The 69,938-nt window shown below is 43.4% G+C and overlaps 5 protein-coding genes across 8 annotated transcripts; 1 reads left to right on the plus strand and 4 right to left on the minus strand.

The window, feature by feature from the left end:
- Positions 1–1,823: 1,823 nt before the first annotated feature.
- On the minus strand, positions 1,824–4,921 carry cunh5orf24 (chromosome unknown C5orf24 homolog). Of its 2 annotated transcripts, none has more exons than XM_069717681.1 (2): positions 4,465–4,921; positions 1,824–2,723 (listed from the first exon to the last, which is right to left on the minus strand). In XM_069717681.1, exons 1-2 carry the CDS (start codon positions 4,522–4,524, stop codon positions 2,094–2,096), a joined length of 690 nt encoding a protein of 229 aa, XP_069573782.1. In that variant the 5' UTR covers positions 4,525–4,921; the 3' UTR covers positions 1,824–2,093. The 2 variants fall into 2 exon arrangements, with proteins under 2 accessions (XP_069573782.1, XP_069573791.1); XM_069717690.1 differs by having other exon boundaries at positions 1,824–2,720; positions 4,465–4,772.
- A 79-nt stretch (positions 4,922–5,000) lies between these two features.
- ddx46 (DEAD (Asp-Glu-Ala-Asp) box polypeptide 46) lies at positions 5,001–17,500 on the minus strand. The gene is given in 24 exon segments (XM_069717276.1): positions 5,001–5,634; positions 5,760–5,833; positions 6,192–6,336; positions 7,395–7,613; positions 8,111–8,338; positions 8,554–8,703; positions 9,144–9,206; positions 9,208–9,282; positions 9,592–9,785; positions 10,070–10,232; positions 10,366–10,530; positions 10,867–10,949; positions 12,057–12,135; positions 12,582–12,703; positions 12,918–13,093; positions 13,449–13,569; positions 14,014–14,179; positions 14,363–14,473; positions 14,724–14,965; positions 15,301–15,469; positions 15,625–15,712; positions 16,058–16,171; positions 16,950–17,114; positions 17,382–17,500. Coding segments are annotated over 24 exon segments (3,177 nt in total). The 5' UTR covers positions 17,399–17,500; the 3' UTR covers positions 5,001–5,586.
- A 419-nt stretch (positions 17,501–17,919) lies between these two features.
- On the minus strand, positions 17,920–22,132 carry camlg (calcium modulating ligand). 2 transcript variants are annotated; one of them, XM_069717595.1, is made up of 4 exons: positions 21,813–22,132; positions 20,559–21,037; positions 20,190–20,255; positions 17,920–19,814 (listed from the first exon to the last, which is right to left on the minus strand). In XM_069717595.1, the coding sequence occupies exons 1-4, from the start codon at positions 21,961–21,963 to the stop codon at positions 19,623–19,625; spliced, it is 888 nt and encodes a 295-aa protein (XP_069573696.1). In that variant the 5' UTR covers positions 21,964–22,132; the 3' UTR covers positions 17,920–19,622. The 2 variants fall into 2 exon arrangements, with proteins under 2 accessions (XP_069573696.1, XP_069573707.1); XM_069717606.1 differs by having other exon boundaries at positions 20,559–21,034; positions 21,813–22,130.
- A 1,308-nt stretch (positions 22,133–23,440) lies between these two features.
- Positions 23,441–42,749, minus strand: sec24a (SEC24 homolog A, COPII coat complex component). Of its 2 annotated transcripts, XM_069717229.1 has the most exons (24): positions 42,580–42,749; positions 38,815–39,417; positions 36,793–36,948; positions 36,444–36,521; positions 35,761–35,823; positions 34,800–34,963; positions 34,191–34,378; positions 33,809–33,911; positions 32,693–32,819; positions 32,133–32,242; positions 31,795–31,907; positions 31,221–31,339; positions 30,825–30,880; positions 30,346–30,552; positions 29,792–29,915; positions 29,141–29,299; positions 28,492–28,665; positions 28,298–28,408; positions 27,058–27,233; positions 26,533–26,670; positions 26,256–26,360; positions 25,784–25,876; positions 25,534–25,637; positions 23,441–24,931 (listed from the first exon to the last, which is right to left on the minus strand). In XM_069717229.1, exons 1-24 carry the CDS (start codon positions 42,644–42,646, stop codon positions 24,817–24,819), a joined length of 3,453 nt encoding a protein of 1,150 aa, XP_069573330.1. In that variant the 5' UTR covers positions 42,647–42,749; the 3' UTR covers positions 23,441–24,816. The 2 variants fall into 2 exon arrangements, with proteins under 2 accessions (XP_069573330.1, XP_069573338.1); XM_069717237.1 differs by lacking the exon at positions 36,444–36,521 and having other exon boundaries at positions 42,580–42,747.
- Positions 42,750–46,623: 3,874 nt separating this feature from the next.
- sar1b (secretion associated, Ras related GTPase 1B) lies at positions 46,624–51,766 on the plus strand. Its single transcript, XM_069717667.1, has 6 exons — positions 46,624–46,720; positions 48,551–48,670; positions 48,962–49,027; positions 49,223–49,326; positions 49,506–49,637; positions 50,107–51,766. Exons 1-6 carry the CDS (start codon positions 46,663–46,665, stop codon positions 50,221–50,223), a joined length of 597 nt encoding a protein of 198 aa, XP_069573768.1. The 5' UTR covers positions 46,624–46,662; the 3' UTR covers positions 50,224–51,766.
- Positions 51,767–69,938: the final 18,172 nt, after the last annotated feature.

Consider the following 69,938-nt stretch of genomic DNA (forward strand, 5'->3'; position numbering starts at 1 on the left):
GCGTCCAACTTCAGCGCTTTTTGAAAAAAAACAGCAAAAAAAAACGAACCAAAATACATCGGCGACGGCGGAAAGAATAGAAAACTCGCCAGGTGGTTGAAAGTTGGGAGCAAAAAAAAAAAAAGCAGAGTCGGATTTTTAGCACACTTTTTTTGTTTTTTTGTTTTGTTTTGTTTCGATCAGGTATTTCCTCATTTAAAAAGCGAGGTGTGTCGGATTTAGATTTACGATATGTTCAGAGTGACGTTTTCCTTGGTGGAAAAATCGCCCGAAACCAAGAATCGGATGCGTTTCCACGACGGTCGTGCCCGGCGACGTCGCTCTTCCGCGGAGCCCGCCACGTTTCTACGGCGGCCCTCGAGGATCAGATCGAACACGAGGGAGGGCCCTTTTGTGTTGTTGTTGTTTTTTTGCGAGTTTCACGGCCAAACTCAAGATTCTCTCACACACCTCGAAGGAAGGGTTTACTGTTATCTCGTTAAGCCCCGTGTTGTCCTCGGGTCGAAATGACCCGCAGCTCCGTTCAACCAAGTTCTATTTTTATTTCTATATTTTTTATATTTTTTTTTGGGGGCGGGGGGAATCATCGGTCATCATTCTTGAAAGAAACCCTCGCAGCCTCCTCGTCGCCGATGATCCCCCCCCGAAAAAAATATGAAAATAAAAGAGAACTTGGTTGAACACAGCTGCGGGTCATTTTGACCCGAGGACAACGCTAAGGTCGAGGGAAACGGTTTTTTGGGTTTTTTTTTTTGTTTTTTTTGCTTCGAGGGGAGACAAAACTGGACATGAATGCGTTTTGGTGTGCGAAACTCAAAAATGTCACAAACCACAACCGCTCCCGGACCCGCTGGGAGAGAGCAGAGGAACCTTTTGTACGACGAGTACGCGAACAGACTTCTCATTTCCGCGGCGTCTGGACGATCCAAAATTTTGGACCGCCGCGAAGAGCGATCCAGCAGCGAGCGGGACACGCGAACGCCGGTCAGCCGACGCGCTTCCGCGACGGCTTCGCCGTGGCGACCGCGTCGGCCGATGTTTAAGCAGGTCGCACGAGAGGCGGGAGGTGAACCGAGCTGCTGCCGCCAAAGTTGATGCTTTTTTAGTTTGTTTTAGTTTTTAAACTTTTAGTAAAAAAAACAAAAACATAAAAAGGCAAAACGCAAACGATATTCAGACATTTCGCCATGTGACGTTTAGAGAGCGGGGGACTTTGTAGCGTTCATCCTCGAGCCGGGTTTGGACTGGTTATAATTTCCGTTTTGGGGTGCCGTCAGCCTGAAGAAATGTCCGTATGTCCGTCTGCCTTCGACTACCTCACGACGACAGAACCATCTTCTCCGAAGCTTCTCAGAAGCAGACGCCGCCGCCGCCGCCGCCGCCGCTCGTCCTTCTCGTCGGTCCTTTTCTCGGTTTCTTTAAACAGAAAGACCAAGACACGAGCTAATTCAAATTGCGGCGCGACGAACATTCAAAGTTCATTCTGTCGTCGTCGCGCAGCAGCACAAAAGATTTCACGCGGCCGTGGCTGTCGAGCTTCTCAACCGACGGTCTCCTTTGTTTACGGTAAACGACGCGGTAAACGATGTCTCTGAACGACTGCTCCGTCAATTTCGTTGGTGTTGAAATGCTGCATGGGGCACGCGAAAAGAAATGAAGCTGCAACTACGGTTGTTCGATAAAAGTAAAGAAACAACAACAAAAACAACAACGACGCCAACAACAAAAAAAACGCCCCTCGCTCGATGAACATCCGGTAAAAATAAACAAAAACAAAAACGGCAACGTGTAGTGAAACCTTTCACTTTGCAGTGCTGAAAAAAAAATAAAATAACAGTAATCATATCAGGTGGCAGGCACACAAATGACACCAACAGCAATAATAGAAAATCTCGTCTCGGCCTCGCGGGAGACCGGGAGAGATTACAATCCCCCCCCCCCCCCCCCCGATGTGTGGCAGGAAACTTGTACATATGTGTATCTTATTCCAGCGGCGGAGGGCGAAGTAGAAACGGGGGATGAGGAGGCGGGAGGGAGGGAGGGAAGGAGGGAGGGAGGTAGGAAGGAAGGAAGGAGGAGGGGGGTGGAGGCCTTTACTCATTCGCCGTCTTCTCTTTGCAGGAAGGTTCACAGAGGATTTCTTTGTGCGGCAGCGGGTAGGGGAAGGCCGCCCCGCTGCAGGTGCTACTGTAAGCCAGTTTGTTGAGGCGAGAGAGGCCTTTGATGCTGCCGGGGGGCCGCCCGGGGCTCACCTTGTACCCCGCCGCCCTGGTGGTGCCGAGCGGCCTCCCCGGGCTGGTCTTGAACCCGGCGGCTCTGGTGGTGCCGAGGGGGCGCCCCGTGCTGGTTCTGTACCCGGCCAGCTTGGTGGTCCCCAGGGGCCGGCCGCGTCTGCCCGTCTTCCCGACGCCCTTGCTCTTCTTCTTGGCGTCGTCCGGCGCGCGGTCGGCGCCCTTGGCGCCCGGCGCCTTCCCGGGCGAGCGGGGGTCGACCCCGAGAACCTCCTGTCTCTGGCACACCATGGCCTTGTGGCCCTGGGCGGGCAGGACCATGGGAGCCAGCGTCATCTGGAGGGACGACGGGGGCGGAGGAGGGTAGAACTTGTTGGACTGCGAGGCGCACAGGTCGAAGTGGGAGGCGGGGTGGTGGCCGTCCTCCGCGAGGCACGACGGCCTGCTGCTCATGCAGAAGTCACTGCTTGTCACCTGGCGCATCATCTTCTGCTGGAGGGGGGGGGGGGGGTCGGAAATAAGCCTGTTATCACCACACAAAAGGTATCGGGGCTACGATCTCTTTGGGGAGTCGGTAATGTTGTCTGGAAGGTGCAATTCCAGGTGCAAATTCTTAAATGAAACCGAAGGCAGCACTAACAGCGCGACAATAACGGTTGAACTTCAATATTTGCGCGACGAAGGACTTTGCACCTCTGAATTTCTGAGAAAATGGGATTTAAAGTGGGTCTAACTCCTGCTGATGAAAGTCTGCAAAAAAAAAAAAAAAAAAAAAAGCTCGGGACTGTCGAATACACTGCGACTGTGATACAAAGGCAAACGTTACCCGGACAACAAGGTGGGCTTCATCGTTGGAAGTTATTGCATTGGTAGAAATGCAGTGAAAAATAAATTGGGAGGAAAGTTGTACTTCCAAGTGCAGCGTCTGAGCTAAGCCGTAATGGGGCTCATTACCGCCCCCCCTTGCGGCTGGAGGACTAAAGCCCACCCACTGGTGTCTATTACACTTCCATCAGAACTGCAGTTACGGCGGCTGTTCACCCCAATGACCACAAGGGGCCGCAACGAGCCACATGCAAAAACCAAACTTCAGTGTGTCTGGTCTGGGCAGAGATAACCTTTACAAAAGAAAAAAGGCAGCTGATGTGGCCACAAAAACCAGATCCAGCCTAAAGCCGTTTAAACTCACCAATATACATATTAAACTCGATTTAGCGAAGCAAATGTTCAAGACACATCAAATTGAATCAGACTTTCACAGTTGTAACACCCATGGTGAGATCCCCACATTACAGTTGATTTTCTTCGCCACAAACTCGCCTTCTCGTCCCCCCGGGGTTTGCATTTGGTCTTCAATCTAATAAAAATCCACAAAATAATCAAACGATGTCCGTTTTCTTCTATTTGCATGCCGATTATTCACAAGCAAGTGGTGGGGGAAAAAGTATTCAGATGCTTTACTGAAGTAAAAAAACAACAACAACAACAACAACAACAAAAACACAAGTAAAAGTAGGCAACTGTCGTCGGCAATATATTTAAAGTATGCCAGTGATTCGTACCGATACGTTTGGGTGCATATTTAATCCCGAGTTAAAAGTACATGTTGGTTGGTCTATGGTGTTATTTAGCCAAATCCAAACTGCTTCGTGCAGGGTTGCATTCCTGCACAAGCGTGCACCTTTTACTTTCGGTAGTTGGGGAGTACATTTTTGCCGAATTGGACCGCTTAACACACTTTAAAATGTCAGCAGCGCTCAAAAACCACCGAGAAAGAGCCTGTTCAAAAAAAAACAAGGGGGACAGAGACTCGCGTCCTCTCCCCTGCAGAGGAAACAGGATGTAAGGAGGTGTGGACTTTACTATCGCATACATCGCCTCTAGTAATATTCATTCACAAATATATATATATATATATATTAAAAAAAAATAATACATGCACATGGATTCCGCATCTTTGCATCCAGAGGATAAACCTCCGGCTGTCCGTGTCACTTGCACCGCACACGACTAAATTTAGCCTCGAATAACGGATTTGTGGAGGTTGTTGTTTGTTTGTTGTTTTTTTTACATTATTGTGACAACATGGCAGAAAAAGTGCGCAGACGCCCGATTGAAGTGCTTAAATTGAAACCGTACGATCAATGTAAATGCACCCACCCACCACCACCACCACCACCCACCCCCACCACCACCGCCACCGCCTCCAGCATTAGCACTAAGGTTACCGTACCTCGATTGTTCGCAGATCTCGGGAGCAGAAAGGGTTAAAAGGAGAAAAATGATCTTTCATCCCTCAAAGCGCGAGTCGATCCATCTTTCCTCTTTTTTTTTGGCCCCCAAATCTTCTCGCGGCGCTCGGACGTCGGCTCGCTCGCATCGAAAACCGCCACGTCGGATCGTCTCGCCGTGAAACGACGACACGCACACACACACACACACACACAAAAAACAAAAACAACAACCGTGGGATTGTGCAGCTACACACGGGGCCTTTTTTTTTTTTTTTTTTTTTTTTTTTTTTTTGGGTAATTTTTTTTTTTTTATCTGCCAGCTCCAGCGGTTTGGATGAGAAACGCAGCCATTTTCCATTAAAAATTAATAAGACGCGGCAGTCGGAGCATGCGCAGAGCGGCGATCCGAAGGATGAGGAGAGGTTATTTCTCCTTCCTCTCTGCTCGACCACTTCAGACATCCAAACGCCGTTTTCGCTCCAAAGGCACGAAATAAAAAAAAAAAAAAAAAAAAGGGGGGGGCTCTTTAGCAAAGGAGCTGCAAAAACCATCTTTATTTTTCATGTTGCAGTCCTGAAACAGAGCCGTGATCCAGTTTTAATGCTTACCAAACAACACTTCCCACTACTGATGAATAATATACAAACGAAAGGCTACTGAATAATTAATATTAGCAGTCAGCACAAAGGTACTGCGTCCTGACAGATTGGATTATCCGAACAGCTGGACACATCCGGTTTATTTCCTTAGCAACACATTGTATCTATTGGGGGGTGGGGGGGGGGTTTACAAACTAATTTCCTCTCACATTAATGTGGCCAAAACATAAAACATTTAAGTAACCCAGTCTCATATTTTAAGACATATTGCAGAATTGTGCTGGTTTGATGACACCCCTTTTGGTATTTCTGGTTTGTAGGTATAAAATTACTGGAAAAACAAAGTGAAGCACACACAAACAAAAAAAACAAAAAAAAATTGAAGCAAACTAAACTCCGATAACTGAAGGGAACATTATTAAAAATATAGACTAAAATATTTTTCGACCAATTTGACGAAACGGTAGAGATGGCGGTCTGTTGAGAGACGGGGAACTCCTCCAGCGAGGCCCGCTTCCTCCTCTACAACACTTTGTACCGGCCTTTGCTCGTCGGCTGGTACGAGTTTTGCTGAAAACGGAAAAGAAAGGAGAAACAAACAAACAAACAAACAAAAAAAAGAGCAATGAGCGCCATATTTTACAGATCTTTGCCGAACAACCAGCTGCCGCGTATCCTCGTTTCGAGATACTCACTAATCTGATGAGCTCTTCCTTGATTAGCCGTGTAATCTCCGTTTTGGCTTTCTGCACAGCCAGTTCATTTGCACCTTAAAAAAAAAAACACACACACACAAAAACACACAATATTAATATTCAGTTTATGCAGTGAATAAGGAAACGGGACACCGTTAGAAGATTAATGTCCCCGAGGTAATTAAAAGGATGTCAAGAGAAAGAGCGGATTCCACAAGTGCAACAAGACGCTTTACGTTCCCGCCGCCATATTTTTCCCCTCGTTAATATGAAGACTTATGCGGCAAGGAGCGTTCAAATCTAATCAGACCGTGGACTCGACTTAGTGCAAGTTTATAAGTACGCGCACGTGTTTCAACACACAAGTAAAAAATAATAATAATGATAATAATAAAAAGCAGCCGGTGATATACGACTTCTCAAGACACGTACTCTCGATAGCCAGGTAGATCTTGCGTTCTCCCTCCTTGGGCTCTTTGCCTGGAGGGAAATAGGTTCCCCTGATGGTGATGGCGGCTTCGGAGTATTCGCCGATCCTCTGCAAAGCTTCCTTAGACGTCACCTTCCACCTGGCCGTCTGGCGGAGGAGCAGAAAGGGGAAACGTTTTTAGGAGGGGTTTGTTTGGTTTTTTTTTGTTCCATAGTTTCTTTCCATTGAAATAGAAAAGAAAAAAAAAAAAAATAAAAAAAAAAAAAAAAAAAAAGGCACGTGAAGATTACTTCCACTTTTCTGAGATGCTCGAGGAAAAACAGCGCGGTTTCTTAAATATATATTTTAGAACTCTTTCAACCATTCGATGTCGAGCGATTGGATCCAACGCGAAAACTCAACACTCCCATCAAACGTCGGAACGGTTTTGTTTATTCGTCATCTGTGATTTTTGCCCGCGTTATTATTCGTCATCGTTTTCAAATGGAAAGGATGGATTTACCCACTTTCACAAGATCCCCGCAATACTAATTTACATTACCACCACATTATAGAGGGATTACTGTATTTACATATGAGCTGATTTTGGTTGAATTAAATAAAAACAAATAAGCTTTTACTAAAACGCAACTGAAACTAACTTCATCGTTTGCCGTTATTCCTCGAGCTGCTGGCTTTATATTGATGTGCGTCTAAATCGACTTTTTTTTTTTTTTTTTTTTAAATGAAAGCCGAAATGAACTCACTCTTGTAATCTCGGTGCGTTTTCAGAAACCGTAAAAGATAATTAGTCGAGCTAAATAATTTAAACAAAAAGAAGTTTCCACACGAACGCAGTTTGTGTGAGAAACGATTGGGAACATTAGGAACATAAATCCTCCGCCAAGTTCTTTTCATACGCAATAAGTAAAGAATGCTGTTAGAAACTTTAAACTTGATAATTGCTTATTTAGCGACGGACGTTTAATGTTCAACGCCAGATGAAAACGCTATTTTTCCTTTCATCTCCGGTTGAAAGTTTCAAGCCCGTTTCACAACGAGGAGAAAACAAACAAAAAAATCAACAAACAAAACAAAAAAAAATCAAAAGATAAACACCAGATGAAGTTACGGCACGGAGAAAAATCCAAAATCCAAGGCAACTGAAATAAAAGAGGAACCGGCTGAATAAGCTCCCTCCAGCCGTGCGCTCGGGCGCTGCTGACCTGAGGGAAGTCGTTGATCTCCAGCTCCTCCTCGTATCTCTTGACGGTCTCGGCCTGCTCGGCGGCCTGCCGCTCCTCCTCCAGCTTCTCCACCGGGGTGTAGTTCAGCTTGGCGTTGATCTTCTCCGCCAGCTGCTCCGCGATGGTCTTGGCCGACACGGAGGGCGTCATGATGGTGCCGCCCCGCAGGATGGCGTTGGTGGCCTGCTGCATCACGTCCTGGAAACCGGGAGAGGGAGGGGGGGGGGGGGACGTTTTCTTTTTTTTATTTTTTTTTTTAAACTCGGCTCGTTTGACGTGCGGACAAAAATCAAAATAAAACGTAAACCGTTAAGAAATCTGAAATGAATTCCAGGAGACGAACGAAGGAAAGGAGGCGTTTGGTGGAGAGCCTCCGACGCTCTCAGTGAAACAAATTCAAACTTTAGGTCTGTTTTGATTTTGATTTCTATCCACATGAGGACAGTGAAAACAGATGATACAATACAAACAGTTTTAGTAATATACATGAATTTATACATCTAAATTTTTGCTAGTCGGCACTAAACGCAAAGTACAGCTGAGGCTCATGGGAATGTTGTTGGTTTCGGTTATGAAGTCAAAACCAAAGTTTTCGGACAAACTTTTAAAAAAAAACAAAAAAAAAACATTCAACGTGGAGACGGCGCCCGAGGAATGAAACTCCAGCGAACGGGACGCGGAGGTGTTCGACGTACCTGAGCCTCGGCTCCCAAGTTCTTCTGAGCGTTGATCTTGAGCGCCAGCCTTTTGGCCATCTCCAGTTTCTGGATGTTTCCGGCGGACGTGGGCCCGAGGCCCGGCATCCCTCCGGGGGTGGCGGCCGTCGACGCGGCGGATCCCGAACCTCCGGACGACGCTCCGGGAGCGGACAGATCCTTCACCCTCTTCTTGGAGTTGAACATGCTCTCGATTTGCTCCTCGATCTAAAAAAAAAAAAAAAAAAGAGGAGCGTCGTTCGTCGGGAGTTTATCGTGGAACTTGTAATTTGGGGAGGACGACACGTGACATTCGACGCGACAAAAGAAATCTAAAAACTGGAGCTGAACCAGCTGAGAATGGTCTGGCGAAGTGTGACGATGTGGAACACCGGGAGTTTTCAAATCGCGCAATAAAACGGGGAAATGAAAAGGTCACTCACGTCCAGGGCTCCGTCCTCGTCGTCGGAGTCCTGCAGTCCGAGAGCAGCTTTCTGCAGCTTCTTCCTCTCGTTGGCCAAAGCGTGTTCCGTCTCATCGAACTTGAACCCTTTTCCAGAGAAGCCGCTGCTGCTCTTAATGGATTTACCCTCCTGCACGGACGGAGGAGAGGAGAAAAAAAAAAAAGAAGTCGATTCAAAGCTCACGTCGGAATTATATTTCGAGAAGTGCAAGAATTTCATTCTCCGCGTGTTTCTGGGTCGTTTTCGCTCTCTGTGTTGATATTATTATTAAATCCATTCAGCACAAAGCCAGCGACGAATAAAGGGAGCGGTGAAATATAAATGGGAAGAAAACCGAGCGACATTTGAACGCAACAAATTAAGGTGATTTTCAGTCAAGAGGACGGTTCATAGGTTTCCCAACATCAACATGCGTAAAATTCTGCGTAAAGACATCTATTAAATTCACAAATAACACACTCGATGTCAAACATATATTTACACACTGCCGCAACGTGCTGTTAAAAAAAAAAAAAAAAAAAAAGAAGAAAAGAAGAAGAAGAAGAAGAAGAAAAAAAAAAGCATCTTACGGCTTTCTGTTGGTCTTTGAAGGAGCCCCAAAGCTTCTCCAGTTCCGGCGGGACGGGAGAGCCCAGACAGCTCCAGGGCCTTGAGGATGTCACCGGCGTAGCGAGCCTGATCGTCGGTGATGAAGGTGTAGGCGAAGCCCTGGGAGAAGGAGCGGCACGTAGGCGACAGCAAGATTTAGACTCGATTCATCAAGGATTCCATTTTAAAAGAGTATTCTACCGGAGACTGTCTTTTTTTTTTTTTTTTTTTTTTTTCTTGACAGTTTTGTGTGTGTGTGTGTGTGTGTGTGTGTGTGTGTGTGTGTGTGTGTGTGTGTGTGTTATTGGTAGCCTCAAACTGCTTATTCTCAAGCAAAGATGGCGAGCAGGCTACAGATGTTGTGGGCGAGCTCCCCGCCCCCCCCCCCTCCATCCCCTCTCCCCCTCCAGATGTGTGCTGTGGACTGACCTTGTTGCCCGCTCTGCCCGTGCGCCCGGCCCGGTGCACGTAGTCCTCGTAGTGGTTGGGACAGTTGTAGTTGATCACCAGGATCAGCTGCTTGACGTCCAGGCCTCTGGCGGCCACCGAGGTGGCCACCATCAGACGGCACGCTCCGTTTTTGAAGTCGTTGATGATGCTGTCCCTGTCGTACTGGTCGATTCCTGAGAGCGCAAAAGGCAACGAACGTGTGAGCGACCGGTACAGGGGATTACGTGCTCTAAAAAATAAATACATAAATAAACAAAAAAACACCAACAAAAAAAAAGACGGTGTAATCTGTTCTATTAAAAAAGGTTTAACTTGCAGACAAGAAATCAGATCGATTGTGCATTAAGGAGCGCGGTAAACAACACATCTGACGTAAATCGCTGCATTTTGCCGAGATTCAGCGCGAACTGTGACGGAAAAGCGACCAGTGAACCGTTGTCCACGGATCCAAACGGACCTCCGTGTAGAGACATGCAGGGGTACGAGGCTTTCATCAGGTCTTTCAGCAGCGCGTCCGCGTGCTCCTGTTTGTCCACGAAGATGATGACGGAGCCCTTCTCCTGGTAGTGACCCAAAATCTCCAGCAGCTTCAAGAACTTCTTGTCCTCCTCGATCACCAGCTGCAGACAGAAAACACGAAAATCGACGAGAGGTGAGCGGGGGGGGGGGGGGGGCGCGTTCGGATTTGACGCAAATGGTTCTTTTTTTTTTTTTTTGTCCTTCAACCAGAGAGATGAAACGCAGATCTTTTACCACGTGCTGTTCCACGTCCGAGCAGACGACACTGCGACCTCCCACCTGGATCTCGAGGGGCTTGGACAGGATCCTGCGGGCCAGCGCCTCCATGGCTCTGGGGAAGGTGGCCGAGAACATGACCGTCTGGCGGTCGGGACGCACGTTGTCCACAATGCGCATCACCTGGCGGAGGAGGCAGACAACACCAGGGAGCTTTAGACAACTCGCTGACACGCATTTTGACCCCGTGTATCTCAGCATATATTTTTGGCATAATAAAAAGTCTCAAATCAAAACAAAACCCGAAATATTCCAGAGTTGGGTCCCCCCCTCCCTAATTTGTGCTGGTTTCTCAATATTTGTGCCGTTGTGCATCTCGTTGTTGCCAAATGTACAAAAGGACGCATCATATGAAGACCCGTCGCTTCCTCCACAGTTGACAAACACGCAGAGTTGACATTTCATAAAAAGCACGAGAAGCTTCGTACGGTGGGGTGCAACCTCTGGCCCGAGACCCACCTGTGGCTCGAAGCCCATGTCGAACATTCTGTCTGCTTCGTCCAGCACCACGTACGTGACTCTGCGCAGGTTGGTGACCCGACCTACACGTCGAGGAAGAGGAGCACAAGGAAATCAGTCGACTTGGGAGGAAAAGTCGAGCCTCGATACGCATCCTGCCTTTCGTCAAAAGACATGAAACTAATCTAACAAACACAAGGACATCTTTTATAGGATACGACTACTTGACAAAAAAAAAAAAAAAAGAAAGAAAAAAAAAAGTCATTCTAATATCAGCACATTTTTCTGGCCAGAGTTATTTATTATTATTTTTTTTTAAATTTAATTTGCATTTTAGATTGTTCATTTCTTTGCTTGTCTCTGGTCTTGCGTACCATCTCATGACGGACCTGTAAATGTCAGAAAACAGCCTCAAGATACAAAACAAGAGATGGAGCCCCATCAAGCATTATCTGACCGAGCGCCTTTTCACCTACAAGGGAAACATATTACAGATTACATCGCATGTGTGGAAACAAGAAAAAAAAAAAACCCTCTCTTATAATAACAACTGCTCAAGAGTAAAATGACATAACACCACAATGGAAGTATCACCAAATATTAAATTACTTTCTAAACACATTTAAAAAGTATTTAATTTTTTTTTTACATTTGCATGCAAAGACACAGTGCTGCACAGACCTCTACAAATGACATTTATCCCCAGATGATTCCAAATCCAAAGTAATTAGCGAGACAAGACGAAGTATCACAGATGCAGGCGATGTGAAAGTAGGTGGAAAGTTTCGCAGTGTGCTTTGAATATCAAGAGCGACAAGCAGCAGTGCAGAAACCCTGGCTGGGCATTCAGGCAAGAGTAAAAGAAAGATCCTCACTGACCTACGTCCACGTTACAATACAGTTATCAAACACGGTGATCGTTTCCCGGCGAGGAGACATGAGGAACCGTGGAGGCAGCACCGCGTCCACCTACCTGCACTCGCCCTGATCTTCAGGAAACGCACCACTTTGTCTCGTAGATATGACCGATCCCAAAAAGTGGTCAAATAATGTCAAGAGTTTAGTAAGTGGTACTGATTCGGTTCACACTGTATGTATTTAATCCATGCAGAGCAATTAAAAAATAAATAACAGGCATCAACAGCAATTTACGTCCTATTAAGAGTAAAGGTCGAGGTGGATGAACTCACCGCTGTTGGCCCCCAGCATGTCGATCATTCTTCCCGGTGTGCACACGATGATCTCGGCGCCTCTCTTCAGCTCAGCGATCTGCAATCAAACGACGCTATTAACGCGGCATTTAAAAACCCCGTAACACAATTTATAATCAATTATTCTCATTCTGGATTCATCAATTGGGGATTTTCTTAATTACCGAATTCATCATTCCATTTGTATGCCACTTGGTTTTAATTAGGGTGTTGCTAGGTGACTATTGGAGTGTTGCTATGCGGTTGCTAGGGCATTCCTCTCAGTATTTGGCTTCACTGACAGGTTGTTTTTTTTTGTTGTTGTTGTTGTTGTTGTTGTTACATTGTGGCACATTTTGGAGGGAACAACGCAGTGCAGAAATTTTAGACTTAAAATGTGGACAATTACAAACATACTGCATATGAGCATTCATCTAAAGGGGAGGGGTGCGTTCGCCAGCAGCTGGGGTTTGGAGTTTAGACAAAGCGTTGCAAATAAAGACAAGAGAAAACATGACTGTTTACCTGCTCGCTGATCCCCGTGCCTCCGTAAACACACACCACTCTGAGTCCCAGGGGTTTGGAGAACTTCTTGCACTCCTTTGTGATCTGCAGAGCCAACTCTCTGGTCGGAGTCATGATTACAGCTGCGGGGGAGTGGGAGGAAAACACGAGAATACGTATTTTACTCACATTTTCTCAGTTTAAAACGGTAAGAAGAAGAAGAAAAAAAAAAGAATTTATTATAAAGCAAAGAAGGACATCGTTCATCGTTTTCTATTTGAACATGCACAGCCGAAAACCTTCCCGGAAGTGTTAAGAGTGACGCTTGAATGAAGCACTAAATGATGTGTTCCTTACTAATGGGTCCCTCGGACTCCTCTAAGGGCCTCTGGTCCATGATGTGTCGGAACATGGGGAGGAGGAAAGCGATGGTTTTCCCGCTGCCGGTCTTGGCGATGCCGATCAGGTCTCGTCCCGACATGATGGCAGGGATGGCCTGGGCCTGGATGGGCGTGGGCTTCTCGTAGCTGTGCCTGGGTACAGTCGGGAGAAAGAAATGAATATGGTGCGGTGGTTTCCTGGTCAGAAAGAAGTACAATCTAAAGATGATTTTTAGACCGGGGGAAAAAATGCTTTTATATATATTTCTAAAGACAGACTGTGGTTATTCTTTTTAAAAGTTGAATGATTACGCAATCTGGTGTCCCTGTAACTCACTTCATCTACAAGCAGCCATTTACAAGTTTACTGCTGACCTATCTTTTCATGAAACTGATTAACTTTCTTTTTTTTTTCTTCTTTTAGACAAGATCATTGACGAATACCATATTGCCGCCCAACAGATTGACAAATCGTTCAGATTAACAGTTCAAAATCGGTCAGACTCACTTCTTCATGGCGTTGAGGATCTTCATCGACACCCCACACTGCACCCAGGTCTTGATGGGTTTGGGACAGCCCTTCCCTTTGACGATGATGCCCTCCAGTTCCAGTCTGTACGAGTTCACTTCTGTATTTGTTAAAAAATAAAAATAATTTTTAAAAAAAGAAGCTCAGAGATGGTAGACGAGTAGTGAAGGATTACAAAAGACAAGTATCCTGAATACAAGGGCAGATTCTCAAATAATACACAGTATAAGTTTATACGCTGCAAAACATAAACCAGGATTCTCTTGTTTAACCGCTGGATGGAAAAACCTGCGCTTTAGGCCGTAGACGCATTTCAATCAATACTCGGCTCACACTGATAATGAACAAATATCAACACCATAAACTGGCAGAAATATCACTGTAAACCTCGACGGTAGCAACTTCTCTTTGTATGTTTGCAGCTAAAATAAACCACACGGCTTTAAAAGTGCGAAATGAATGAAATCAAAATACGAAGCCGTGAGTGACATACCGTTGACTGTTTTCATATTAAAAAAAAAACCTCCGTGTTCCGTTCACTGACCTTCAGTTGTCATCTTGGCCAGCTCGGGCACCTCCACGTAGAAGTTTTTGCGGTAGGTTTCATACTGGATCTTCCCGTGGTCGACAGGCTCCAGGATCTTCCTCTGTTTGGTCTGGAAGCCCGTCAGAGCCGTCTGGAGATCCACCTCCTCCTCCTCCGAGGAGTACTGTCAAACACAACGGCCGCATTTCAGACAGTCGGCCAGACGATCCCCATCGGGAGGAAAGTCTTAATCTGAATTAGGAGCTCTGGTTGTATTTCCACTACGCCGGGGAAACTAAAATAGTCTCAGGAGCACAGAGAGAAGATACTCTTTTATTAAATAATAGAAGCAGGGATTGAAACGCACCTCCATGGCATCCTGGTCGTTCTCCATCAGCTCACCCTTCTTCTTGTGCATGTGAGGTCCTTTTTTGGTTTTAACGACCGTCACCACTTTGGTTACGGTCATTGCTCCTTTCTGTTGAAGATTAAAAAAAAAAAAAACTTAAAAAAAAAAAAAGAAAGACAAAACATCCAGAAAGAAGACATCTGGTGCAAAACTAGAAAACAAAATGGATGGCGATAACGCGACGCCAACGAAATCACCAACAAACAGTCCAGTCTGCGTCATTACATTTATAGAGGTCAAGTTAACACGGCTAAACAAAAGCCGACTAATGGAAATATACAAGACTTCTATTTCCAACGTGATGCAGTCACATGCTCACCTTGTCGTTTCCTCTCATGGCGCCCATGTTGAACTTCTTCACCTCCTGTTTCACCTCCTCCATGTAGGCGTCCAGAGGATCCACGTCGTCCTCCTCGGGCTGCTGCTCCATGGGAATCTCCTTCTCCTTGTCGCCCTCCTCTTTCTTCTCCTCCTTTACCTCCTTCTCTTTCCTCTCCACCTTGCCGTCCACGTCCTCGTCGTCGTCTCCCTCCATCAGAGCCGAACCCTCCTCGTCGTCGTCTAGAACGAAGAGTGGATTGCAAAGCTCGTATTGGGAAGTGACAATCAATGGATTGAATGATGACTGAAATGCCCCTGAAGATGAAGGTATTTCAGTTCCTTTGAAGGAGGGAATTTTCTCTTCAAGACACAATGATTCATTAAAAATAAAACAACACATGGGAGGGAGGGAATTAAACCCAAGCCTTTCTACCAACAGGATAAATCTGTCAACTAAAACTTTAAATTGGTTAACTTGGCTCACTCCTGGTGGGTTACACGTTCCACTTCATAGTGATAACCAGGGCAGGTTTAAACAAAAGTACTGCAGGTTATTCTTAACCGTTCTTCCTCACCTTCGTCATCCTCCAGGCTCCATTTCTTGCCCTGCTTCATCTCCTCCAGTTCCTTCTTGATCTCTCCAATGTTTTCGATGGCTTTCTTCCTCTGCTCTTCCCTCCACTTCTCGACGCGCTCCTTCCTCTTCCTCATCTCCTCCTCCAGCTTGTTCTGGTCAAAGTCTTGCTGCAAAAGAAAGATCCTTCAGATATTATATATTGATCCTCCAAACCGTGTGGAGATCTTTCAGGAGGAAAGGCGAGGCGACTTTAATTATACGGCAATACGGCAAGATCTTTACGAAGAAAAGCACGAGAGAGGAAACTCGGGTTAGAACTTACATCCTCAACTTTCTCATCTTCTTTCTCCTCTTTAACCTTTTTCTTGTCAGATACAGGATCCAGGTTGTCTTTCTCTTTGCTTCTCGGCCTGTAGGGCAGACAGAAACCAGGAGGATAAGATCAGATCAAACAAGGCAAGAAAAGTGCTGGCTTCATTTTAACCTCGTACAAATGTCTTTGACAGAAAATCTTCGGGCAAACAACGTTTTTTTCTTTAGTAAAAGGGGCAAACCACCTACACAGGATACCTTTGTTAACAGTACGCGCTGTATCTCGCCCGAATAAAATGCTATTGTGACAAGGAGGAATCAACACGAGTCTATCACATTGTCTCCCAGTCTGTGCTTCTGAAATATACAAACTCATTCAGTTTACACAGGATTTCTGTTACCAGAGCTGGTAGACAAGTTTTTTTTTTTTTTTAAAGACTCACTTTTCATCTGTTCTCCTGCTCTTCCCAGCGCTGCCAGATCGGGACCTGCGGGCTCGGGTCCTGCTGCCTGACCTCCTCCTGTCTCGGCTTCTGGACCTCCTCCTGTCTCGGTCTCTGGTCGACAAAAGCAAAACATTTACATTTACATTTTATCCAAAGCGACTTACAATAAGTGCATTTCAAACCACGAGGGTACAAAAACCCAGAACAACAGGAATCAAGAAAACACAATTTCTTCAAGAAAGCCAAAATACAAACATATCTCATGTTAACGCAACACGCAGTTTGGTCCATTTCATCCTCCCGAGTGTTCTCAAACAATCCGACTAAAACCAACAGTGTTGTAATCATCTCGTGCTGACGGCGCCACATCATATTGACTCTGCTCCAAGTCTCTTCTTCTGGGATTCGTCAGGCAATTAAAGTGCTTCCGAACTGCGGCGAACTGGCTGTATTACACCGAAAATTGTGGCGCAAATTATACGTGGTCGTTTGTACAGCCGGTGGAACAAATAAAGAGAAAGCTGCGAATACAAGCAGACTAAAATCTCTCCCTGCCACTGTTTTTTTTTTTTTTTTTTTTTTTTTTAGGTTAGGTAGTTACTTTATTAATCCCCAAGGGGAATTTTAATAATAGAATAATAAAAAGCAATAAAATAGCAGTAAAAAAAATAAATAAATAAATAAATATAAAATGCACAGTATATATCTATATTATATACAAACAACCAATTACACCAATTTGGACATTACACCGTGGCTGTTCCTTTAAAATGTAAAGTGCTGCAGTCCCCCCCCCCCAACCCCACCACCCCCACACCCCTTTCCCTCAATAATAATTAAAAAAAACCTCGCGCGTTGTCTACGTACAATAACCTACGTCCAAACACACCTGGCTCGTTTCCTGTCCCTGGACCGGGAGCGGCGTCGCTCCCGGCTCCGTGACCTCTCCCTCCGGTTCCGGTCTCGGTCGTCTTTCTTGGAGCGTTTGTCCGGGGAGCGACTCTTAGATCGGCTACCCGACCGCCCGCGGGACGCGGAGCGTTTCCTGTAATGTCTAAAGGATCAGACAGCAGAAGAAACAAAACAAAACAACAACAAAAACAAAAACAAAAAAAAAAAAAACAACATCAAGCTGATTGAAAACTATTTACGAGAGAAATGTTTGAAATCGTATTTGTGTTGACTAACGTGCTTTTTTTTTTTTTTTTTTTTTGGTGTGCTAACGTGCTAATGTTAGCCATCGACGTTTTAAACAGTTTATCAACGACAGCGGAGACTCGCAATCGACTGCGCCAAAGAGCAAAACGTTCATCTGACATACCTGGACTCACGCCCCATTGCTAGTCCACGAAGTAAGCTCTAAAAAAAAACAAAATTCAAATTATCTGACAGATAACAACGAGTCCTGTGCGTTGGACGGCTGAACCTGTTACGTGAGAAACCTGCGACGCTTAAAAAAAAAAAAAAAAAACACTTGCGGCGGACAGCGCGGTGCGCCGCCCCGCGGCGGGAGGTCAGAAGTGCAACTCTAAAAAAAAAAAATATGGTTAAAATTAATACTGTGCTATATATGTTGTTCATCAAATGATCCCGAATTGATCTTGCAAGTCTTGTGCATGGCATCAGATAAAAAAAAGCTTTGGTATATGAAGTATGAACGCAGAATTATTGCTCAATTGTACCTGCAAATCCCGTTCTGAGATTACGTGTGATTGTGATTTAGAGAGGAACTTTTTTTTCATTTTATATTTAAATTATTGATATTAAGATATTATGTCCCCTCAATGGTTTCCTAAAGTTTGGCCTAGAAAATGAAATTAAACTCTTGACAGGAAAGTCAAAAAAAAAGAGAGAAAAAGTCACACAAGTAGTATTTATTTGGTATGAACCGTCCGGTTATTCACTCCTGTGTATGTTTCAAAGCAGAGACCGTTTACATCACGTCGACACTAAGTATATTACTGAAGTTCAAATATGTAAGATACTGCAAGAGCTATTAAAAACGTCTTCTTTTTTTTTCCTGCAAATTTATCAAAAACAATCAGGTAGGTCAGACAAGTCGTAGGATAAATCACACCAATTAATTTACATGAAAAAAATATTCACATTAATAAATTAATTTAGATTAAGGGTTAAAAAAAATAAAATAAAAAAAAGCGAGTATACTGTACATGTAGTATGTATGAACGAGGCTTGAACAAAGCAAAGCGGGGACACGTCAGCAAAACTACTCGGCACAAATAAGCGCACAAACTCCCGCTGCCTCGCGCGAAACCACGGCGACGGTAATCTCCAGTAAAAACCCAAAACACTCCCGAGTTCACTGCGATTTCAAGCTCACGGACGTGCAAAACAATACACTCCACATTGTAGGACTAAATGCTTAAGAGGAAGAGGAAGAGGAGGAGGAGGAGGAGGAGAAAGGTTGTCTATTAGGTCGGTGGCCCCTTTCTAAAGAAAGAAGAAAGATTGCCAGAAAAACATTTGAAGCTAAAGCGCCGCCTACAGGAGGAAATCTGTCACAAGACAAATGCAACCAATCAAAGGAGATTTTCCTTAAAACACCTTGAAGCAACTTGGATGAAATCATCATCATCATCATCCTCCGATAAGAAACCTCCAAAAAATGTTCTGTAATGTTTTTTTGAATACTGAAATTATCTTTTTTTTTTTTTTTATTTTTTTTAATTGCTACCTAACTGAAAGCTGCTCTGAGGATTTTGTCATTTAATCCTCGGTCTATTTATACTTTATTAGTTTTGTTCCCCCTGGCCATTTCTCTATTTAAGATATTGAGACTGTGTTCAAAGCTCTTAATCTCAGTTTAAATTTTTTTTTTTTTTTTAACACTTTCTGATGGATTTAAAACGGCTGTTTCTCCAACGTTCACGTCATTAAGCGTGTTTAAAAATGATGCCGAACGTATTTACTTCCTTCCTGCCGCTTGTTCTCAATAGAAAAGCTTCAAACGTGTCCCGGCGGCCTCGGCGGAGGGCCGTGAACTCGGGAGTTAAATCTCCGAGATAGATCGCGGAAAAAGGAGAGCGAGAACAACAGGTTTAACTCGGCAACCTCAGAATGAAGTCGGAAAGCTCTGCGTAGTCACGCTTTTGCTTGAAGGAAGGTTTTTATTGGAGCGCCGTTGACGGTGAACGTGGTCGGAGGCGCAGACGCCGTCATCGGTGAGGAGGAGGAGGAGGAGGAGGAGGAGGAGGGGTGATGATATTCTGTATTTGGGGAAATGGGAACCAAACACACAAAACACAAACTGTCCTCCTGTTTGTCAACAAAAAACAACAACCCGGGGGAGGAGGAGGCGTGGGGGGTGAGACGGGAGAGGGGTTGGGGGGAGGGGGAGGGTCTGTAACAGCCACTGGACTCTGTGGTCACAACTATGATCGTAAGGCAGCAGGGATTCCTTTTCCAGACTGTCAACAACGGGCGAGCACCAGAGGGCGCAAACGAGCATGCCTGGTTGCTATGGGAACCAGAGGAGAAGGGGGAGGGGGGGTCGGTGAGGGGGAGGGGAGGGGGGGGGGGTCACCGAGGTCCTCCTCGTCCATCAGGGAGTCTCTGAGCCAAAGAGCAGCAGGATCTCGTGCGAGAAGGTGAAGGTGAAGAAGTAGACGCAGAGGTCGGCGAAGACGTCGCCCATCCTCCTGTAGGTGTCCATGGAGCGGTTGATGACCTCGGCGGGGATGCCGGACAGCAGCAGGGCGGCAGTCAGCACGGTGGTCTGGGTCTTCTTCTCCACCTGGAGAACGACGCATCATCGAGGGGTTATTTTCCTCTTGTCGTCATTGTTATTATTATTATTCTTCTTAAAAACAGCAAATCCCCAGAGAAGCTAAATTACCGAGCGCGGTAGTTCAGGCATAAAGACTGGGAGCAGCGAGCGTGGCTGTATCCGACGTTTAAAAATACACCGGAAGCTCACAAACTAACACGATCAATTTTAATATCCTAATCTGTAAAAAAAAAATAATAATAATAATCGAACAGGGAGTTCAAAAACAACAAGAAGTCAGTTGAAGGTTTTTGAATATGGAGCTACAGCTTCATTGTTGTTTTGTTTTTGTTTTTTTCTTCCATTGATTGATGAACCTTATCATCGCTACTGCAAACTCACCTTCGGAAAGTATTTGGACAATCCCATGTAGGCCAGTTCCAGTGTCAGAAATGGAGCAAATATGGACTAGAAGGGGAAAAGAGAGTGAAATAATTTTACATCATCACGGCGTGTAGTATTAATACAAAAATCAAGAATCGGTAACAGAAGTAAGATGCAGAATTGTTTTTTTTTTTTTGTGCATTTCTAATTTTAACATTTTCTGTACGTGTACATTTATTGTCTTAGGTAGGTAGATACTAAATGTAAAAATGCGCAATATATACACGATAAAAAAATTAAAAAAAAAAGATTAAATTAAACAACAGTGTTATTGTTTGAAACGACGACGCCCCCGGCGGCGCGGCATCGACGGGCAGGAAGCCTCACCAGGTACTTGCAGACGAACACCCGGACGAACAGCGCGAGGAGGATGCTGCCGACGAGCCTGAAGATCCTGAAGGGGTCCAACTCCTCCGGCTCGGCGGCTCCGTCCTCGGCCGGCTTCTCGTTGGCCAGCTGACTCCGCAGCTTCATGGCATCGTCGAAGCGAGACAGGTACTTCTGGAGTCCCCGGCGCGGGGAGCCGCCGCCGCCGCCGAGGTCGTCCGGCGCCCCCCGCTCGCCCCTCGGCCTCTGCCGGACCCCTCCGAGGTCGTCCTCCAGCAGAGACGCCCCCCCGTGCGCGTCGCCGCAGGGCGGCGGCGAGCCCCTCCTCTCCGGGGTGGCGCCGTGGGAGCGGCTGCCGAGCGCGGAGGCCTCCGGCGGGAAGGGAGACGGCCTCGGGGAGGACGCAGACGAGGACCACGTCTCCGTCCTGTCGAGGTCCAGGTGGAACCGGGGTTCTGTGGGACGAAGGGACGCTCCTGCTGAGGAGAAAGTAACATCAGCGATGCTTATTTATTTATTTTATTTTTTTACATCCAGTCTTTAAAAACGTTAACAGAGAAGACGATCTGTAGACGCGATGAAGGCTATTTTGAAACTTCTTTTTAAAATTTTTTTAAACATTTAACAGACTAAAAGAATGAATAACCAGGGAGGATGTCTGTGAAGACAGATGACGTCAAACGTCCTCAGAAACTCTCCAGGAGGTTCTTTTTTTTTCTCCACGTCAGTACATATATATACATATATATATATATATATTATGAAGTGAATAATGGCCAGTAGTCCACGCAGTTTGTTTTTGACCAAGACCCATAGACTCCAGATATTCGGACGAGTTGTGGCATAATTTCAAATTCTCAAATGCAACTTCACTTGTGGATGCAAAAAAAATAAAAATAAAAATAAAAATCGCACACTGCAGAAATACTTAAATCATTTTTAGTGCTTTAGAAACAAAATCAACTACGACATTTGAGAGAGAGAGAAAAAAAAAACACCTTTGGTGTCCTAGATTTTATATTTCACGTCAGCTGTGTGGGGAAAAAAAAAAATAAAATAAAATAAATAAAAACGTGTAATATTTGTTTTGCTGCATGTTGAGTCAGCACATTTAGACCCCCGACTGAGAACACGTGTCACACTTCTGTGTGTAATCATCCTTATTGACCACGTGATTGACCGCAGCCAGCTGTAAAACAAAGGGGGGGGGGGTACCCCCACTTCTCACACACACACACACACACACACACACACCGTTAATCTCAGACTCGTTTTTGGCGTAGCCCACGATCCTGTTCATCCGGTCCTCCGAGTTCATGAGCAGCTTTCTCCTGCGGATCTCCGCTCTCCTCTGCGCCGCCGACACGGAGCTCGTCCTCTCCTCGCTGGCCTCGCTCGACTCCATGTTGGCAAATTAAATAAATGAAGCGTCGACTACAAAAAACAAAAAACAACCTAATTTTTTTATAGATATATTATTATTATATATACACGGGACACAAGAAACTAGCTCACTGCCGACTGCACAAAAGGCTCAGACCGCTGAACCGCTCCGTCTGAAGAGAAGAGGACGCACAGTGATGTCGTCACCGCAGAGGATGACGGATTGTTTTTTTTTTTTAACGAGATTTATTTATTTATTTATTTTTTTTTTTTTTTTTTTAACCCCTCAGACGCCTGGCAGGAAACAAAGCTCGAGCCTGTTTGATCTGGTTATGTCATGATATATATATATATATATATATATTTTTTTTTTTTTAAAAAGAGACATTTAACATTTAAGGAAATTTACTGCTATTTTATTGCTTTTCTATTATTATCTTATTGCTTCCTGTATGCTGCTGTAGCGAAAAAAAAATTCCCCTCGGGGATTAATAAAGTAACCTAACCTAACCGTTTTGTAATGTTACTTTACCTCCTTTCATTTGAAACAAATAGCCTCATATTTTATCTAAAAAAGAAGGACATGTATGTCTACTACAAACATTGCTAATTATTTAAAAAAAAATGTTTTAATTCAAATTATGTAATTATCTTTTCTCCTAATTTTTGGTTACATCATCTGGTCCTTTGTGAAATAGTCAGAAATGCCCGACGCAGTTTCCTTTTGTTGTTTTCAGAAGTCTTGTTTTGTCCAACCACCAATTCAAAGTCTTCATATTCAGTAGAAAATGTTCACATTTCAGAGGCTAGAAAGGGAGAATTTTTTTGGGGGACATTTTGTTGTCATTTATTTTAATAATTTGCTGTATTTTGGTCTCATCCGTTGTTCTAAAAATCACTCGACCACATTTTCTCTGTGGATTATCCCAGGTATATCGGTTATCGGTATATATGTTGTATATTATTCCATCTTTCTTTTTTTTTGTTTATAGTAATTTATAAGTGTTAATTTACCAGTGGTGTTTATGGTTTCGGTGCACTTATGTTCCACAACTACATTTGAGGGAAAACTGCAAAAATGTGTGCGAATATATGCCATCGATAAATAGCATTTAAAGAATATCGGCTTGACATATTGATATTAGAATCTTTTTAAAGAAATAATATTGTGCCTCGAGTCCACACCTCTGGAATTTACTTTGTACAAAACAAGACTATTTATTATTTTCCATCAGTTTTTTTTTTTTTTTTTTTTATGAAAGACAATTTTGTGCATGAAGACCAAAACATATTTGTCTTTTCCTAAATACATTTTTTTCGCTTATATAATACATAGATTACAAACCGTATGAAATCAGACCAAATCAAAAACCTTGATTCGAACTCATTCAAGAGAAATGTCGCCCGTGTTGGTCCACGTTCTGCTTCGTAGTCTTCGTTTCCACAGAGAAAGAAAAAAACAACAACAACACTATTCACCCACCAAAAAACAAACTACATTTAAAAAGTCCCAAACATTTTATTTTCTTAGCGTCATTTCCTTATTGTTTATACTAAAATCATCAGCATTTTCTTTACCTTTATATAATGCAGTCTTTTCAATATACAAGTATCAATAAGCATGATTAAAAGATCACAATGGCTTTTGTTATGTCTGTGTTAAAGAATTTCCCATATCCTATTATATTAAAATATTTCATATATAGAGTCTGTATTTGAACAGAGGCTTAATAATAAAAAGCGAGTTCCCATACAAGGCAATTATAGAATTTAATCGAGATTGGGAGTCTCATAAATTAAACAATCAGAGAAAAAAAAGAAAAAAAAAAAAGAAAGAAATAAACAAACAGAACAGCGATGTCGTCGGAGGTGTTCTAAATGTCCGGAGAGGGGAAAAAGGTGACGGGAGAGTTTCTGAGGGGGACAGATCGGACCGACGAAACGACTTCCCGCTGCCAGATCGGCACATTCGAGGCAGCGACGTCGACCTGCCTCCCAAAAACACCTTTAAAAATTCGGCCTTTTAAACAACAGACTCTACGGATTTTGTTCAACACACACATATATATAATGACTGTCATATAAAAAAAGCACACGCGCCCTGTCCTCCAGGTACGATAATAGTGTGTTAGAGCTCAGGTGTTTGTGTATAGAAATACATCAGGTGACACTCCAAAAAACAAAACAAAACACAAAACAGTCTTTTAGGCTAACTTTGCTCATAAACCTGGTCTGAAGCATACATACAAACAAACAAACAAACAAACAAACAAACAAACAAACAAACGTTGGACTGGTATCAGTAAAGACGACCGTGCTTTCAGGAACAAAAATACTTCACGCATCCGTTTGCCTGCACTGCGTCCGACCCGATACCTCAGTTAGACGGCATTGTTCTCTGAGAAGAAACACTGATTCATTCAATCACCGACATCAATCACGGGCTTCCTGCTTTTTTTTGTTTTTTTGTTGTGGTTTTTGTTTTTTGCTTTCCTTCCAACACGTTGCTTCATCCGGGTTTAAAAAAAAAAAAAAAAAAAAAAAAGTGCCAAATGCACATCAGAATCGATTCTTTGCGACTTCCTCGCTCCGTCCGTCTCGACTTTTTTTTTTTTTTTTTTTATTTGGCCGATGCCTCACGTCGGCTTGGCTCTTCCTCGGAGAGATATGGTGGACCGCGGCTGGAGATGGAGCGAGAAGCATCCTTGGGTGTGCCTCGCTGAATTTACACACACACACACACACACACACACACACACACACACACACACACACACACACACACACACACACACACCTCGTATACGTATACGCGCCGCGCACACGCGTCAACTGCTGCGTCGCCGTTTCCTCGTGTCCACAATCCCGCTGGAGATTATTTGGAGATTTGCTGCTGGAGGTGGAGGAGGAACTCGTAGTACGACAGGGCCGACTCTGTTCGGTCCTCGATCATGTTCTGCATAAAGCTGGCTTTCAGCTGGCTCTCGTCCCTGAGTCACATGATGAAAAACAGTAGGGGAGGGGGAATAAAAGTCAAGAGACGTCAGTTAAAAGTTGATCTTTGATTTCCCAGAGCCGACAGAGACAATTGAAGACTTTGGTTTTCAAAATCAAGACATTAAATATCTTTCACATTAGTCCTCCTACTTCCCCGTTACGAGTGTGAAGAACACAAGTCTTTGGTCCGATCTGGGCTTAACCTTCACGTGTAGCTCAGCGGAAGCGCGTTAAATCCTCAGCGGAGGCGTGCGCCAGTGTTACTTAGCTCGCACACACGCGCAGCCAGAAGAAATGCTCCATTGCACCACCGACGGTCAAACAACTCCACAGGGAACCTTGAAATCTAATCTAAGTTACTTATTTTTTTTGTTCTGAATTCAGTTTTGAAAAAACAACAACAACAACAACAACAAAAAAACAACTCCCGACTAACCTCAAAACCTTTTTCTTGTTTTTTTTTTTTTTAAGTCAAATCAAAAGCCGCACCGAGTCAAAAGTCTAGCGGCAGCTGGTCGTCTGCACCACCGAGAGGAGCGCCGCACTTTGTGCTCCGGCACCTTCGTTTCATCGCGAGTGTAGATCCGTCGCTCACCTGATGACGTGGAGGGAGGGGAAGAACGGCTTCTGATCCCTCAGCCAACCAACGAACGCTCTGGTTCTCTGCGACTCCGCGGTGTCCAGTTCTGGGAGCAGATACTGCGAGAGGACAGCAACAGTCAAGGTTTTTTTTTTTAATTATTATTATTTTTATTTTGAAATCATCATGAAGGAAGAAGACGCAGACAGCGAAACCACGACGGGTGTACACTGCGATCGTGTTGCTTCAACGTGATGTTTCCTACCAGGTTTTCAGGCACGGCAGCGTAGTTGGGAACTCCCAGGACTTGTGTGAGGAAGTTGGGGTGGCAGTTCCGTCCGATCCACAGATACATCACCTTTTGGGGGCGGAGAAAAGTGTAAAGCTCAACCAATCGCCACCGAGAGGCGTCCCTACCAACAGGTGAAAACTTCCCCACGCCGTGCTTGAAATACGGGAGAATGTGAATCAGGCTAATAAGCACTGAGGGTAACGTTCGTCGCCCCAAAACGCACGAAATGTGATGGGTTTTTAATTTTTTGAAGAAGAAGAAATCCCTCTTTTCTAGCGTTGCTCTTATTACCACTTTTTTTTTCCCCCACACGCTGCAACCTCGAAGCTGTATCCAGAGGGGATTGTTGCCCAACATTCAGCCATATTTGAAGCGTCGGCTTTAAATTTGTCAGCGTGTTATTAAGGGCGTCGTTGTTGTTGTTTTTTCTTTCTTTAAAACGTACTGTTCCACAGTCCATGAGGAAGGCTCCCTCCCTGCAGAGCTTCTCTACAGTGAGCTGGTGCACTGCGGGCTGAGGGATCGTCCGCTCGTTGATGTTCAGAGCTCCCTGAAGACGCAAAAAAAAAAAAAAAAGAAGAGACGATTACTCGGCAACACAGGGATACTTTGAAGTACCTGTAAAAATGTTGGAATTCACTGTTTAGGTTCAGCACCGTGCCCCCCCCCCCCACACCTCTCCTCCCCTCACGAAAAACACCCCCCCCTCCCCCTCCTCTCACCTCATCGGTCAGATCGTCGACGCGGTACAGAGCCGGGTGGATCATCAGCATGGAGTAGACCAGCGGCTGGTACTTCAGCTGGCACATGGCAAACACTCGGTCGTCCAGCCTGGTGCTGGTGCCTGTCCTGAAGGCTTTCTGCAGGGCGCGCGCACACACACACACACACACACACACACACACACACACACAATGAAACAAGGTCAAGACTGGGTCAGCGGCGTTGTTTCCCAACATTGGATCCCGGCGGCAGAAGCACTTTCTTAAGAGTCCGAAAAAAAATCATGAAAGGTTTTCGATTTGTGTGATCTTGCGCGTATTAAATGAGTAAATGAATCAACAGGTGGCTGGAGATACGTGTTCATAACACACGTGGGTTCAACTGTAGGAAGAACATGAAACACGTCAGTGGAAAACGGGAGACGGTAACAGAGTAAAGCGTCGGCCGACGGGGTAGCTGCTGCGTCGTGATGGTAAGATGTAAAAAAAAATTTTTTTTTTAAATAAAAAATTTAAATAGGCGACCTGCTTGAGAAGGGCGAGGATGTAGAGCGGGAAGAGCCGGAGGCAGGCCGGGGCCAGCAGGCCGGGCTGCTGGATGGTCAACACAAACTGCCGGTAAGACGACAGCGAGTCAACGGCGGCGTTGGTCATCGCGTCTCTGGCGTCGCTCAGACTGGCCGTCACCGAACGGTCCACAGCTGGAGAGGGGTAGGGGGGGCGGGGGGGGGGGGGAAACACACATTCACAGTCGTCACGAGAAGGACCGAGGACCTCAGCTGAAGACTCCGATTCTGTCCATTCACGACGCGCGCAAGACGCGTTTGTTTAACGTCGGCTCATTCCCCCAATGCGCGGGCTAAACTTGCGCGTAACGCCTCTTTAAGAGTATTAGTACCGGGTGCATCGCAGCTCCGAGTTGATTGGCGATGTGTTTCAGTGAGGCACGGACATCGTTCACGCCTCACGTGGCTTCGACCCGACTACATTTATCACCAGATTAAGCTGAAATACAAACTCCTCTCTGAATTTTTTTTTTTTTTTTTTTTTTCTCCCTCCCTTCAAAATATGTCAATGTTTGTTCTCGAATGCGAGATGAGCCGGGACAGAACCGACTGCTCGGTACGTGACGGTTGCTCGGCAACCGCAGCTGTCGCCACTCGTAACCATCTGTCGCGCGCTAATAACCGACAAGTGGATGGAAACCCTGCGAGGATTTGGTGTCGAGCCAATGAGAAGACTTTTCACGGTGACAATGACGGATAATTTTAGAGCGTCGCTTCACATAAATACACATTTAGCCAATATGACGCGCGCGCGCGCACGCCGATTTGATGTAATGTCGTCGAACAGCACGTGTTATTATTTTACCTTCACATTCCTGTGTTAAATGATTAAATACAAGTTTTAAAACAAGCGCGAATCATATCTATCGAAAAGAACAAGTCGTATAAAAAAAAATCTAAATCTTTACTGGCCCATCAGAAATTGTAAAAAACAACAACAACAACAAAAAAGGTGCGTAAAAATAAATACAAAATAACGTACTACCCAGGCATAATAACATCAAATAGTCTGATGAGACACTGAATTATTCTGCACAGCATAAGAACAAGTTCTCTTTGGGAAATAAATGTCTTTTTTTTTTTTTTTTTTTTTTAATATTAAAAGGACAACCCGAATGACTCGTCCTTTAAAAAAAAAAAAAAAAAAAAACCTCATCTAATATGTTCCCTTCAAAGTGTTACAACAGTGCAGTACGTACCCATGCAGGCCAACAACCCACTGATGGCCTGAACGTCGGCCCCGGCAAAGATGTCCGACAGAGAGTTGACCACAGGGAGACACAGAGTGTGCACGCGGATCCTCCTCTCTCCTGTGACACAAAACACACGTTAAAACCAAAAGAGACAGAGATGGTATTTCTACTCGGTGTGCGTGTGTGATTGTTTCGTGTACCTTTGCTGGAGGTGTACAGCAGCGCGGCCTGGAAAGAGACGATCTGCATGTCGTCCAGGTTTTCCTCGATGGACATCTGAACCGCGAAGCCGGCGTCGGGGTTGACGTTGGGGAGGGACAACAGGTCCGTGGAGCGCACGAAGAAGTTCCCGTGGAACGTGTGGATGGACAGACCTGCAGAGAGAGACAACACTCAGTCAGGTCATTGTACCTGGACTGTAGAGATATTATGGTCCTTCATAATGAAAATCCCCCCTCCCCCCCAAAAAAAGATCATTCTGGTTTATTTCAACTTTGCGCTCTCCACTTGTGTTGCAGACATTTAGGGAAACACAACCAGCCACAACCAACTGGAATATCTTTTACATTTCAGAATTCAATTTATCTAAAAAGCCAGACACCGGTCTTATTCAGATGGAAGACGACTCGTAATCCAATCCTAACTCTTCATATTTATACGACACGGAAATAAGACGCGGTGGAAAATAAAGGGGCGACGCCGAAAAGCCTTTACTAATCAAAAACCAATGACTCAACTGGCTAAGCATCTAAAAGACAGTCACACGTATTAAAAAAAAAAAAAAAAAAAACGATATTAAATGTCTCTTTCACACTCGACCAACTCCACGTCCTTTTCGTACCAACAGACCTTTGGTGCAGCGTATCCTCATGACGGCCTCAAAGCCAATTTTCCTGGTGAAATATCTCTTCAGGTCCTTCTGGAAGCGCTCCACCTGAGCCGGGCTGTACTGATGGTGGTAGGAGGGGTAGTAGTAAACGCTACCTGCCGAGTATCTGGATATGCAGCCTGGGAGAGAGAGAAGCCAGACAAGAAGACAGATAAATTAACGATTGAGATGAGGATTGTTTTATTTTTTAAATTGTAAAAAAAACTAAAACAAAAACTAAAGGTCGCATTAATTGATTTTCTATGTTTTTCTTTCCACGAAGGTTTTTCTTAACTATTTAGAAAATGAGGCCTGTGGTTGCGAGAAGCCTAAAATTAGTATAAGACCGTCCTATAACTAACGCAGATCATAATATTGTTCCATGGACTCAACACAACTTAAAATAACGACCTCTTTTGTGTAACTACAGTAAAATAACGTAATAAACGGAAACGAAATCAGCAATTCGAAATTCTCCCAATAAACCTGAATTTGCAACATCGCGTCAAAATATTCTGCACTGAGCACTAAACATGAAAAATAAACGGGTCCAGTGAACCCTGGGTTTTGATGGTTTTTTTTTTTTTTTTTTTTTATATCCTCCCTCTCCAATCGGTCGTGTTCGGACTCACCGAGCGATGCCAGGTCACAGTACTGAGAGCTGAGCAGGAACAGGTCAACGGCCACCTGCTGGCCGGAGCAGTCCAGAGCCAGCTTCTTGTAGAAGTCTGTCGCTGGGGATAAGTGCTGGATGTCCTGACAGGCAAACACAACAGACAGGACAGGAAATCCGAGTGTAAAACAACCGCCCAAAAGTAGTCGGGATCAAAAGGAACGAGCGGCAAAGATCGAGATCGTCCGTGTCTGATGGCTAACGATGAACCTGCTGTAAGTGAAACCCTTGCGGTGTTTTATTTTGTATTTATTTTTGTAATCATTGCTACTGATCATCATCCTCCCCTTCTTACATTTTTTTTTTTTTTTTTTTAAAAAGTCTCTCATCTCAAATCTCAAATCGCAGTAATTCTGCGAGTAGCTTTGCATCCGTCGTTCTATTTCATGAACATATATCTCCGGTGACCGGTGGCGTTTTCAAGGGACACGGCGTTTCTCGAATCCCACTGCATGACGTTCAAATCCACTTCTCATCGACGTGCTGGAGAACCTGCACGGTCAGAGCTCCTACCTTGGCAGACGCCCGCTGGTTGGGATCCTCTCTGGACTGCAGAGCTCCCACGCCGAGGTTCGGCAGCTGAGTCTGAAACACGGACAGGCGCCCTCCGGTGGGCGACAACAGCTTGAAGGCGGCTTGCAGAGCTGAACCCAGGGCGGACTGGGTCTCCATGGTCTTCTCGAATAAAGTTGGCAGGCTCTTGAGCAGATCCTGCACAAGCTGGAAAATAAATACGGGACATGAGTGATATTTTTTTTTTTTTGCGAAGGGCTTTTAATCTTCCTTCCATCTGCAAGTAGGTCAGAGTCAGGCTGATTTAAGTCCTCTCTGACGAAGCATTGTGTCTGCGGTGTTTACAAAAGGCACAACGTCTCAAACGGAGAGTAATCAATGTTACTTCCTGCACACTTAAGAACAGGAAACATAGTTGGGTGGACGTGTGCTGAATGTTCACGTTCACAACGTTAATTAAAAAAAGGTGCATTTCTTACCTCTTTGCATTCATTGAGGTTTACTAGAAGGCTGTCTGGTGTTGGTAAAAAGATATCTGTGGAGCACAAAAGATTATGACTTAAACAAACATAACACACACACACACACACACACACACACACCAATATAACAGTGGTGATACAACTGACACAATAAAGCTGACAAGTTAAAAGACCTCCGGTAACTTTTAGGACATTTAGAAAACATTTCAAAATGTTGATAACGCTGAAGCAGAAGGCAACGGCCCCTAAAAACATGACGGGAGTGAACCGGGAACACGGCAGCCGTGTCCACTGACCCAGACGGCCCGCGGCCGTCAAACATGCGTTGCTTCTAAGTTTGGCAGACGGCTGTGATAATGCGAGCGCGGCCTTTCGCTGTCAGCTGCGTCTCACCTTCAATGTCAGACACGATGAGCATCTGAGGCTGGGAGAGTCCCTCCTGGAGGTTGTAGAAGTGGATGGTGCTGTCGAAGGTGATGAAGCCTACCTTTGTCCGCGAGTCTCCGGGAAGCCTAGAACGAACACACACACACACACACACACACAGGTTACAGGGACGACCTACGACCCACTTTCATCCATATTTTTTTTTTTTTTTTTTTTTTTAAAAAGCCCATTATCAACTTTGCATTGACACGTTACACTATGTGGGATAATGTTACGTCATGCAATGGCAATAATTACAAAATATTTGCATCTATTTCTCCCCCCGGCAGGCAGAAATATTTGCGGTGGCTCGCCGCTGAGTCAATAAGGGTAAAAAAAAAAAAAAGAACTATGTTGAGACTTTCGGTATGTTGGTTTACCTGAATATTCAACTCAGGGGTTTGTGTATTTACCCTCCAGATAGTTTAATAGCAGAACAGGTATTACACACACACACACACACACACACACACACACACACACAAAAGGGCCATTCGGTCGCAAGATGTGCAGACAACTCAAAACTGAATATTGTACATACGCGTTTATGTTTTCCAGCAGCGACTGACAAAACACATTCAAATAGCCCGTCTCCACTGCATTGTGGGATACGTCCAGAACGAAGAGGTAAACGGCAGGCTGCGGCGGCCTCAGCTGTGGAGCAAAACACACTTCACTTAAAAACAAAAGTCGGTAACCAAAAGACGATTGTGATGGCGTACAGAGACGACCGAACAGATTGCAATGCGTGTCATTTAGAAAGTAACTGTCGAATAAGGTTCCTTCACAGCATGTTCTACCACTTTTACAACAGCACACAGCGAAGTCGCTGCTCCCATCTTTAACGGGCACGATGTCAATACAGCTGCTTCAACCTACCATGTATTCTGAAGGAGCAATGAACTCAATGGTGGCGTTCTGGACCTCGGGTCTTTTGTGCGGTTCTCCGTATGATCTGCTGACTGGGTTGTACATGAACTCTTCTGGAACTAAACACAGACACACAACATGCACTCTGGGTTTAGTATGAAGTAATTTTCCCTAACTGGGAGGTAAAAGAAGGAAGGATCATGAACTGTTATACGATTGTTATTCTACCGTTACCGTGGTAAAAATCCTACGGCGGAGCAGATGACCGCGTTTCCTTAAATCTAACCATGTGTAAAGTCTTTAAATTAAAAAAGATCTTGTTCCAGAGAGAGCTGGCCGAGTGGACGACACAGGAGCATTATTACAGCTTTACATATAAATAAACAACCTTCAGACAATACCCAAGTATTTGCTGTTTCAAATCCTATTTAAAAATCGGCCTCATTATTTTGTCCATGTGTTACCGAATAAGATGCATTTTGCGGCTGAACTTTATTGGTTTGGACTTTCTCGTCATTTGCCTCCAGCGTTCTCAGACAGAAGCCTTCACCACTCTCCCCTTTTCTTACCATCGTTGACCCGAAAGCACAGGTTGCACTTCCACCTTCTCTGGTCCAGGAACGAGACGAACGGGTTGATGTAGGTTCTGCAGGACCGACATCTGACAATGGTGCTGGAGGTCACCACAGGAAGTTGCTGCAGGGATCAAGCCGCAGAACAAAACCGACCTCTGTGAGAGAAGCGTCTCCAGGCGAACACATTTTCTTGTGTGCAGCTCTTTGTAACTGCCATTTCAATAAAGCCTTTCTCGTCGCTGTCTAAGTTGCGCAACGTCTCTGTTGTTTGTGTCCTCAATTAATGCAGAAGCATTAACCAATTCACTGTGACAGATTTTGCCCGGAGGCTGCATTTAGTCAAATCCTGTTACGAAAAAAAACACGTTAAGAAGAATCTTGTTTAATCGCTGCTAATCGAATTTAACTGGTGCGTCGAAATCTTGGGAAATATAATTGAAGATGAGGCTGCAGACGACTTTTCAACAAAGTTTATGAGAATATTTCTCCTTGGAAGCTGCACTACAGCCATCTTCACTCTTCATGACAGGATAACTACAACAGTAATGTTACATCACGTGTCATATTTGAATGCGAGCACTGAGATCTCTGTGTCTGTTACACCGAAGACTAAATGGTTACAACGGTGAGAAAATAGGCCTCGGGTAACCACCGTTGGTTTTTGGTCTTCTATTGACGTAATCTTCTGCCAGCTAATGTGCACTTTCATGTCAACTTTATGAATGGCAAGAGGGGAAGAGTTTCCCCTCACCTCAGGGTCAACAAAATCAGCGTTTATTAAACCTCCTGGTTGATCCGATATTAAATACGAGGATGAATAACAAAGTGCGATGTTTCCTTTCGCCCCTTTCGCGCTGCTGCCACAGAGATACTTTCCCCGTCTGACATCTTTCTCGTTCACATGCTACGTTCAGTGAGGAGTCGAGTGAAATGAATCTCCCCAGGAGAAATGAAGCCGGGTTGACCGTGTTCCTGTTAATCCCTCGACCTAAGTTAGGTTTCGTGTTCACACGAGATGGAAAAAAAAAATAATAAACAGCCGACAATAATAAGGTTATATAAGCTAATGTGAAACGAAGATGAACATTAAATGTTAAATCGAGGGCTTACCGAGAGGTCTTTAAAAGGGTGAAGCAGCAGGCCCAGCGGCATCTTGGCTTTATTGAGCAGAGACTGAGTCTGAGGGATGCTGGTCAGTGTACAGCGGAAAACCCTGTAGACACAGACGCACAAATTCAGTGTGTGCCGATTAAAAAAAAAAACAACAACCCACAGCTAACGATTTGGTCTTCGCTGTAAGCACTGACACTCTAATTTACAAAAGTCCCACATGAGATGCATTCAATATTCGACTACAACTGCTTTATAATATTGAGTTTAAACCACCATAGGAGTAAACACGTATCAATGACAGTAATATCAGTCCTAAAGGAATCACATCAAAAGACATAATAAATATAAACGCATGCTTTATTAGTGCACCGCGGCTTACTCTGGACTGCAGTTGATCTTCTGCAGGTCCTGGGTGAGGCAGGGCGTCGGGGCGGGGATTGCGTTTGGGGGCAGCAGGTTCCTCTCCTGCACCAGGTTGACCACTCTCAGGGCCTCCGGGGTGCTGGACTGGAGGCTCATGGCAGCCAATGATGGGCTCAGCTGGGCCGGCCCCGGGCCACCAGGCATCTGAGAGACGGGAAGACAGTAAGCTATTCGGTTATTTATTCACCAAAAACGAATGACATTCAGCGTGGATGATGACTTTGGCTTTGACCGACCGGTCTAAATATTTGCCGTTCACGTCCTCCTCATCTGACCGCTTTATAGCCCAGAAGTAATGGATATACCCTTCGACATGTTGTTGTTGGTTTTTTTTTATCTTAACATCACATCACATCGTGTGCATGACAACATCGTTATTATGTGAATAAATTGCGCCGATATATCAGCAGATCAAGCGGGGGTCCCTAAAAAGCTTTAGCGTTTTACTTCGTGCAACAGGATTCGCACGTGTGTGCAGGGGCATGACAAAAGAGCAAACAAACAGTATTCGCAAAAGTGATCAGACATTAAACAAGGAGCGCAGACGTGCGGACTCCCTCCTCACCTGCTGGTACGGCTGAGGTGCTCGAGTGTAAGGCTGCGTGGCGGCTTGCATCGCAGGGTGAATGTTGGAGGTGGCGTGGGGAGCCGAGGTGTTCTGGTACCCAGGGGGGAGGGAAGGGTAGTGGCCCAAGTGTCGACCGGGCGGTCCGGGCTGAGTCAGACCAGCTGTGGCAGAAAAATGGGGAAATAAATGAGCTCGGTTTACGCGAGAAACCAAACCCACCGAGGAGCGCCGTTTACTGAGAAAGTGAGCCCCTTTTAAATGCCAATGCCGGCGTCGTTCTCCATTTTTTTTTTTCCTGCTGAACCCAACAGTGCATCAAACCGTTCATCTGGTATTTATAACTTCGCTGTGCTTGTCGGTGGCACTGTGCCCCCAAAAGCTCTGCGTTGCCTTCTGAGCAAACATGACTCAACCAGGGGTGAATGGTGCGTTTTGGGGGCCGGGGGCAATTTTCATCTGCGGATTAATGCACATTTTGTGGCACACATATTTCACCCACTAAAGAAAATAGAGATCAATGTCACAGAGGCATAAGGTACTGTAGCTTCAGCTACACAGAGAACAATTATTGTTGGTATCAGTTCAGTGTGGATTTTGCTGATGATATGAAAAGTAGATTAAACAGTGTATTCATACTTATCCTTTAAATTCAGGTAAATGGGGGGCTTGTAATTGGGTCAGAACTGACAGTCATTCTAGGGTTCTGATCCTATGACATTTCGGTGTTTTTTGTTGTTGTCATTTATACAGAAGAATTACTGCAACAGAAAGTGATTTTAAGTGTTGCGACAATAACAAATGTTAAAACAATTCGCAAACAAAACGTAGAAATGTTCTGAAACTGTAAAGAGGGCAATTTTCTAAGTGTAAAGCTGCTCTGAAACCATATTCAGTAAACCTGGACTGCCCATGTGGTCGGTGTGAGAAAGATCCAATATGTGGCAGAAGATGTCCTTACCCATTTTGTTGTCAATGTGATTATAGCTGTTTGACGCTTGCGGGCCATTGCCAGCCACAGCTCCTGTTTCAAAACAAACACAGATGTGTTATGAATCCTTTGAGTGACACTTTCTGATTTCTGCTCCGGCGCGCTGACCACAGACAATGAATATGGAATGAAATGAACCGCAGGGAAAGACGCAAACTAAAGTACGATAACACTATTGATGAGGCTAAATTATGGAAACTAGTGACGCTTTAATGAAAGATTTGTACTTTGGTGTTTATGAGATGTTCATAGAGGTCACGTGGGAGAAATGGGGAAGCTTAGTGACAGAGAGAAAAACTACCAACGAGAACTATTTGTCACCAGGGATGCAATGATGCTAAAAAAAAAAAGAAGAAATACCCACTTCCAGCTACTAAAGTTTAAAGAACAGCATCTAGACTAACATCTCTTGACTAGTTTTCTTATGATATGCAACGTTCTGTAAAAGTGACAAGTTAACGGCTCAGTATCTCCCGATTCTGTCGAGCTTCATATTTGGAATCAGTTTTTAGGGATGAGAACAGAATTAGTGCATCCTTAGATAGGACGGGGAAAAAAAAAAAAAAAAAAAAAAAACAGCACAGAGAGGACAGGATTGGCACCACAGCACGGACACGACATCTAAACAGCTAAAATGACAGATTTGGCCACACCTGGACATTCAATATCCCCTTCCAGGCTGTCGGGCTCAATGGGGGAAAGAGTGCTGTTAACAGCACCCCCGCACTGAGCTGGCATGTAGAGGGAGAAGGGGAGGGAAGGAAACAACGGAGGGTGTTTAGAACAAAAACGGTTGGCTTATAAAAGGACATCAAGTGCAAAGTGATACAACATGATCATCGCAGGTAGTGTTGTCACTTTATAAATCAGCAGTCACAAAATGGTTATACTTCACGTAATGAAAAACAATAAATAAAAAAAAAACCAGGCAGCTGAAACCTTTTAGGCTGCTTTTAATCAACAGGCCAGATCAAGAAAAACAAAAAAAACAAAAACACTAACCATCTGCTTTGGGCGGTGGAGGTGTGGCATTGGCCATTGTGGGTCCAGTGGGAGGTGGTGCAGGTTTCATGGTTGGTGGCGGGCCCGTAGGTGGAGGCCCGTAGGCAGGTCTGCCTGGTTGGTATGCGTGTGGAGCAATCGGTGGAGGTGCAGTACCTGGTGAAACAAAAGAAAAAGAAAAAGAAAGAAAAACAGCAATGATGTTACATGATTATTTCCATTATTCATTTTTGATTAATGGCTTTAGTTTTGATTCATTTTTCTGATTTGACATGTAGCCATTAAAGCAGTGTGACAAAGCAGCGAGCGATGCTTGTCACAATGTCCCATAGAGAAAAGCAGCTAATCCTTCAATTTCAAAGGCTGGAAACGGCATTATTTTTCATTTTTGTTTGACAAATGATAATTAAGTCGATATCAAAGTTTAATTATTTTTGAAACAAACTCCTGGATGAACTTGTATCAGTGAAGGCAACAAGTATATTCCCTTTTGTACACAACACCAGCTTTGATAAACAATACACAGCTTACTGAACGGGTAAAACGCAGCTTGTCAGGTTGGTTATTTTTATAGCAACCACAAAAAAATGGGAAGCGAGGATAAATAAAACAAACATTTAAACACTTCTAAAAAGGACAAATCTATAATCTCAGAGACGTAAAGCAGAAAAGACTTCATGAGAATAAGGCCGAGCTGAGGCTGAACAATAATGACTAAAATGATAAACTCTCTCAGTGATATTTAATGTGAGCACTGTGACATTTTAAAATTTTTACTAAAAGATCTCACAGACAAAATAGCCTGCGACTAAAGGGACACAAGACCGTATACAACAGCTCTTTCAACTTTTTAGCTGCACGCTAAATTGAAATTTTCCAACATAATATTTTGGCTGTCGTGACATTTTAAAACAAGAAATCATTGAACAGAGGAAAATACCTCAGCAGAGACATCATCATTTCTCCAGTTAGCCTTTAAATTCACTGTCACCGTTGTTCAAGCTACATAGTCAGTTCTGACGCTGCAATTTTGCAAAGAGAGGTACGCTGCTGCCGAGGTGATCATGTGACTGTTGCACTAAAAGAAAATAACTGAAGTTGAATGACAGAATGCTTTGCAGACGCTGTGGTCACAAATTACAACACGGCCTAGTTCTATCGCGCTCGTATGACGTAACAATGCCACTTCCTGTTAGTGTACAAAGTTACGGAGGTTTTCTGTGAGATTTATTTTTGTTATTGAGACCACGAGCTAAGAACTTCCCAATGGAGGCCGCCCTTTAAGTCTCACAGCAGGAAAATTAACTACAAGCAGAATTGATCAAAAAGTGATCAAGGCCGAGGACATACTGCTGTGTGTGTTTGGTTAATATCGCCAGTAGAAAGCTTTTGTTCGTTCATAATTTAAGCAAAAACAACCCGCAACTCAGACTTAATTAAAGTTCAGAACGTGTTCTAAAATGCCACGTCAATCTGATACATAAGGATCCCGCTGAAAACAATACAATTCTTATTTGAACTTTGAACAAAACTCAAGAGTAAAATGAAGGCTCCGTTCTTGGGAGGGTGCCAGAGGCAGCAGCCAGCCAACATGTTCAGCGTCGGGGCAGAGGGCAACGTCCAGCTCCAACATATCAGGATTGTAGATGTGCCTATCTGCTGCGCGTGTCAGTGAATGAAGATAATGTCAGGAGAAAGAAGTCCCAGGAATCATGTTATAGAAAATATTTTGGGAAGGCATGAGTGAGGGATCGTTTAAAAACGCAGAATAAGTTCTAAAATATGAGCCGTAATGAGGCAAAGTTCATCCGTCTGATTTTATTGACGCTTGATAGGATGACTAATCTTTTTATGGATTTGACTGAAGGAGCACCTGCATCAATTATGTCTCATTTGGACATGGAATTGTTGCCTCACCTCGATGTCATTATTTATTCATCTGAAAATGATAACGTATTGTGCATTTGGACGGTCCAGTGGCTGTTAAAAGTTTGGCTTTCAGTGGCGCTTTTGTGTTCCTACCTGTCTGAGTGTATCCATGCAGCGAGGTGGGGGGCATCCCCGGGCCTGGGGGCTGGGTGGCGCTTTGAGACATGTGCGGTGGTGGCGCAGTGCTATAAGCTGCTGACGACGGTGGTGGTGCTGTTGCTGCTAAGCTTGCAGCGGGATTCATATGATTTGCCACCGGGCCGCGGGGAGGTGCGCTCATGGAAGCGGGTGGCCCCATTGGTGGGGGAGCTGTGTTGTACTGCCATGCTGGCGCCATGGGCTGCTGAGGGTTTTGGTAGTAGCTACTTGAAGACACAGCAGGTGGAGGGGGCGTGGCCTGTGCAGGGAGCAGCCTCGGTCCGGGGCTGGCGGACTGAGGAGGGGTATGTGGTGGAGGACCTCCCATTTGAGGCCGGGACAACAGCGACTGACCTGGAGCGGATGGGTAGGAAGTGAGCGGTGGCCCTGGCTGATAGGAGCTAACTGGGGGGGCAGGCTGGTATGGCCCAGAGGGGTAGAGTCCAGGGCCAGGGGGAGCGGGAGCTTTGGCCTGCATTGGATTGTAGGTTGATTGGTGAGTCATGCCATAGTTGACCCCTGGCAGCTGCTGCAGGGCGACTGGATTCTGTGATGGACCTGGAGATCAGAGGGAGAAAAATACAGACAGGTTACTAAATCCAAGTCGAAAACATTACATACGTTTCTCCCGCCCAAAACAACACGCGTGCAGTTGTCAACACAACACTTAAATCCTTTCAGGCATGCACATAACTTAAATGCTTTAGTAATTTCACAAGTGGGTTTCATGTTGAACGCCCTTCTTTCTTTCAAACTGTTCTCCAGCAGTTCTGCCACTGCACGGAGAAGAAAGGAGCTGTTGGATTCCCTCACGAGTACCAGATGCCAACATTTTCACAAGGATCGCATCTCTCTAGGTTACAGTCATGCTGACTAGAGTTATTATGAAACATTTCTCAAAGGTAACCTTGTGTTTAGAAGCTAGAAAGACAAGTCATTGGCTTCCCTGACAGATAAAACCAGCATTGTTACAGATTCCATGCCTGAAAAGGCCTATTGTTTGCAATTCAAGTGTCTTAATTAAAGCTACTCGGTGGGTTTAAATCTATTCAAAAAGCTCAAAAATGTAGATGAAAAACAGATGGCGCAGTACTAGCAGCGACACCACCAAGTGGAAATCGCTCAGATCCACCAAATGACCAACAAAGACAGCCCAGGGTCTAATCTCTTTCCTTGGATTTAATTCACTATGATCTGCCCTCAGTGATGGGGCTCTGAGCTAAGTCTGACCTTACTTTATTGAACACAGCAGTATTACAACACCACAGACACTTGACACTTTTGCGCAATTCAAAATACTTGAACTAAAATGGGGCATTTGCCTCTCAATGTTCAGAATACCAACTATGACCTACCAAGAACAAAGGTTTAATACGTAGTAGATAATGTAAGATCTTGTTGAAAGCAGAGAATGAATCTCGAATACTTGTGTAATAGTCAGAGGAGAAAAAAAAGAGAAAAGGGGCAGGGTAGATATTCACATCAACAAATGTTGCCTGAATAACAATCTAACAGGCATCAGTGCTTAAATTACAGCATCAGTTTGTTGATGTTTGCACCCAAAAGGATTACATAATGCAAACAGAGTCACTACTACCCACCAAGACCTTTACTACATAACTGGATGCAGTTAAATCAAAAGGGATTAGAAAATGACTCCTCTCTATGAGGTAGGATAGATGAAGGAAAATAATCCACCTCAAATCTTTGTCCTTCCTGAGAGCAAGTGAATTTTAAGACCTAAAGCTTCAAGTCGGTTACAGCTCTTGTCCAATCGGAGGGAGCCGGGTGTGGAGGCAGACACCTCAGCCAATCACAAATCTACCCTTTGGGAAGTAAAAACATAACCACTGATCGCAAGAAAGGTTTGGATTGGTGATCGATGTCATCAGATAACATAACACAGGTGAAATTTAACTCCAAACGGGGTAATGATATTATCACCAAACACTTTGAAACCTTAAACAAATCTGAGGACACAGAAGGACAGGGCAGACTGACATCTTTAACTTCAATGCTAGCAAAGCAACCAGGGCAACCCTTCCCAGTCCAACCTGTTATAAATGTGGGTGTCAGCAACTTTAAGCTAAATCCGTCATAAGACGACATCCCCAAGTGTGAGCGAGAAGTTTTCAATTCGGGCTGGGTGACATGGACAAAATCAAATATCACAATATCTAGGACCAAGAACCTTGTTGGTGCTTTACCGAATATGTACGCAATGAGATTTTTGATAATTAATCGTCCGTAATGTGGATAATATGACTAAGTGGGTGAAGGCAAATAATAGAACAGCTACAATAATCTGCTGAGTTAATCAAATTAATCTATGTTCCAAAATCTAAAACAATATCTGGTCTTATAACACGATATCAATCTTTTACCAGCTCTTTTTTCAATAGGCAGGATCCTTATGTTTGCCTCCAGAATCTATACATGATGATTGCTTTTTTTCAATATTGACTACAAAGATCCTTAAACCAATCTGAACTGTGTAACTTACACAAAGAACAAGAAGAATAAGAATACATTTGCAGCAATTGGTCCGAAAACTCCTCACACAAATATTTAGTGACGTTCTTTCCAGGTTTGTTTCCAGATTGATCAGAGCTCAACTCGATTAACCTCCTGAAATGACTCATCTGATTCAATGAACATAAGGATTAAGATTAAGGGAAATAGTACAAGAAATGCAGACACAAGTCTATCAACAACTTTTAAAACGACAGCGGAGTTATTGTAACCTCGAGATGCAGCGTCTGCACAGGACAAGAAAACTCCTTCACGTGCACCTATTAAAAAAAAAACACAAAAAAACAGATAGTGAAGGCTTTAAAATCACCTGCCACTAATTGGTTTTCCTCATTGTTCATGGGAACACGATATAAATGTGTGAGTAATCTCAAACTGAAACGTGTAATTTGATCCGAGGCAACAGAAATTACAGCTTTTTCATATCTGGATCATAACCAAGTTGCCACATGTACAGTAAAAAAAAATAAAAAAAATCCAAACAAGTCAGAGCTATTTAAACCAGCTTAAAAAAAAAAAAAAAAAATCAGTATCGCTCATCACCTAGAGAACATATAGATGTGATTATTCACTGACAAACAAACTACGTAGGGGAAAACAACAAAAGCCTACGGAGACATGCGAGAAAGAAGACGAAGTTAAATCTCGGTCGATGTTTAAATATGGCAGGAAAAGTTCTGGCTGACCGAGCAGCTCGAAGGAGAAAGATTAAACACCAAGATCGCATCATGCCCATCCCAGGAGGTTAGAGGAGGAGGTGGGGGGGGGGGGGGAGATCGGGCCTGTTTTAATTCTGTTATTGTGCCTCTGGATCATTAAAACCTGTCGGTTTGACACCTCGACAAAAAACCGAGAGGAGCAAAACACCGGCCAAGTTTTTTTTTTTTTTTTTTTTTTTAAAGCTACGTAGCAAAACACGTCAGAGTTAACGGATAGCAGGTATATTTTTGGTCACCTTAAAAAAAATAAAAAATCAGCGAGGTAAACCAGGTCCAGATTAACTGCGGTTATCCTTTGGCGTAAACACACCTGACATGTCTTTTTTTTTTGGCGACCTCTCACGTTACCGCGTTACTCAGCAAGAGCCCGTTTAGCCGCTAAGTTAGCATTTCGCCGTCAACCGCTAACGCGTTCGCTTCTATTTACTCGTGGTTTTTTTTAATTTTTTTTTAAAAAAGCGTCGCTCACCGTTGGTGTACGTCTGTCCCGTCCCGGTCCCGGTCCCATTCTGAGAGTTGAACCCCGCAGTTGACATCTTTGAAAACAAGACACCGGGATCTTAATTAGGAGAGGCGCTCGGTCGGCGAATTAGCTTTAGCTGCGTCGTTAGCTCGCAGTCTCTCCCGGTGTTAACGTCTTTTTTTCTCCTTTTAAAAAAACCCCCCTGTGACTCCGACGATGCCGCGACGTCTCTTAAGGGGTCCTTAAAAAAAAGTTTTACCGGTTTTGCCTCGCCGTGGAGATCACAGAGCCATGGCGTATCACCCCAAAAAAAAAAAAAAAAAAAAAAAAACAACAACCCCGTTCAACTACCTGCGGGTAAGTAACGACGGGCCTTGTCAAGAGTAACCGTGTGAGACGCTTCTCGTCTTTCACCGGAAGTCGGGATCACCCAGCAGGATCAACGTAAAAAAAAAAAAATTGTCGGGCATGCGCAGTGTGTACACGTGGCATTTCCTCCGGTGCACGGGGTTTTCCAGCGTACTGGAAACAAGAGAAGAGAGAGAGAGAGAGAGAGAGATTGCTTTTATCGACTACTACTCATCAAACTAAACTGCCCCTGTCGATTTTAAACTTCCGTCGTTATACGGTGGCACTTAAGAGCAAAACGCAAAAACAAAAGGGAAAAACCGATTAATTTTTTTTTTTTTTAAATTAAAAAAAAAAAAAAAAAGAGAAAAGATATTAAAAGAAGAATAAGTAGTTCTTTGTTGTTGTTGTTTTTCTTTTTTGCGTTTTGCACTTCAGGCGTGTTGTTTTTTTGTATGTTGCATCTGAACCTCGGGACCACAGATATCTTGTCTTTTTATGTTCTGAGTTTTCTTCTTCAGAACAAACAAAAAAAAACAGTTACGTGATTTCCTTTTGTTGTTTTTGTTTTTTTTGCACTCTTGCATTTAAGTGCTTCATTTATTATTCCGCTTTAAGCATGTACTACAACCTAACTGCTGGAGGGTGGAGGGGAGAACACTTGCCTTTTTTTGTTGTTGTTGTTGTTGTTCGATATTTAAACGAATATTTTAAGACAAAATAAATGTAATAAAATATTTCATGAAATTTTAAAAAATAATAATAATTAAAAAAAAAGTAAAACCAAGAAGAACACCAGACCCTCGTTTTTGTTTTACTTCGGTTGTCCCCCACCGGACAGATGACGGTGAAACATAAACCGGAAGCGGCTGGGCAAAGAGTTTCGGGGAGTAAACTGGACAGCCATTGCAGTGTCGTGGCTCAGTAACAAAACACGAAAGAAGGAGAGGAAGACCTGACGCTCTCGCAGGCTTCTCGTTTATTTGAGCGGGTGACTATTTACATGACTCACTAGAGCGATCCGCACTCCGGTAAAAAATTTAAAAAAAAATCAATCTACGCCTGAAGAAAAACGGGTAAGTCGTCCGGTTTTATGTTTGATATCAGAAACGAAGTCTTAACGCGGAACGGAGCATCTCCGGCTGCTAACGTTGCTACGTTAGCATCGGCTAAACTCTTTTTTTTTTTTTTAAATTATTATTATTATTATTATCAACGTGCCTCGAGCTATCAAACTTTAATTCCCTGTGTGTTTTTTTTGTTTTTTTTTTAAAACACCCCGTACGAAAAAAAAAAAAACCCTCCATAAATAAAAATCGCGGTATCACGGAGTCGCCGGTGTCTCGAGAGTTTCTCCGGCTAGCTGTGAACCAGTTAACCTCTCGATGCAACGAGAATATGACACGTAGCTCCTGGCTTCCTGCTAGCCGGCCTCACCCTCACCTTTTCAAATTAACCTCCGCGTCAAAGCTTGATATATAATTTATTGTTATTCTGGCATTTTGGGGCCTTTTTTTTTTTTCCTCTCTCTCTTTTTTTTTTTTTCCTGTTTTTTTCCTGTTTTTTTTTTTTTTTTTTTTTTTTTTTGGTGGGAGTATTTGTTTTCCAACGCGGAACCTGTTGGAGACAGGTCCTTCATGTCACGTTAACCGCTCAAGGTTTAGGTGCTCCCGACTTCCACTGCTACGTTTGACGGTGGTTGACTTGACTTTTGTTGACAGCCGAGTCAAAGCGCATCCATTTGTGTTTACAATCAGGAGACCAGACCATCTTCAAGGGAGAACACGTGTCTTGTTCTGTATTATCAGAGATCAAGAGTGAGTGGAAGGAAGCAATAACAGTGGTTGCTGTCGTTCAGTAGGTGGATAATGAAAGGAGAGCTGTCCAAAATGGATAGCTCGGTTATTCTCCCAAGTTAAATAATCCCTGAAATTTTGACGTAAACACTTATCAACTCCTCTCAGGTGCCTCAGTGACGAGGAGTTAACTCTGAAGGCAAATTTGTAATGTTGTAAATTCTCGTTGATCAGTTCGCAGGTTAAATAAACAACGACATCAGATCCCTTGAAAGCAGATTCTGATTTCTTCTTTCAGGAAGGCTTTTTTTTTTTTTTTTTTTGCTTTGTCTGCAGAATATTTTAAACTCGCACGTCTGCATTAGTATGACACCATATCTGCCTGTGGTTGTGTTGTCAGTTACTGCCCAAAGTGTTTCGCATTCACTGCTGCATCACGCCACACGTGGGACCATCAAGGCTGCAAGTCCAGCCCACCTGTGTCGAGGCAGGTACGGAGGCACACGGGTCTGGGCCGAGGCAGCAGCTGACGTGTAGTCCGGCTTGTATTTTCTGTATTTGCGCGGCCTTGACCTTTGCCTACCTTATACTTTAGCACTGGAGTTGTTTGCGTGTTACGTAATTAGAGGCCAGAGGTCGACACCAGTTTGCCTCGCCGCCGTATCTATTGCGGAGAAAACGATAGGAAATGAAATGAAGCTGAAAGCAGAGTGCGTGTCGGAGGTTGCAAACATCATGGTTTCATTTGGCTACTACTTCGCTTTATGGAGAGGAAGTTCGGGTTTCTTTTACGTCTCCCCCGTATTTCCATGACCGTAACACCACAAATTTCACCACAGTGTCCCTTAAAAGATGGATATAATTGTGTGTGTGTGTGTGTGTGAGAGAACTAGAGGGACAAATGAACAATATAATAGCCTTTTTTTTTTTTTTTTTTTTTTGAATTGCAGAAGCAACAAGCTGTCGCACGTCAGGCAGGGAGCTGTTGATTTCACACAGTTACAGCAAACACTGTCCCGGATCCATTTTTGCTTTGATTGAAACACAATCTGGCTGGTTTATCTTTTGAAAGGCTTCATTTCCAAGGCTCTCGCAGATGGATTGTGTTGAACAAATCACTCAACGTCGTCTCTCGAGGAACTGTCAGATTGTATGTGATTAGAGCTCCGAATCTCCTGTCCTGCTGTCCAAAGGCTCCGACTGGAAGGAGCTAATCAGTGGCTGTAGAAACCCACTCGTTGATCTTATCAACAGTTGCTAGTATCTATCTGATAGGTTGATGCCGACTGCATATTCATGGAGATGAGCGCTGGCACCTTTCACGAGGGTTATGGTGAGGAGTACTAATTGGTTCTTATTGCTCTCACCGTCTGTGTCCTGTTATTTAACGCCGCTTAAATGCGTTTGGTTCCTCTCTCGGTGTTTACATGCGCATATTTTTAGATCTAAATGTTATGAAGTGAAGAACAGTCACTGTTGAAACTGTGCTCGCGTCCTCGCTGATATCTTCTTTTACGATAAATAGTAATCTCAACAAAGCAGCGCAGTACGTTGCCCAGATTTGTCTGCATACTGTGCATTGAAACCTGAGTTTAACCTTTCGTTTGCATCCAGTGTTTTCCATGGAGGTTTTCCAGGTTTGCTGTGCCTTTTAAGTGCCGCAGTGTAAACTCGCTGAACCTCAATATTTTGTTCATCCTGTGGATGAAGTCAAAATCGGCTCCAAATAGCCAGAGAGAAAACAAAAGAGGAAAAGGCACAGCACCAGACGACTTGCGATGTGCTTTTAATTTCGATCACTCACCATGTTTTATTAATGGCTGTTAAAATGGCAGCTGAAGTGACACATTGCAGCAGTTTTGTTTCTCCTTCTGTGCGTATTCACGTCTTCTTTCTCCTGTTTTGTCCCGTTTTTGTTGTTTTGCAGGATTCAACAGCTCCGGATATGTCATTCCTATTTGATTGGATTTATAACGGTTTCAATAGCGTACTACAGTTTCTAGGTGAGTACTGGTGATCAGACACACTTCACTGGCGGTAAACATGAATTCAATGTTGGAAAAAAAGAACAATACGATTTCGGCAAACCATTTCGACCCGCTGTGTAATTTTAGCTGTTTAATATGTTGCCGTCTTGGTGTGAAACGCAAAGCTGTTAAAAATGTTATTGCGGTGAACAGAGTTGAAGATTTGAGAGAGGATTTACCGGGAGTACAGTTTGACTAATATCTTAAGCCATTGCAAGAAAAACCTAATCATCGTTTACAGCTACCGATTTACATTCTTACAAGTTCTTACGAGCGCTCGGAGAAAAGCCGGGCCGCGGCTGCTGTGCACAATAGTGGGCTTTGTGCCCTAGACATCCATCCCTTGTTGTGATAGAAGTTCATCGGAAGAAGCAAGAGTTTCCCCCTGAAGTGTTTGTTTACTTCGGGCCCACAGAGAGAAATCTGGAACGCAAACACCCCCGAAGGCTCAGCAGGACCCCGCTGCGTACCTGCTGATCCACACTACAGCACTTCATATGATTGAACATTTTCAGCAAAGTCGCCCTCCTCGGCTAATCCCCTCGTCAGGCAAAATGCCTCAGTTGAATTCATATTCAAAGACACCACAAGGCCAATTTGGACAGTGCCCAGTTCGTAACGTAGTCCATGTGGTCATAAAATGATTGAATTACCGTCATCATTGTCCACCTTTCTTCTTTTTCTTTTCTTTCTTTCTTTTTTTAATGCTTCTGTGGGGCGCTTGAATGTTCCTTTATGGTTCCTCGGTTAGAGCACGAACACAAGACCCAGTTGGTCCCGCTGGAGCCCTCACGCGGCGCTCGCGGTCCTATAAAGTGGCTCGGCTAAAAAGGATCCATCAAATGTGATACGCCGTGTCAACATGAAAGGCGCACGACGCGAATGTTCTCAGAAAGATGACACGAATTTCCATCCCCGGCTTTTTTTTTTTTCTCATGTTCGTCGGTGACAGAAGTGTCCATCTGAAATTAGTTTGAAAATCTTGCGCGCGCCGGCTCGTCCTCTCCCCGGAGCGCGCTGCTCCAGTTTCTGTGTTCGAGCTGCCGGTCTGAAGCGGCCGTTCCCGTTCTCCCTGTTAGACAGGTCGCGTGGCGCTGCCGTGAGTAATGACGATGATGACGTCCAGCAGAGGTGACTCAGTCGGAAATCGTACAAATCCACCGGGCATCACTTCTTTTGCCGACTCGGGGAGGTAAACACAGCGCCTCGTCATCTCATCAAGAAAGTTGAGAAAGGAGCGGCCTCCGTTGGCGTCCCTCGGGCTCGTCGGTGTTCCCGTTTTGAAAGACGTGACGCAACGCGAGTAAAATGCTGTCAGTTTTTATTTAAATTTGGAAGTCTTTATTTTTTTTTTTGACTGAGAACAGTTTTTATGAATAAAATATGATTGTCAAATCTCTGTGGAATTACAAATCGAGTTTCTTACTTCAAACTTCAGAATGCGAGAACGCAGCTTAATTTCAGCAAAGTCGGTTTCGCTTTTCTTTTCTTTTTTGTGGTTGATTTGAGGTTCAAGGTGTGAAGTAAGAGAATAAAGGTGGGGGGGGAAAAAATCAGCAGGTGGAGCTCAGCCGCTTGTGCACGACTTCATTTGCGCTTCAAAGAATCTCTTTTGTATGCGTGAATTACATATCCATTGGATTCCTCTCGGGACAAGTCTGAGCTCGGCAACTAATTTGTCAACTGTCGCCTGTATTCTTTAAAGATGATTTTCTGTTCCTTAAAACGGTGCAATAAGATGCAGCCGCCCAGAAAGATTTCCCGTGTCCAGACTTCTGTTCTGAAATGCTTCTGGCTTTGTTTCAGGACTGTACAAGAAATCCGGCAAGTTAGTATTTCTTGGCCTGGACAATGCTGGCAAAACGACGCTACTGCACATGCTCAAAGATGACAGATTGGGACAGCATGTGCCAACTTTACACCCAAGTGAGTTGCTGTCACACACACACACACACGGACGGACGCACGCACACACACACACACGCTCCCTCAGTTATGTGTTCGAAAGACTATAAGCAAACACGTTCAAGCAGATTATTCAGACATTTCCCACATTTGTTTATCGCACTTTTAAACACAACCACTGTTGAATGGCAACAAACTCCTGTGTGTAGCGCAACCTTGTATATAATCTGGTTTTCAGTCATGCTTTGCTTTTAAATTCGCGAAACTAACGCGAAGGAGTAACTTGTGCGTCTCGATCTCTCTCCTCTCCAGCCTCAGAAGAGCTGACGATTGCTGGCATGACTTTCACCACCTTTGACCTTGGAGGCCACGCACAAGGTGTGTGTGTGTGTGTGTTTTAATGTTGTTTTTGTTTTGTTTTATTTGCTGTTGGGTTTTTTTTTGGTGTGTTTTTTTTTTGTGCAACACGTCGAGGAAATTCTACAATCCTCTCTCGTTGGCACGAGGCCAAAAAACCTGCGCGTAACACAAGTTGATCAATCGGACCGTTTGTGTTTGTGTTTGTTCACGCAGCCCGCAGAGTGTGGAAAAACTACCTCCCGGCCATTAACGGCATCGTCTTCCTTGTGGATTGCGCAGATCACATAAGATTGAATGAATCAAAAGCAGAACTCGATGTAAGTATCTCCCCGCCTGCCCGGCTACCCATCGCCTGGTTCAGGACAACCATAAACGTAAAAAGAGTATCAGAGGGGACCGGCTTGTTTTTTTTTTTTCCCCGCGCGTGTATAATCACCTTAAAGATATATTAAAAAAAAATGAAAGCCACATAGTAACGCCTCATCGACCCTCTCAGGCATTAATGACAGACGAGACCATCGGAAACGTGCCTATCCTGATCCTGGGCAACAAGATCGACAGAACGGAGGCCATCAGCGAGGAGAGGCTGAGGGAACTGTTTGGATTGTACGGACAGACGACAGGCAAGGTGAGTTTGAGCATCACGGATCTGTTGAGACGGTGTGTGTTCTGCTCACAAAAGTGAATAAAACACTTTTTTTTTTTTTTAAATGGACGTCACTGGCTTTGCTGGGTGGAGAATTCTCTTTGCATTAAGCGAAGTTAAAGAGCAACTTCTCATCTTTTTTCTTTTTTTTTAATGTTCTTTATTAATCAAGTTCACTTGAAGCTCGAACTCGCTCTTGATTTCCCGCAAAGTGCCCACAACACAAGTTTACTTCTCTGTTGAAATGACAGTATCTTTTGTTTAATTTATTTATTTATTTTTTTTTTTTTTTTAAACGTAAGAATTATTTGTTTAGAGAACGGAATTACTCTTACTTTTCCCGGGGGAAAAAAAGGGGATCCTGTTAGCGTAATAAATTGCATATTTTGCGAATTCGAAACCGTGAATCGATCTAATTGTTGTTGGGGTTTTTTTTTCTCCCCCTCCTCAGGGCAACATTGCCATGAAGGAGCTGAACACGAGACCACTGGAGGTGTTCATGTGCAGCGTGATGAAGAGGCAGGGCTACGGCGAGGGCTTCCGCTGGCTCTCCCAGTACATCGACTAAAGCGGCCCAGCCCCGTAACACAACGACATCACCACCACCTCCACCACCACCACCACCACCTCCACCACCACCACCACCACCACCACCATCGGGGGGAGGGGGGGGCGCGCGCGCGCTAAAATCCGACCACTCGAGACGCCCACCGACGCCACCAGTACCGTCATACTCAGCCCCCATGTTTGGTTAATCAAGTCTGCCTCCACCCTCAGAGAAACCAGTACAACTTTGATCCCAATAGACTTTTATTGGTCGAACATTTGGTTCCGCACTTACAGCATTCATACCTCTACGTACACACGCACACGCGCACACACATTTGTTCCCATCTCTCTTTCTTATTCAAAGAGAGTAACATGGCATTGGTTTCCACAGCAAAGGGTGTTCAAATTCAAACGGATGAGTCTTTTCTATATTGTGTCTGTCGTTTGCTGCCCTCTCTCCTTCCCTTCCTGCCATCTGTTGGGTGTGATGATAGATGCATTATAACTGTAAATCTGTACATGATTCCATCGATATATCAACAATCCCCGACGCCTATTCCCCCTCTTCAACTCATTTTGAGCCGCGAGGGAGAGCAACGTAGTTGTATACATTGCAGTACACTTTTTTAACAGTAAAGACATTCATTCAACATTGTATTTAATCACAGCCTTTTGGTTTGTCCTGGTTTTTCTTTGTTTTTTTTTAACATTGTTTCAATAAGATGTGGCCACGTATACAGCCCTCACTATAGACGTGCGGCTGTTTCACCCATTTATAAAAATGGACCAGTGCATTTATCTTAGCGTAACAAGAATTAGATCCATTTCTTTAGGTTACCTGGACGTTGAAATACTTTTATTTCCAGGCTTCTGTCTCGAGGGGAACAGTAGCGGTGAAGGGATCCAAATAAGTCGGCGGGCTCCCTTATTAAAGAGAAGCGCGGGGTGGTATTGTAACTAATGGGAGGAGATTATTATTGGTTGTTTTTTTTTTGTTTTTAATAGAAAATAATCCTGGCTATAACTCTGGCAAGGTTTGATGAAATCGTGTAGATAGCACAAAGGTCAGATGATGCAAAGAATACTATTTAAGTGAATAAACCTTCACAATAAAACGGCCTGACGATAACATGCAGTAAGAGACGGAGGGTGGAAGAAACAGACGGTCGTAACACCTCGTCGCCGTCAACGTTCGAAGGAGTCCGTTCCACAGACGTATTTTCGAGCTCAGACCTTTTTACAGGGTGAATCTAGTGACCAAGTGAAGACACAGTCCCGCAGCGGGAATGGGTAGATAGGCCGAAGGCACCTCTAAGAAAGGGACCATATATATATATATATATGAAATGTACATGAACATCGTACATGGATTTTGTATTCATAAGCGGTATCCTTTGATCTATGTGCATTACCAGAAACTATTATGCATGCCTTGTTCTTTTGATTTTTAATGAGCATTACTCCAGAGAGTACAACGGGAGGGAAGAAGATGCCAAAATTTACAATGAGAGACGACTGTCAATGTTTTTGTTTAGTTTTTTTTGTTTTTGTTTTTTTTGTTTTGTTTTTTTAAAGAAAACAATGGATTTGCGCCTAATACACACTTTTTCTGTCCCTTTGTGTCTCTTTCATTCCCTCATGACTACGTGATGAGCTGTTCCAACAAGGGTGGGACTTGCTGTTGTTTGCATCATAAAAAAAAAATGTAATAAATGTTTGCAATGAATAACAGGCTTTAACATTGATCCCTAATGCAGATTTTTTTTTTTTTTTTTTTTTTTTTTGGTGCGGGTGGGAAGGGGGGTCAATTTTCTTGAGTGAGATCAGTCGTGGAAGGAGTATTTAGTTCCTTTAATCAAAAACATTACAATCCAACTTGTTATGATATACAGGTCCTGCTTAAAAACAATCTTGTTTAAGAAGAGTATCAACAAAAAGTACTCCAGGTATTAAACCAACAGTATATACATATACGTGTATGATTTTGTCAAGTTTGTTCATATTGATGCATTAATGCGTAACATCAGTCTGAAGTCCAGGGGTTTCCCATCTAAATCCCTTCATTGGGTCATAAAATAGATCTTTAGGGGGGGGGGGATGATTAATTAGATTGGGAGAAGAAAAATCCAATATGTATTCAGGTTTTGGACTGTTCATTGATCTTGGCTTTTGTCGTGATAAGTTTGACCTTTTAGGCCTCAAACAAACAGAGAAGTCAGGAGGGGACGTCGGTCTCGAGGGAAATCGCTCTAAATTAAACAGACATGGCGTTTTTGTAACAAGGCGAAACAAAATGGTAACTACTGGTGTAATCTGCACTGTTTTAGAGGCGTGTTATATTTGGTATGTTTTTCTTCATGTTAAATTTTGATATGAAAACTCAACCTGTAACAAAGAAAACCTTGGCAAATGAATGTCGTGGAATAAAACGTCCTATATTTCCTCCCAAAATGTAGAAAGAAAAAGTAACTTCAAATAAATTAAAAGTACCTCCACATGTCGTTTAAGCATCGTGAGTAAATGTACTAAGCCGCTTTCCACCGCTGTGTGAGAAGACCATCTCTAATCCTCTGAATTCAACGGCTGAGTTGTTCACATTAAACAGTTTGTCTGTGAAAGAAGTTAGCTCTATTGCTTCATTAAAAAAAAAAAAAAACACACAAAAAAACAACACTGTACAGTGGCACCACTAGGTGGCGCGCACGACATGAAAAAGTAAGCTGCGAGTGCTTACATAGATAATAGAGGATCATACTTATTATAAATAACAAAAACAAAAATTGCCATTTACAGCAAAAGAAGTAAAAGCTGAGAGGAGTTCTTTTCAATCACACATAATGAACAGGTGCGCCTGACTGGATCACATCATTCATTTTATCTCAATAATTAATTTCGTCAGTTTTCGAAAGCATCCCAATTATGATGTCCCAGCCGGTCGAAGGATATTATTGAGTTTCCAAAAATCCCTTTAAAAAAAAAGAAAAAAACAAACATAATGCAAGTAATTCAGTTGAAATAAAAATCCTTCTAGGTGCATCAGGTTGTTTTGCAAAATGTAAGAATAGTTTGCTGGACGGGAAGTTTATTAAATACACGAATATTCTTTTCACATCGTCCTCAGGGTTTGCTTTTCCAGCAACAAAAACTTGTGCATACAGTAATAGCGAACAGCCCACTATCAACACCTAAATGTTGGAGGTTCCTTGAATGCACCACAAGGTCAGGGCTTTTGACTATTATCCCTGCTCCCAGTTGTAGCGCCACCTGAGGACTTCCTCCGCAGCGGAGTGCTCACGAGTCTCTCCAAATTGACTTTCATACGGCACCGAATCGAAGGATGGAAAGATGACGAATCAGTTGAACCCACTCCACCAGCAAACACGTTTTCAACACAGTCACTTTCAGCCTCAATAATGTTTGTTTAAAAATGTCCTTGAAAAGAGATTCAGCCTGCGATGCCAAGCACAGTCAGACTCAGGCATAATCTAATGCATGATGGGAGACACGGTTAGTGGCTCAGTCATTGAGTTCTACCTTTTCCAGTAAAAAAACAAACAAACAAACACTAAAACAAGTGAAAACACCTAATACTGGTTAAAAAAAAAAAAAAAATGAAGGAAGGAAGGAAGGAAGGAAATTCAAACACACACACATCAAACTGTATTGTAGCACAGCCATCAGGAAATCATCTGCGTCATCAGTTTGCTTTATCAGCTCAAGATGAAATGTTGGAGATAAGACGGCGACATTTTCTCTCTGATTAAGTTCTCGTGGGAACTTGCACATCATGTTTTTGATTGTCATTATTATTTTTGGACCTCACAGCAAAACATGAACTAATCTACAATCTGCCTTACACAACGATACCTTTAACGTACCTTTAATATGGACTTTTCTGTGTCTAAATGGATTTCCCTACTCATTACAAAATCACGTACAGTATGTCTTGTCTCTTTAAACCCTTAACCAGCTTTCTTCTACTCTTAGTCTTTAATACACTTTAGTTCTAATAGATGATTTAACTTCTTATAGATATATACATACATAAACCTTCCTGAAAATCACATGGATAAATAATAAAGGTTTCTGCTGTTTGAATTCGCCAGCCGTTCGAGCAATAGAGAGGAGCAGACAGATATTTATATTTGTTTGTATGAAAATGTCACAGGTTTTAAAGCCAAATATCAGAGAGGGAGGTTTGTGACTGAAATACAGTCCACCGAAACATTGTGCATAAAAAGCACATTCAGTTTTAATTTTTTTCAATGTGTAAACTATGCTGTAGTCAAGGCAACATAGTGGTAGGTAAAAAAAAATTTTTTAAAAAAAAACACGAGTAAGTAGAAATCCAAATCAATACCATTATATGTAGTACTTGAACCTGACATAAAGAATTCTTCCTCACGGAGCTGAAGCCCTCACACTTCCAATTTGTAGATCGAATGCTGTACGAGTGCAGCTCTATTCAGAAGAAGTCATTATTATAAATCAAGTCTAAGCACAAATTCAATTTATTCTTTTGGTGTCAGAAACAGTGAGTTGCTGGAGATCCTCAAAGTCTCAGAGGACGCTGAAACCAAATAAACAAGCAACATTATACCCAAGAATTCATCCAGATCATCTCAGTCCCCTTTAAAAAAACAACAACTTTGGTTTAATTTAAGGAAAGTGGCTGCAGCACAGAAACCCAAAAATATTTACACGAGGAACAGGCTAAAATTTCAGAAAGAAGCAGATGCTGCTTGTGAGGAAAAACTGGAAACATTTATTAAAGGTCACGAAGCTCAAAGCATATCTTCTATTCAATTTTGACTTTGGCGGTTGAGTAATGTGGCTCAACATTTTATTGTTCTTTGGTATTGTTTGTTCTTAAAAGTCACTCAAATATACTTTTTTTTTTTTCAAATTCCCTTCACTTCAGTTGATGTGTTTTGATTAAATTGCATTCACATAGCTAGAATAAGTCACAGTTCAAAGGGGTCGAATAGTTTTCTCGCTGAATTTCTTCTGTTGCATTGTGTGTCTCTTTCACTTTCCCCTAAAGTCAACAGTCTGGTAAATATATTTGAAAGTGAAGGTAGCACATTCACACACACTGCAAAAACATTGGAAGCTATTTATAGTTGGATCTGGGGAGGTGAAGGAGGGGGGGGGGGCGGACACGTCCTTCACAGCTGCTGTGAACAACAATGCTGTGTGCCACACACACACACACACACACACACACACACACACACACACACACACACACACACACACACACACACACACACACACACACACACACACACACACACGAACATACAGGGACCTCATCTGTTAGGGACTGACATACAAACTTGCATACATGTGTGGGCACCTAGACTCAAACACATGCACATGAATACACACAGGTATACACACACACACAGTACATGTAACCACAAACACAAGGGCAAGCCATCTTTCAGCGCCCACACTCCCAGTCTCTTTGTTTGGACCAGTGGATGACGGATCTAAACAACAGAAGAGAGGACAGTTTGCCCTGTTAACCATCACAAAAACATATCAACGAAAGCCGGAGGGAAGAAGAGGCCGAGGTATGAAAGGCAAAGTAGCTACTGAATCAAGTTTACAGATATTTAGATCCAGCCCTGAGTCACACCAAAGTGTGTGTTGCGCCCTTTCTGTCCACTAGAGGGCACCGTGACAGCGTCACGTTTGCCTCTTCGAGGCGCGAAAAGTACACACATGTATGACCAGGGTCAAAAAAGAGAGGTCATGTGATGGGGGGGACATGTGACAAAGTATAAGGGAACTAAAGTCCACGTTGGGAGGTAGGTTGGAGGTGGTTGAATGGATCAAACCCAGGACTTTCCCCAAGGACACCAGGGTTTGATTTTGTGAGGGGACACCGATTTCTTTTAATTAAGTACTTCCTTCCATATCTTAAAAGTTTTTAACTTTTGTAACATGCTTTAAGTAACTTAATTAAAGTACGTAACTTATGTAAACTATATTTGAACCACTTCTTTTCCTCACCCTAACCGCGAAGTTTTGGTACCCAACTCTTGACGAGTACTTTTTTTTTTCCTAAACCCGACCACATGGCCTTTGGTGGCAAATGCCTGGCGAGGCAAAATGTGACACTGACACAGGAATCCTGCGGTGCGACATGTATTACGTGCTCTGGTGTCACAAGGGGTCATTCGATCAGGAGAATATAAACATCAAAATGTATCCCTGGCAGATTATTGTGCATTGTGGACCAGGGTCATAGTGGTGTTCGTTAGTTAATCTTAAATACAATGACCTCAAAATTGGAAAAACAAGAAGTGTTGCTGCCACGGCAGAAAATTCAGCTCAACCCTGTGACCACCAATATACCCAAGTAATTGTAATTTTATATCACCAAAAAAAAAATTGCAAAAAACTTTCCCAAAACTTTGAGAGTCTGGGCCAGCCACACAATGGGCCGTCGAACACGGAGCTTCTCCCCCAAAACTAACCGAGACAGATCAACTAAACTAACAAACGAAACAAAACAAGATAAAAAAAAAAAAAAAAAAAAAAACAGGACCACCAGGCACACTGAAAAGAAATACCAACATAAATGACATCAAATCGCTGCAGGGCAGCTTTGTCATAGAGAGCAACTGCACCTGCTCATTCAACCCCTTTAAATAGGCAAAGTGGGCGGAGCCATCCACTCATCACAGTACAGAAACAGCTGAAGAGGAGGGGGGGGGGGGGTTCATCTTAATTATGTACTAACCGGTTTGGCAATTTTGTGTAGACAAAACCCACAAAATAAGGCTCACACTTTATTTTTACAGCTCCCTTTTAAATTTATAAGGGAGCTAAGTTCTTGGTGAGATTCCTGACGTACCAACTTGTACAGCTTCTTTTTAAGAAACTTTATAGGAAAGCAAAGATCCTAGGAAATCCATTTAAAATTATGGGGCCTGTAAAAATTAAGTATTAGTGCAATAAAAGCAGATGATTGAATTCATAGGGCTGTGAATTCATAGATAAAATAGTGCCAAAACCAAGTCCATGACTTAATGTTTTATTTTAAATTTGGAAACTGCAGCAGTCAGGGAAATGTAGCATACAAATATTTGAATCTGAAGGCAGTTTCAAAATGAGTCCTTTTTTTTTTTCTTTTTTTTTTTAAAGCATTTGATGACCTCTAATGGACCTAGATTGATTCAGACAAAAGTTGTTCTTTTAATGAAAACTTTTAGTGTTGAATAGAAAGTCTGTGTGCGAAGAAATATTAGCCTTAGTAGTTCTTTAACATCATAAAAAAAAAAAGTTTTTGGTGAGATTATATTTCAGAGCTGATATCGCATTGCAGGGAGAATCTGAGAAAAATAAATCCTTTTGTAAGGTTTTACCTGTCCACTTGCATTGTGAGGAAATGCTATGTTGTTTGTTTTATTACACAACTGTGCAGGGTGTTAAAGCCTTCGCACCGATGGCATATTCAGACAAATGGTTTGCTTTTATCGCATTTGGGAGTTAAAGTGTTTTGCTAATGGGCTCTGTGGTGAGAGTGTAATATTACTGTTAAATCGATTCATACCAGGCCACCAGAGGGCAGCACAAGGAAGGCAGCTGACGGTTTCTGTCGCCAGCTGCTGTGAAGTGTAGGAGAAATTTTTTTTTTTTAAAAATGGTTGTCCAAAGTAAATGATTCCTGAAGCCACACAGAGGAAAGAAAAGAATGACAAAAAGTCATAATTCACAATATTCAAATGACGTCAGTGAGAGGATGTGTCACGGCAGAGTGTCGCTTTCAACAGTTAATCTCTCTGGCTGCTGTAAAGGAAGTTTCTGTACTAAATAGACTTCGAAGTACACATTTGAAAACACATCAAATCAGGATCCCTGGATTCTTGTAAGACAAATCCAGCTGATCAATACTAACTTAAAACGGACTGTTCTTCTCACATGTCACCACCTGATTGAGCTGTTTGTCCGTATTGTAACTCCTGACATTTGGACGATGACCTACTCTGATCAATTATTGTGGGGTGAGCCGTCGGTCTGCCCTGTTGTTTCTCAGTAAAATTACATAAATATCATTATTACTGAATATTATTAAACACGTGGCTTTTGCTGGGTGATGTACGACCACAGCTTGCATTTACTGAAGCTTCTTAATATTCCTCATATTAACATATCACAAGATCGTGATAACGTCTTCTGATGCTACTGTGAGTTTTCGACCTTTCATTATGAAGTGCCCCGTTATGATACAGCGCTACATAAATAAAACCGAATTAAAATTGATGTTAGCAGAGGCGGTATGTCTGATAAGGCAGGGCTCGTGCGAAATATAAAACACTGAGGTGGTGAATTTCATATGTTTTCAAATAAAAAAATGTTTTTTTTTTTTATCATTTCAAAAAGTGGTAGCAAAAATAGATGCAAACAACTGTCAGCTATATTTGCCATTTTTCTTCTTAACCCACAGTTACCCGGTTAACCATCATGCCTGACAAAGAAAGGAAGAACATCTTTCCATTTGAGAAGCTGGAACCGGCAAATGTTGGGCATTTGTATATAAAAGGTCACCAAAGGTTTTTTGGATTATTAAAATAGTTGCAGATTCTCTGTGGATTGATTAATCAAGCAATCACTGCAGCTCCATTGTTTTCATTATCTTTAGTAGCTCAGATCAAATGAGGTGAGAGACGGTCCAGAATCTCCTCTTGAATATTCATAACAAGTCAGTCCGCCACAAACTTGGCCAGCTTTAGATTTGTTTATGCGATTCAGGGCCAAGTTTCGCCAAACGATTCACTGTCTGTATCAACTCTTTTTGATTGGTTTTGGTTTCATATTTTCTTCTTCTGTATTGTACGTTAATTGGTGACAGAATGAGCTAACAAAGGCCGCAGTGGAGAGATAACGTTATCTGCCATCAGTAATCAAAGATTTAGCCGCTCTGTTTGTAAGTCACGATGGCTCGAGGCAAATAAACTGCCTCGCATGTGTGTCATATTTCTCCACATGGTCTGTCCTGATGTGCTGCATCATTCATCATTAGTCGTGATGATGATTATTTTTTGCTCTCAGAGTTCAACAACACCGATCTGCTGCCGTCAACTCGGTGTGTCTCTCGCCACTCTGTCTGTTTGATTCGACGGTGCAGCGATACAAACCTGACTCCTACTATTAAAAGTAAATCTTATCAGTTTTAAGCGGGTTTGTTAATAGTGCAGTTGTTTGGTGTCTGGGTTGTTTGCTTCAGAGGGCTGCGTGGAGGCAGCTTTTCTTATTCCTATTCTTCAGTCAACATTATGTCCGTGGGAGGGGGGGGAACAGCTATTTTATTTACATGTGCTTTCGTTAAAACAAAATTTCACTTGAATTATTTAGCGAACAAAGAACCATCTGCTGGATTACAAACAAGGTCAATCTGCATATTTGTCTTTTCTCCTCTTCAAATGGAACAATAAACGGAGCAGTCGGCAGCACGTAATGACCAGCTCCTGTCTCTTATACAGTTCGAGGGGTAATCGAAACGTTCCGAGACTCTGCCTCGAATGTGTGCGAGTGTGGCACCGTGACATGCACGGACGAGGGCAAAGCTACGACCTTTGTGAGAAAGTATACCAAGTTACATCACTTGATCAACATCAGTGACAGGCGTTTTTTTTTTGGTGAGCACCGATCTGGCCGCATCTGCAATGTCACCGTGGACCCGATCACACATGGATGGACACATCAAATTATTGTGTCAAACTCTGGAAATCGGCAACGAAAACCCCTTGAAATTCTTCAGAAAGCCCCTAGCAGTGAGGTAGTGAGCCTGGAAGAGGTGTTTTGAGTGGTTTTGCGTTTCCATAGATGCAGGACGTCACTATCCACGACGGAAGGCGGCACATCAGGACAGCCGCGCGACCCGGTGGGTTTTCCTGGACATTCGCAAAGTTGTACAGCGTGGATTCATCCCCGAGGGTCAGACTGTCAACGCCGACTTCTCCTGCGATGATCTGAGGCGTCTGAGGGAAAACATTCGGCGCTGATGGCCTCAACAGTTGCACGATGGCACTTGGGCTCTCCAACACGTCTGCGCGCCTGCTCGTAGCGCGTTCAAAATGCGCGACTTTCCCACCTGCAACAACCGAACCGTCGCCGCCTGCCAGCCCTACTCGCTGATTTCTTTCTGTTCCCCAAAGATCGGACACACAATTTTACGCGTGGCTTCTGCCCAAGTTTCAGGTCCAAATTCAACTCACAAATGTGCACGTAACAGAGGTCACCGAATTAAATTAAAAAAAAAAAAAAAAGTAATTGTGCTGCTCTCCGTTCACACGCAACAAATAAAGTCTGAAGGTTTTGTTTTACCCTTGAATGTGAGTTTGTGGCTTCAGTTAGGTAAACAAAACCACAAAACCAAGAATCAAACTACTTGACGTGGGAAAAAGATTACTTTCAAGGAATCCGCGTTGTTGTCTTGCAGACTCAAACCCCGGTCTCCTGAGTCGAAAGCCGGTGTTTTTATCACATGACCTGTCACAGGGAAGCAGATACAAGAGAAAAAGCAGACGAGTTAGGTTGAAGGTGGGTGATGGTTAAAGGGGCAATAGTAGGACAGTTACAGGCGGGAATACTTAGCCCTGGGCTTTTCTTTCTAGCGATATGACCGAGGCAGGGAGCAGCTTCCAAGCAAAAGACTAACTTTCCTCCTAAACATGCTCCTGGGATCAGCACACTTCCTCAGCTGAAGACAGTTCACGGTGATCCAGGAAAATCCCGCAGGTTCTCTTCTACTACTGCTGCGCTCTTTCTTCCTGGATGTAGTTCACTGTAGGGCAGGTTGTCCTGAAACTGGATTAAGTTGAGTTATATCCTCCTTTTTCACTCTCACTGATCTCTACACTGCTCAGCTTTGACCTCCTCTTGGCTCACAGGTGTCTCTTTTATCTCCACTTCTCTTTCCTTTGCCCAGTTGATGCATTTTGAATTATGAACTGTCAGGCACAAAAAAATATGTATAAAAAAATATTATTGTTTTGCAGAAAAGATAAACCAAATTGGCCAATATAATGTTTTTTTTTGATACAACACTGAAATATCAGTACTGGAATTCCAGTGTTATTCAGGTTCTAATTGTTTGGGAACTAAAACCTTTCAGAAAATGTCCGATTTTCCTTTCTCCACCTGGTATTATCCTTTAATGGCCCTTGAACCTTCCAAACCTCACCTCCACTCTCCTTTGACTTTACTAAGTATTAACAAGGGCTCTTGTGCGGGAAGCGCTGCGTCACTTACTGCAGAGCAGCCTGGACCTGGACCAAGAGCAATAAAAACAAACTATCTTTCATGTCCGCAGGGCCCGCTCTTTTTTTTTTCCTTTCTGTTCTTTCTTCTTTTAAAGCCAAGCCCGCTGGTGAGTCCATTGTTTGTTGCTTTAAGAGGAACTAGATGGCGTATAATTTATCAGGAACACGCTAAACCCCAGTGGCCTCTTGACATTTCAAACTGTTGTTGCACTGGCTGATTTCAACACCTGACACGTGAAAATCCTGGTCTGAGGTTTCGGCCGTGTCTCTGACGTGGATAAGGATCTGGGAAGGAAACAGAGAGGAAAAAGTGTTGAGTCCAAGAGCAGGACGATGATGATCTGCTGGTGTGTATATGTTGACGATATGCGTGTGCGTGTGTGGGACAGTATATCAGATTGTAACAGATAGGATTGTTCAAACCCTGCAAGCAGAGACGCCCACCTCCTTCCTCTGTCAATTGCTGGATGTCCTGGAACCGATGTGGATTTCACAGTTTCACAGCGGTGGACAGCGCAACAGTCAAGAAGAACACACACACGAGCAAGAATCAATTAATAAACGCCATCATTTTCTGTTTTAGATGTCCTCCTTAGTGCAGCTTGGAGTCTGTTTTTCCTCTGCCACAGTCCCACCATCTCTTGTTCTCCATCTCACTTCTTTCTTCTTTTTATCTAAAGACATCTTTTGGATTCAGATGGACCTCAGCTCTCTCATCTGTCTGATTCACACAAACACAGCCCGGGAACAAGACACACATACAGACATATTCATAATAGTGGAAATCAATTTCGATGCACAAAGCAAAGGCACCTGGAGAGATTTCCTGCACCTGGCTTTCCTCACAAAGCTCTCATTTTCATCCTTTTCCTCTGGGAGGCTTTTGAAAATCTTCTTTTTTTTTGCAATCTAAATGTTATTGTTCCAGGCTATTATGAAGGCTTAACTAGCTCAATCTGCTATATAGTTATACCGCTAACCCACAACATCCCACGACAAATTCAGGGACCTTGACAAGGAGCTTTGGATACCATTTCTCTTGTATAAATTTGCGGTTTTATTCCCCGTTTCTGCCGTCTAGCTTCGCGTCCTCAGATGGCGTTTGGGGAACAGCAGGATGAAGTTTCCGAGTTGAGCGTGCCACGGGGGACTGGGGCAAACTTTTTTCTTGCACCTGCCAGAGCTTGGTAGTTTTTTTTTTATTATTTTTTTTTTTTAACAAGAATCACTCATTTAAGCTGCAGCAGACCCAATTTTTAGATGAAAAAGCACCTTGTGTTTATCAAACTAAATCGCAGTGAATCCCGCATCCCACATTCCCACTAATCGTGATACTATGCATTCTCTGGTGTCTCGTATTGTCTCCGTGCAGGTATGGAAGTCTCAAACAGGTTCTGTAATGCACTTTGGGGCAAACGCACGCTGAGCTCTCCAGGAACACGTGTACACCTGCTTATTAATGCAGTTATCCATTTACCCAGTAATAAGGCAGCTGTGCAACGCCTAAACTCCTGCAGGAGCTCCAGTTAATGGTCGCATCAACCATCGCGACTGGAGAAAAATGTGATCTCAGTGACTTTGACCGTGGTGTGATTGTCGGTGAGGTTTTCACGCGCAGCAGTCTCGACGGTGGCAAAATAAAACCATCTGGTGAGCGGCAGATCTGCGGAGAGAGGTGCCCGGTTGCCGAGAGAGGTCAGAGGAGAGTGGTCGCACTGATTCTAGCCAAGATTGGTAACTCAGAAAACTCCTCCTATTTGAAGTCGATAGACGTGGTAATAGAAAGACACATTGGAGGTTTATTTATTTAATCAAGGGCAGCTCTCAGACAGTCTGCCGACTGATCCATTATCCCCACAGCGGAGGAATCTAAGCCTGATTGACTGAAATTGCAAAAACACGGGAGAAATCCACCGGGATCACCGGCTGATAACTGAAGACTGTTCGAGACAGTTAAAGAAGCTCTGAGGATGATCGATGCTTGGATTTAAGATGAAAGTAAATGTTGTCTTTATCCATTAATCTGCCAATTAGATTCTAATTCACTCTTTAATGTAAAAAAAAAAAAAGAAAAAAAAAGAAAAAAAAGAAAATTGACACCACAAATTCTTAGAATCCAGAGTGACCTCTTAAAATAACGAATCGTGTCTAATAGAGCCCAAACTCAAAGATAGACAGTGCACATTGATGAAAAAAAGCAACAAAAAAAAAAGCCAATAATGTCAACAAAAGAGCAGCGATAGTGAATCAACTGATTGATCTACGGCTCGCGTAGCCATTTCCCTCTGACCATTGAAGGCTTGCAGATACTTCCGCTTAGGTTTTGGCGAGATGTATTTTCTACACCTAACATTTGTTGTACTATGTGTTGGCCAAAAATCTAAGATTCATAGGTGTGTTATTTATCTCTCTGAACCTAAAGAGTGGAATTCATTAACCCTCCCTTCTTGTAGTATATTACTCTTACAGCTAACGGTCCTCCCACGTGTCAGTGAGGAATGCAAAGCATTGTAGGTCATCAGCTTGCTCATTAGCTTTCCTCTGAAAGCACTGAGGAAAGATAATAGGCATGGTCCTATTCCAGAAGACACAAGGCAGAAAGCAGTTGTCCTCCCAACGACGTGACGAAGAAAAACAACAGATGAAAATTCTAAATGTCAAGGCATCTATTTAACAACCTTTTCAACTGGCAGGCAGTTAATCAGAGATTTTGTCGAAGAATCAATGCAATGCCGAAAGCTGTTTTGATCGCCTGTTGGCAGCTGCACTTTAAGGCGTGGGCTAATTCTGAAACTATTGAAGCAGCCTTTAGCCAATTAGCATTGACCACCAGATTATGTACGCTGTGTGACAAAAACTCCCCGGGCTGTAAACAACAGAGACCCCAAAGACCATTGTTCTTGCTCCGCCTTTAATTCCTCCATATTTGCTAGCACTGCTCCGACCTTCATCCTTCATCGACCACCGCAGGCAAATGTTGGAAATTAGAACTACATTTCAAAACAACTTCTCACCAATATTATCTTAACTGCAGCCCCTTTTCGAATTGTATAACGAGGAATGCGTCGTGATTTTCCAATTTCGAAATTTTCAGAAATCGAACAGTTTAACCGACATTCGTCTTGTTTCTCTTGTTTTTACCGCTGCAGGGTAGTAATGCAAAACTACCGCCAGAAGGCGGCGGTAATGCATCTAAAAGCTGTTTGCAAACCACCGTTAGACAACAAAAGGAGGAGAAGGAAAGAGCGATATCATCAGGCTCCTATAAAACATGTGGCGCTTTGAGACTGGACACTATCAAATATAGCAGAAACATGCAAGATGACTGCAGCTACCGAAAAGTTGTGTGTGGGACTTCTTCAGCGAGGAAATGATAATTAGGTGCAGTTCAAACTCTGCCAGGTAAAGCTCGCAGATCATCAGTCTGCCGCAACTATGCACGGTCATTTGGCAGCGAAGCACCGAGCAGACGATCGATCCACAGATCAACGATCAATGGCTAGCTAAACGTAAGTTTAATGTTCGAGGAGCGGAGCAAACGAGCCTTTGAATCGTCGAACAGTTCCCAACAAACATTGAATGGTCTTTTTGCTTGAACTACTCGTCCCAATATTTAGTCATTTGAGCCACTGTTGATATAAAGATACTGAGTTTGTAGCTTTAAAATGATCTGATTCTGAGATACTTTGTCACTGCAGCTCCCCTTCAACTCTTCTTGGAAACATCTTCATCAGCTCGGCGCATTTGGCTCGATCTTAAAGTCATTCCGCAGATTTTCTCTGGGATTCGAAGTCTGGGCTTTGAGGCCACTGAAGGACTTTCACATTCTTGTTGTGAAGCCACTCCAGCGTTGATTTGGCAGCACGTTTGAGTCCTGTTGGAGCAGAAATTCGTTGGCCCCGCTCTGAGCCCTCTGGCAGTCAGAAACGTGCTCTTCTCGAGATTTGCCTGTGTTTGGATCCCGACATTGTTCCTTTGGACCTGCGGCCAAGTCTCGCCGTCCCACCCAGCCAAGTCCGAAACTGCACCGTCTTGCTGTGAGGTGGTCTTAGAGGGGTTGATAAGCTCTGCCTAGTTCCAGCAGGCACAACAGGTTAAGCATTTTGAAATTTAATTTCATTAGATCTTTCGCGCTACGCTGTTGGTTTTTCACACGTCTTTTAACATTCTCCGGGCTGCTGCCATGTGTTGTTTTTCAGGACAGGCTGACTTCTGAAGGCCTGTGCTAAGTTTCTTTTTCTGGCAAGTTCTTCCAGCCTGACTGAAGAACTCTCCAGTTTCGTCAGAGTCGTTTTAAGGTTGTTGGCCGCCTTCCTGATCAAAGTCCTTCTTGGCAGGTTGCTGTCTTTAATAAAAAAAAATAAAAAAAAAAAAAAAAAAAAAAACAGCTCAGGAAGAGTTCTGTTGATTTAATTTTTCTTGCATCTTGTAGTGCTGTTGACCCCCAGAAACCCTTTTTATTGTTTCTTCTTTTGAGTTTCTTCACCGTGATTTCAATGCGGAGCTGCAACATCAATTGAACTACAATGATTAAATCAGCAAGAGTTTTTGGAGTGGAAAAGCCAAAAGTTCACTGATTCTGACTAGAAATTTGAATCTGAATGAATTAAACACGAGTATTTATTGGATTTCTTAGTTCTCTATAATGATAAGTTGACTATTTTGGACTTTTGGTTAGAAAAAAACAAGCCACCATTTGAAGATGCCACTTTAATCTGGAGAATTATGTTGATTTTCCCCGATTTTCTGTCATTTTTAGAACAAAATATTAAGTCAAATAACTATAATGTGTTAGTCACAACCAAAATTATTTCCTTTGAAAATGTGTCCAATGCTTTAAATTGACCTCCAATACAGTTATTAACAGATTTTTACATTGAAGGCTTGATTCAGCCAGTCATAAAAAAATAAATAAATCATGCTTTATTTTAGTATCTCTGCCTGCACCAATACAATGGAGGTGAACGGAAATCTGGTTGTGGTGCTCACAGCACTGATTACTGTTGAAATCACAGACCTTCCAAAATCTTCTTGGAAAAGAGAGGTGGCTTTTCAGCTTTTCAAATGACATTTTTAAGCATGCTAGCCGTGCTGCTCTCTGGCAGCGTTGGTCTGTAGAAGAGTCCAGACCAGTCCACTTATTAAATGGACCGTCAAGAATTTTTGTAAAGTTGTTCATGGTCCGCAGGAATGCTGTGGCGATTGTCGCTCCGCCACAAGTTTGACGTCAGTGGCTTTGAGTGACATATCCCAACAATTTGATGGACTGGCTTCAGTGATACTGTGACTTTAGTTCCAGGGAAAGTAGCTGGTCGTAGTTTTCACTTGACCTGTCAAATTCCTCAAGAGCTACCCTTTGACTTGCTGCAAATTTTGTACAAACATTCATGGTTCTCACATTTTGAACCCTAAAAATATTAAGTGATCACTGACTTTTTCTGGAGCTCCGCCTTTTGTTAGGTCACAAACTCGATCAAAGAAAGCGAAAAATAGGGAAACCACACGAGATATTCACTTGAATAAAATTAAATATAGCCTGGAAGACCCAGGCGTGCCGCATTAGCCGACAACCCTCACACGTCAGCCAATTGACCCCCCGAAGAAGGCTTAGGACCGCCTCCAAGACAGCAGGCGGGGCATCATGGTGGTTTTGGGTGAAATGCTTCAACAATTACTGGATAAATTGACACATAACTTTGTACAAACAGGATGAATTCTAGTAACTTTGGTAAATACTTAACGGGCATGGTGGCATTATCAGGTCAAGATTTCAAATGGTCCACAACTTTGTTTTATCACCAAATACGTTCAACACAAATTTAATTTTCAGCAGCTTCAACTGGACTTTGTGGTCAGTGCTAATTAGCAAACGTTAACATGTTGCCGTTATCATTTAGCTCAAGGCATTGCTGTGCCTGCACAGTCTCACCGAGCTGCTCACCACGGTTGTAGTGTTGTTTTAATGTATTCAGCAGCACAAAGGAAATTCCATTCACATCCATTGTGTTGGGACAGCAGCAAAAATCCTCAACAGATAAAAGTCAGCATGGCAACTTGGCTTGATGCGTTGTTGTAAAACCGATTTTACTACCTACTCTCTGATATTTTATATTTTAATTCTTTACGCTTGTACAATTTTACAAAGTTGTTTGTTATAGCAGATGTGTTGCTTATAGAGCTGTAACGCTGGACGAAAAGGCCAAATCGCACACAAATTCTGTTCAAAACTTGTTTTAACCTATGTTCAATGAAAACTTAAATGTTTTCTGTTAAACAAACTCCAATATGAATATAAACCATAATTTACAGTTGTTGTCAATTAAAAGTTTAACGTTTTTTTTTTTTTTTCCTGTTGTAAATCCGTTTTAAAACAGCAGTAAGTCCTCTGTTTGTGTGACGGACAGAGAGGCAGAGTTTTGTGTACACAGAAAGCACTGCTTTATTGACTGCACTGGACTGGACTGGATTGGTCTGGACTGGATCAGATGGGACTGGGACTCCATCAGATGAAGCGGGAGTGGGGTGGGGGTGGGGTGGGGGTGGAGGGTAGAGGGGGGCGGGGGGGGAGGGGGTAGAGGAAGGGACCAGACAGGTCGGGGTGGGGTGGGTGGGGCATAGTGGGATGCAGCCATCATTAAGGCAACACAAACAGCATGCAGATACAGTCACAGGAAACATCATCATCATCGTCATCATCATCATCATATTGCTTTTCAAAGTCTCGCTTAAAACATCGAAATTGTACAAAAAGGAAGAAAATAGGTTTTTCGCACTAATGAAAAATACATTTTTTGATTTTTCCCTCCTACAAAGAAGATTCTAATACAACAAAATAAATATAGCAAAAAAAGCCAAAAAATAATTTAAAATAGCTCTTCTTTTTCATATATGTTCAATAGTTCTCTTTGCTATTAACAAATGGCACAACATTCTTTGAAACAAAGAATACAGAAGGATAAACTCCTGCAACATTCATATTATTGTATTGAAGAACCGATGGAGAGTGGAGGACAAACTGGACATGACAGCAGAGATTTTTTTTTTTAACACCTTTCTAAGGACAAATAAGACAGTAGGAGGAGAAAAAGCCGGTGCCCGGCTTTGCTTTGATTGGACGATGCTGATTGGCATTCAAATAGGGTCTAAATACAACCAGTGCGATGCAGAGTGATACCCAATCATGGGAGAGCAGAGAGAAGGGAGAGCAGCTCAATCAATTGACCTTACTTCAACAAACAAGGAACCTACTAAGCGCCTAAAATGAACACAAACGATCACAACAAAATGGATATTCAGAAGTGCTTAAAAGTTTTGCCGGGATTTTGCAAACGCAAAACTCAAGCCGAATTTTCTTTTCGTAACGGGTTTGAAACTTTTGACAAAACGCAGGTCGGGAGAAGGGAGCGAGATTTTGGTTTTGGGTGATTAACGAGAGTCAGAAACTGGCTGCTCCGCACTGCAGAGAGACAGAAAAGGAAAAGAGAGGCACGGAGAGGAGCTGAGAGTGAGACAGAAATGAACACAAAGTTACAGGGAGGAGAAAAGACGGACAAGACTGACAAATTAACAAAGAAGGAAAAATACAAAGAGGGAAAGAAGAGTGGGAAAAAAAAAAAAAATACACAAGATTACGGCCAACATCTGTTTAGGCTCTTCGTCCACGCTACGCCAGCACTTTGGTAAACAGAAAACACAAAAAGCTTTTTGACCCGAGTGGATGAATGTCGAGAAAACGGGACCTTCTGGAAAACACCCGAGTCCCGTCAGGAGCCGTGTCAAACGTCAAGTCAAGAAAACGGCTTTCTGTTGAAGATAACTCAATCGTTTAAAATGTCACACATTACAGATGTGTTCGTGCTACTTTTTTTTTCTTTCAATTTCACTGTTAAAAGCAGAGCGAGACTCGGCCGTCTGACTGGTGACCAGATGTTGGCTGCGATGCAGTTTTGTCGCTCGTCGTCTCTGGAGGATGAAGAATGGCTTTTAACGGTTTCCCCCATTGTTTATTGTGGCCTCAAATTGTTCTCACGTTTTCTGAAGGTGCGTTCAGACAGAAAGAGGAGCGAGTTTTTATTTTTTTTTATTTTTTTTTTTTAGCAAACCGAACCGCTTTCGCCCCGTGCGATCAAAAGTTAGATATTGAGCTGCTCGATAGATGGCAAAGTATGCAGTAAATGATTTGTGACATCCGAGCCGTCCGCCTGATCTCAGAACTCACAAAAGTCGACTCATAAAGCCACGGGGTTAGGCAAGAATCGATCATTCATGCAGAAACATTTTCAACACGCGCGGACCTGTCCTCCCCCCCCCCCCCCACCCTCTCTCCCCAGTTTGCACAGTCCTGGGAAGTTTAGCATCTAATTGCGGCCACTTGCATCTTTCCACGCTGTCTTAACATTCGTCTCACGTTTTGTTTGGACGCACCTGGGGAGGAGGAGGAGGAGGAGGGAGGAGG

The sequence above is a fragment of the Brachyistius frenatus genome, unplaced genomic scaffold (assembly GCF_029030835.1).
Source record: "Brachyistius frenatus isolate BFR_SWC_R1_liver_20210118 unplaced genomic scaffold, ASM2903083v1 Contig_5, whole genome shotgun sequence".
NCBI lineage: Eukaryota > Metazoa > Chordata > Actinopteri > Embiotocidae > Brachyistius > Brachyistius frenatus.

Coding starts and splice junctions, on each gene's coding strand:
- sec24a (XM_069717229.1), bottom strand. CDS start 42,646: ATGTCAACTGCGGGGTTCAACTCTCAGAATGGGACCGGGACCGGGACG. Junction 35,824..36,443: donor AGGGGATATTGAATGTCCAG/GTGTGGCCAAAT, acceptor GTTTTGAAACAG/GAGCTGTGGCTGGCAATGGC. Junction 30,553..30,824: donor ACCTCAATGAATGCAAAGAG/GTAAGAAATGCA, acceptor TTTATTTTCCAG/CTTGTGCAGGATCTGCTCAA.
- camlg (XM_069717595.1), bottom strand. CDS start 21,963: ATGGAGTCGAGCGAGGCCAGCGAGGAGAGGACGAGCTCCGTGTCGGCG. Junction 21,038..21,812: donor AAACGAGTCTGAGATTAACG/GTGTGTGTGTGT, acceptor CTTTCTCCTCAG/CAGGAGCGTCCCTTCGTCCC. Junction 20,256..20,558: donor TGTTCGTCTGCAAGTACCTG/GTGAGGCTTCCT, acceptor TTCCCCTTCTAG/TCCATATTTGCTCCATTTCT.
- sar1b (XM_069717667.1), top strand. CDS start 46,663: ATGTCATTCCTATTTGATTGGATTTATAACGGTTTCAATAGCGTACTA. Junction 48,671..48,961: donor TGTGCCAACTTTACACCCAA/GTGAGTTGCTGT, acceptor TCTCCTCTCCAG/CCTCAGAAGAGCTGACGATT. Junction 49,028..49,222: donor CCTTGGAGGCCACGCACAAG/GTGTGTGTGTGT, acceptor TTGTTCACGCAG/CCCGCAGAGTGTGGAAAAAC.
- cunh5orf24 (XM_069717681.1), bottom strand. CDS start 4,524: ATGAAAGATCATTTTTCTCCTTTTAACCCTTTCTGCTCCCGAGATCTG. Junction 2,724..4,464: donor GAGATCTGCGAACAATCGAG/GTACGGTAACCT, acceptor CCCCCCCTCCAG/CAGAAGATGATGCGCCAGGT.